Source organism: Hypanus sabinus, chromosome 20 (assembly GCF_030144855.1).
Source record: "Hypanus sabinus isolate sHypSab1 chromosome 20, sHypSab1.hap1, whole genome shotgun sequence".
Taxonomy (NCBI): Eukaryota; Metazoa; Chordata; class Chondrichthyes; order Myliobatiformes; family Dasyatidae; genus Hypanus; species Hypanus sabinus.
The window spans coordinates 24,702,240-24,774,328 of record NC_082725.1 but is presented as its reverse complement, the minus strand read 5'-3'; the positions used below and the strand labels follow the sequence as shown (position 1 = coordinate 24,774,328).

Here is a 72,089-nt window from a genome sequence, read left to right as displayed (position 1 = left end):
TTCATTGAAAGATCCTGACCTGGAGTTACATACAGATTTTGGTTCTTTGCGGGAATGTGACCCGCTCTTGGGGCCTCACGACCAGCCGCTTTTCAATATGGCGAAGATGTGACCTAGAAGACTAGGGCGCCTTCAGGTTGCTGGATTGCTGTGGTTCTGGAAGCAGGCAGATTCGAAGTCAGTGCCGTCACAGAAAACTGGTGTGCTGTGGGAGGACACGGGAGATCGAAAGCAGCAAGCTGGCTGCTGGCTGTGTGCCCAGAGATCCAAGATCTTTGGGCACAGAGCTCAGAAAAAGCAACGCAACAGACTTTTAACATCATAATTCGGTGAAATGTTTTGTTGTCTCTCCCCTTTCACTGTGAAATAGCGACACCTCTTTTTCCCTTATTAGGGAGAGAGAGAGCCTGTGGTATGTCAAATTACCAGGTGAATGAATAATCTTTGGGGTACTGCAAGTCTGTGTCTTTATTGATACTTTGCTGCATGCTCGAGTGCTCAGTGGGGGGGGGGGGGGTGCAGATGCCTTTTTGCTGGTGGGAGAGAGGGTTGTCACTTTGCTGCTGCTTGTGCGTGGGAGGGGGAGCTGTGTGGGCTTCAGGATTCTAACATTTAACTGTCATTCATCTTTTGGGGCACTCCTCTGTTCTCGTGGATGTTTGTGAAGAAAAAGAATTTCACAATGTATATTGTATACCTTTCTCTGGCATTAAATTGAACCTATTGAAAAGCAAAATAAATATCCAGTGAGCGGCAGTTCTGTAGGTGAAAATACCTTGTTAATAAGAAGGTCAGAGGAGAATGGCCAGACTGGTTCAAGCTGACAGGGAGGCAACAATAACTCAAATAAATCATGCATTATAACCGTAGTTTGCAGAAGAGCATTTTTGAGTGCACAACACATTGAATCTTGAAGTGAATAGGCTATAGCAGCAAAAGACCACAAACATACAGTACACTCTGGAGGTACCTGATAAAGTGGCCACTAATAGCAGATGTCCCAGTAGAGATAGATATGAAACACCAGTTCCAGACTTCCAGTCAGAATAATTCCCATCTACCACTACCCTTTGTCTTCTATGGACAAACTAATTCAGAAACCGGATAGCCAATTCACTTTGGATGCTATTCATTTCAATCTTCTGGATGAACGTTCGATGTGGTAACTTGTTCAATGTCTTCCTAAAATCCATGTAGACAACATCTACAGGTCTGCTTTCATGAATCACCCTTGTCAAGGTATCAAAAACTCATTTCACAAAACTTATTTTAGCAGTGGATTTGCTTTCCTATTGAGCCTAATATGCCAGTTCAAAACTCCCACCATTACAAGAGAGTGGTTGCCCAAGGCCGTGGAAAGCAATGAGCTTGATTGCTGGAATGCACTATCTCATGGTGGATCTTTACTTAGATTAAATAAATCCTGTAACTCAGGTAAAAAGTAACGACATGCAAATTATATTTGAATAAATTGAACTGAAGGCTATTAGCTTATATTTCTACTTGTGATTAACTTTATTTTTAGTTCACGTACAGATCTACCTGTTACGGATTCAGGCAACAATAAATATATGAGCTAGGCAAGGGTTTTTATAACAATTAACATGTTTATTAAACACTGAAAACAAATCCCCCAAAAGTAAACAAATCACTAACGTAACTGGAAACAGCTGCTGTGCGGCAGCTTAAACAATTCTTAAAGTGATGTTGCAAAAAAAAAACAGTTCTTCAAAGCAGTATTGCCAAAAGTTCAAAATGCTCACGGTCCATTTAAGGGAGAGACTTTTTAAGACAATTTAAATTCTCTTTCACGTTGTGTTGCTTCAGTTCCCAAATTGAACTTTTCCCACGAAGAATTTACGTAACGAAACGGCTTAATGGCACTGACCTTTCCTTTACAACACTGTACTCAATCCTTTCTGCTATTTCACAGGGATTAACATGAGAGCAGTCAACGAATTCCTTCCGAATAATGATCAAACAAGGTCGAACCCGTTTCATCATCGAAATCGATTCTCCTCGATCTTCTATCTCCCAAACTCCGATCTTCATTCTCCACTGATTCTCAACTAGCAGTGTTATAAAGAAACTGCTGGCAATGACCTTTTAAACTTTAGGCATTAGATAAAACTTCATCTTTCAACTAAACTGCGTCATAACGTTAAATCACGCAGTGGCATGAAGTCAACATGGCAAATCCAGCCACAAACTGCCCCTCCTCACAGGGAGGGGTCCTCCTTTTATACCCTGTAAAAAAAAACCTGTTACATGACCTCTACTGGCAGGAAAATGATGTCACTCCACCATCACAAGACCATTACCTCAAGTCCAGTATAGCTTCAACCCCTGTCATGTGACAAGGGTACCACCATCACGTGTCACGGGTACGTAACATACCATAGATGTGGATTTGTCCATGGTCCTTTCAGTTGGTAACGGGACCTTGCTCAATGCCTTACTAACATCTGTGTAGACAACATGCACATGTCTGCCTTCATCAATCACCTTGTCACCATCACAAAAAATCAATTAAGTTAGAAAGACATGACTTACCCTGCACAATGTCATGCTGACTCTCCCAAATTATGTTGTGGTTTTCTAAATGCTCATAAATCCTATCCCTAAAAATCTTCTCCAGTAACTTCCCCATCACCAGCAAGGAGCTCAGTAGTCTGCAGCTTCCAGGAATATCCCTGTTCTTTTTCTTAGGTTCATCTAGTGAAAGCAGGTGAAGACAGATTTTAGATTTGAAGAACTCTCTTTAATAGCAACTTCCTGTGTGAAAACTTATAAAAAAGCATTGTTGAAGACTAAATCTTCTGCTTCTGCTGGTCTGCCCTTATCTATTGCAGTAGAAACATTGAAAATGAATAGATCAATCAAGCATGATTTTCCTTTCTTTACTTCATGATGAGTCTGCTCAGTAATATTATTATTTTCTTTGTATTTTGATACTGTATCTCCTCCTTTATCATAGATTCTAGCATTCACATAACTATTGACTCCCAAAAATCTGTGGTTGGGGTTCCTAACCTTCTTTTATGCCCTGGACCAATAACAATAAGCAAGGTGTTTGAGGACCCCAGGATGGGAACCCTCATTTATGCGAATAAAGCTTTAGTTAAAAATCATTGACTGGAATGCTTTGCTACAGAGGACAACTTCTAGAACACAAAAATGTTACATATTATGCAAACAAAATTGGAGGTGAGCAGATGTAAGTCAAAGTTCAAATATTTAAATGCTATTAGCTTACGCATGGGGAAAGACCAGCTTTGATGAATTTACCACACAGAATTTTAGATGATGATATCGTTTAATTTGAATTATCTCCTTTGCAAAACTTAGTTGAACAATCTGTGCGTTCAGTTCTGGTTCCCAAGGGGATGTTGTATTGTTTGAAGATGAATATTTAGTGCATTATTTATATACTTAATAATACATTCTGAGTGCAATAGTAGTGTTCTTATAGATTGCATATTATTCCTACTTTCTCATTCAGACCTTAGGCTAAAATCCATGAAGTGTACAAATACTTACTTAGGAATAAGTAGATAAATGTCCTCTACACCACAAAAAGTCATATCATATCACTGGATAATGATGCTCATACACACATTTGCTTTATTCACTGATTGGCAATAGGGATATTACTGAGGAAAATAATATTTGCATTTATATAACACCAGACTATATTTAGGGAGATTTAATGTTGGTAAAATAACAAGGGTATTATCCAGTAGATTTTAGTGCTGCAACATGAAAAGGTGAACGGGCCAAAGAAACTGCAGAATTTGAAAATCTGAAATAAAATTTTAAAATATTGGAAATACAGTAAGTGATGTGTCATGTGAAAGAAGACAAATAGGGTTACAATTTCAGGTGTGAGACCTTTTGCCAAATAGCCTGAAGCATTGGAAAGTTTAGATATTAAGGCATTTTGAAAGGAGGAAAGATAATCAGAAAGATGATGAGATTTAAAGAGAATATTGTGTACTTTATGGACTGCAAAGTTAAAGTCATCAATTAACTTCAAGGATAATGAAGAGATCAACATTTGAAAAGTGTAGATATCACCAGGATTTTAGGTCTGAAAGTGTGCACAGGGAGAGGGAGGGCAAAATTGGAGTGATATAGACCAGACAACCATAAGGCATAGGAGCAGAATTAGGCCATTTAGCCATAAAGTCATGACTCAATGGGCCAAATGATTCAATCATGTCCCTTCTTTGATCCTCTCAACCCATTCTCCTGCCTTCTCCCTGTAGTATTTCACACTCTTACAAATCCAAAACTACCAACCACCACTTTTGATCTAGCCAGTTACTTGGCCTGATCAGACACCTATGGCAATGAATTCCACTAATCTACCACCCTCTGACAACAGAAATCTCTCCTCATCTCTATTCTAAAGGAGCACCCTTTTATTCTAAGGCTGTGTCCTCTGGTTTTAGAATCTCCTATTACTGGAAACAGCCTCTCTGCATCTAGGCCTTTCAGAGTGGAGTCAGGTGATGTTATAGAAGTAGAAATAGACTGTTCTAATGATCATGCACTTGTGTAGTTTGAAGATGTGACATCCAGTTTGCAAAATCTTTTCTGCCAATCTATTACAGGACGTTAGACAAGATATCCCATTCAGAGTTAGGAGAGAGTTCAAGATGCTAAGTTAGATTTGACTCTAATCAATTCATATGTGAGAAGGTGGTGTGTTTTCTGAATATGCCACTATAAATAAATCAGATATGAAAACAGGAAGATAGGCAAAAGATAGATCCTGATCGAGCCCTGAAGACTGGGAATTGTTGGTGATGTTCTGAGTACAGCTCTATAGAATCCATCTTTCTTTCTCATAGCACACTTTTCAAGGACCTATGTTCTATTTACAGTTTTGTTTCCATCCTTTCTGAAAATCCTGTCAGATTATTACACACCTGCCAAGACAATTTCAACTCTCGTCTCCAAAGGCACTTACAAACTCCCTGCATGGAGACATTTATAAGTTGAGAGAATATGAATAAAAGAGGATTAATGTTTCATTTAAAAAAAACAGGAAGTGATGGAAATTACCAACAGGTCAGGCAATATCTCTAGAATGAAAAGTAGAGTTAACATTACAAATAAATGACCTTTCAATGGTGAGACCAATTTCCCCATGACTTTCAATAGAATTTGCTCTATGAAACTCACCACTCTCAAAAATCTGGAGCCATCAGCATGGACTATTTGGGCTGAAGGGCCTGATTCTATGCTATATTATTCTATCAATGACCAGAAGTTTAACCAGAGTTACAAGAGCAGGTCTGTATGAAGAAACAGTGTTGAATTTACGTAAAATTGTTTTAACCTCTTTCCATAGATTTTTCACAGAACTCACTTCCATTGTGTTAGTGGAAAAGATCAACTTAAAATAGCCATCTGGTAATTCCAGGGAAACTCCATGAATGCTGTGAATTCTGTCATTCGAGAATATGGCACAGAGGTGGAAGTCTCTGATTTGCAGATTTATCTCCAGCATTGAACTCTGGTTGGAGCCTTGAAGAGGAGCTCAAACATACTGAATTTCCCAACTTGTATTGCTGGAGAGTGTGCTTCAACTTAGACTTGTTATGGTGACATTTAAATTGAGCATGAAAAGTTCAAATAATTTTTGTTTAATTTTATCTATTTGAATACTTTTATCGTTTAGTGTTCTAACTAATTCATTGTATTTTAAATAAATGATGTCTTCAAATTGTTTAAAATATTTTTGATTGTTTTTGAATGTTTCAAAATATTAAAGGCATTAATATGCTTTCATAAGAATGATCAAGTTTGACAACTGGCAGAGCTGGGTTGTGACTTTACCAGCTGTTAAAATCTTTTTCAGCCAATTTCCATGGGTCTTTTAGACGACAGTTATGTAGAAAAAAAGAAGTATCGTGCCCAGTAAATAGATAACTAAAATCTTGTACCATTTTTCATGTGAATTTATGCTTGCAACGTGCTTTGTCAAATAAAGGACACCTCTGATTAAATTCTTCCACTTTCCTGTAGCCAACTGGAAGTGAACTTAGGTGGACAAATCCATTACTTCAGTAGATTTGTACATGAACTGAAAATAAGGTTAATCACAAGTAGAAATATAAGCTAATAGCCTTCAGTTCAAATTATTCAAATATAATTTGCATGTTGTTACTTTTTACCTGAGTTACAAGATTTATTTAATCTAATTAAAGATCCACCATATGTGGAATAAGATATTGTATTCCACCAATCAAGCTTACTGTATTCCAGGGCCTTGGACAACCATTCCCTTGCAGTGGTGGAGTTTTCTGCTGGCACACTAGGCTCAATGGGAAGGTAGATTCACTACTAAAATCACTTCTTTTTGAAATGAGTTTTTCAATATGGTAAGAAGGGAGGTTGATAAAAGTAGACCTGTGGATGTTGTCTACATGGATTTTACAATGGCAGTGAGCAAGCCGCCCCCCACCCCCCCATAGGAGGCTCATCAAGAAGGTTAAAATAAATTATATTCAGAGACGAGTCTTTGAACACAGCCCAATCCATCGACTTTAAAGAATCCTTTAGTCATTCTTCTGCCTCCCTCAACCACCTCTATTATCCTGATCTCTGAAGATTTACTCTTTAACCTATCCTGTACATAGATGGGAGAAGGACAACTAAGAGATCTGATTTACCAAAATGAGGGTTGGGAATAGGTCGGGAGGTATTCCTTATCTTAGTATAACAGTGATCTAGTTTGTTGAGACATTTGGTGCTACAGATTATATGCTGATGGTAATTGGGCAGGGTTTTCTGCAAACAAGGCTGGTTTAAATCCCCATTATGAGTTGAAATGTTTTAGGATGGACTGTTAATTGTTTATGAAACAAAAGCTGATCCTGTTTATCAATTATTTGTTAATGGAGGCTGAACTCAGTTTAGATAGAAGAGATACAAATATTAGAAGAGACAAATAATATCAATTGCTTTTGAACAAATTCTTAAATTATCAAAATATCCCAGGAAATGGGTTTCCTTTTTATCTACCGCGGGAGAGCACCGGGATTATTTTGGTAGCAGTACACATTCCACCTCAGGCCAATGTCAATCAGGATTTAGATGACATGAGCAATGGGATCAACGTGCACGAAACGGCGCGCTCTAAAGCCTTTCCCATTGTTTTGGGGGATTTTAACCAGGGCGGTCTGAAAAAAATCACTAAGCAATTACCATCAACAAATCACTTGCAATACTCGAGGAAACAACACATTGGACTATTGGTACACCACCATCAAGAATGCCTACTGTGTTATTACACGCCTTCACTTCGGGAAGTCTGATCACCTGGCTGTACTTCTACTCCCTGAGTATAGGCAGAGACCGAAGACTGCAGCACCAGTAGTGAGGAATAAGAAGGTATGGACAAAGAAAGCACAGGTACACTTACAGGACTGCTTTGAGTTGGGGGACTGGACTATATTCAGGGATTCACCTTCAAACCTGAATAAGTGTGCTGCAGTTGTTATGAACTTCATTAAAACCTGTGTGGATGAGTGTGTACCTACAAAGGTACAAAGGTACCTACTGTGGTGAACTATGTGCCTGTCGGGACACGCCCCTGCTGACTGCTCCTGTGGCTCCTCCCACAGGCCCCTGTATAAAGGAGACCTGCGGCCTGACGCTCGGTCTCAGTCTCCAAGACCTTGTATGATAGACACTCACTCCTGGTTCCTTCTTCCAGTCAATAAAAGCCGATATCTCGCCTACGTCTCAGTGTGAGTTATTGATGGTGCATCACCTACAAAGTATATTCTCAAACCAAAATCTGTGGATGAACCATGATGTACGTTGTCTGCTGAAGGCTATAATCTGTGGCATTCAAGACTGGCGACCCAGTGTTTGTACCAGAAACCCAGGTATGATTTACGGAGAGCTATTTCAAGGATGAAGAGATGATTTCGAATGAGGTTGGAGGTGACATCGGAGGTACGACAACTCTGGCAGGGTTTGCAAGACATTACTTCCTATAAAGTGAAACCCAGTAGCATGAATGGCAGTGATGCTTCTCTACCAGATGAACTCAATGCCTTCTATGAACGCTTTGAAAGGGAGAACATAACTACAGCTGAGAAGATCCCTGCTGCACCTGATAACCCTGTGATCTCTGTCTCAGTCGCCAATGTTAGGCTGTCCTTAAAGAGAATGAGGCAGAAGGTCCCAATGGGGTACTGGTAAGGCCCTGAAAACCTGTGCCAACTATCTGGTGAGAGTATTCAAGGATATTTTCAACCTCTCACTGCTACGGGCGGAAGTTCCCACTTGCTTCAAAAAGGGAACAATTATACCAGTGCCTAAGATGAATAATGTGAGCTGTCTTAATGACTGTCACCCGTTAGCACTCACATCTACAATGATGAGATGTCTTGAGAGGTTGGTCATGACTAGACTGAACTCCTGCCTCAGCAAGGACCTGAACCTATTGAAATTTCCCTGTCACCACAATTGGTCAATAGCAGATGCAATCTCAATGCCCCTTCACATGACTTTAGACCACCTGGACAATACAAACTCCTAATTCAGGATGCTGTTCATCAACTATAACTCAGCCTTTAATACCACCATTCCCACATTCCTGATTGAGAAGTTAAGAATCTGGGCCTCTGTACCACCCTCTGAAATTGGATTCTTGACTTCCTAACTGGAAGACCACAATCTGTGTGGATGGTGATAATATTTGCTCCTCACTGACGATCAACACTGGTGCACCTCAGGGGTGTGTGCTTAGCCCACTGCTCTACTCTCTCTATACCCATGACTGTGTGGCTAGGCATAGCTCAAATGCTATCTATAAATTTGCTGATGATACAACCATTGTTGGTAGAATATCAGATGGTGACAGGAGAGTGTACAGGAGTGAGATATGCTAACTAGTGGAGTGGTGTTGCAGCACAACCTGGCACCCAACGTCAGTAAGACGAAAAAGCTGATTGTGGACTTCAGGAAGGGTAAGACGAAAGAGCACATACCAATCCTCATAGAGGGATCAGAAGTGGAGAGAGTGAGCAGTTTCAAGTTCCTAGGTGTCAAGATCTCTGACACCTAACATATTCTAACCTGCTCCCAACATACTAATATAGTTATAAAGAAGGCAAGATAGCGGCAGTACTTTATTAGGAGTTTGAAGATATTTGGCATGTCAACAAATACACTTAAAAACTTCTATAAATGTAATGTGGAGAAAATTCTGTCAGGCTGCATCACTGTCTGGTATGGGGGTGGCGCTACTGCACAGGACCGAAAGAAGCTGCAGAGGGTTGTTAATTTAGCTGGCTCCATCTTGGGTACTAGCTACAAAGTACCCAGGACATCTTCAAGGAGCAGTGTCTCAGAAAGGCAGGGTCCATTATTAAGGAACTCCAGCACCCAGGGCATGTCCTTTTCTCCTACCTGTTACCATCAGGTAGGAGGTACAGAAGTCTGAAGGCACACACTCAGTGATTCAGGAACAGCTTCTTCCCCTCTGCAATCCAATTCCTAAATGAACAATGAACCCTTGGACACTACCTCACTTTTTTAATATATGTTATTTCTGTTTTTTGAATTATTTTGAATATATTCAATATATGTATACTGTACTGTAATTGATTTACTTATTTATTTATCATTATTAATTTCTTCTTCTATATTATGTATTGCATTGAATTGCTGCTGCTAAGTTAACAAATTTCACAACACATGCTAGTGATAATAAACCTGATTCTAATCTTGATTTTGTTCAAAAAGAAAACTGCTGCTTGCAAATCTTTCCATTCTGCACCATCATTTGCCAAAGGTTAAAATTGTCACCTAAGTGCTTTAAGCGGATGCTGAAAGTCATGGAGAATAGGAATTTATTTTCATTATTGTATATTAATTGTCATTCTAGGAATTTCCTTGAATTTGTGTGATCCATTAAATATTGGCTGTAAGATTGCTTAAAAAGCATCAAAGAATGTGTTGAAACTGTTCAGTCACAAACATCTATTTTAGATTCCACACTTTCCTTGCTTGTAATAAATCAGTTTGTAAAACCAATGTCTCCATCTCAGTAGCATCAACCTTTCAAAGGTTCAAAGGTTCATTTTATTGTTAAGGTATGCATATATAATAGAACTCTTATATTTGTCTACTCCGAGAAGATCATGGCAGTTGATGAAAGAAAAGACATCAACTTCCCCAAAACTGGCACAAAAAAGAAAAGAAGCAAAACTTGCAGACCCCAAAATCCCCCCCCCCCACCACCCCTAGCCAAAAAAACAACCACAATAGCAATCAATGACCCTGACATAACACATAGCATCTCTGAACCCTTTACTCACTGAAAAGGACATTGACAGTAGCACCAAACCCCCGACCCCACTTCCCACACACAGAAACTAAACAGGTCATCCACCTGCCAATCATTCACAACATTGAAAATCTGAAGGAAGCCAAGATCAAGTACAATCCAATGATCACATAAATCTCAGAATACGAGAAATTTCTTTTCGATGCATACGTGGAGAGCAGCTGCACAAACTCAGTCCCTCCGTAAAGAGTGACTGCTGACCCGGGTCTAAATGCTGCAGATCTGGGTCGAGCATACTGATCTGGGGCCAAATGCTGCCTATCCGGCTGCTGATCGTCTTGCACCGAGCTATCACTGACCCAATGCTTCAAACTTCCTTGCTGCTTTGAGATGGAATCATTCATGATCCCGTGCCTTATCTCTGGTCTTTTCCATGACTTAGCTTGTGTTCAGGCTCCCATCTCTCATCTCCATAAGACAGTTCTCCGGAAACAACACAATGCTGGTTCCTTCCGTCGAGATTCGAGCGGTACATCACGGGCTCCAACAGTTTTCCTGACACAAACAAGACAAAAATAACTGGCAGGAGGCATAGGAAAAGTGAAGTCATTGGTAAGATTTGCTATCTGAATGATGTCGCCTGAAGGATCGTTGTTTGCTGGTGCCATCTTGACTGGAAGATCAACCTTTGAGTGTTGAATGAGGCAAGAGAGTGAATGGGAGTAATGATGTTGTATTTTTACTATATTTTTCTTTGCAACAGATTCGTGGCATTTGTTGACTCTTTTTTGCTGCTTGTTCTACATTTATTTACTCACTTGCACAAAAAGAAAACTTTGACAGAGCTGGGCAGGTCTTGCTCCACACGTGAATATCCCTAGGATGTCTAACGTGAGTTTATCTGCTTGGGACCTAAACAGGAATAGACAAAAAAAATCTTTTCTTTATTTGTAAGAAAGCAGGAAGCAATGGCTGAGCAGGTTATTTATTATCAAACACAATAAAATCAAAATGGCTAATGGAACACTGGTTGATATTCCATGTTACTTGTATTATTTAAATGTGTGCTTGATTAGCGCTAATCGTGGGGTCCTAGTTTTGGGAATGTTACATCTCGCAGTGTCGCTCAGCCAAGCCACCGATGTTCTGTTGCAATTTTTATGAAGACACTTTGGTCGCCGTCTTTATGTCAGAATCTGTCTTTCCTCTGCACTTGGCTTCTGACATTGCTGGTGCACATCATGACCGTTAAAAAAGGAAGGACTGTTCAGAGTACAGAGACAGTTGAAAAGGCAATCTCACCTTGAAACAGATACTGTATATTGACCCTGAAGAAAGTTACAACTGAATTCACCTGGATGACATCTGGACTCTATAAGCAAAATTACCCAAGCTAGGTCAATGATTTCTGGAACTTTGAATGATTTGATTGGTGTTTACGAGACATTAGTTGGCAATGGTAGGATTGGTAATGTAAATTACATGATAGTAAATCGCAAATGTGACTTACGCTGTTCACATTTTTATTTTCATTTATGTCAGTGGTAAGTTGTTGATGTTTCATTTCATGCCTTGTGGCACATTGGTTGGCATTTGTTGCAGTTTCGTTAGCATTTGTCTGTTTTATTCTACCAGGACAAATTGCTAGATCAACGCTCAATCCATCATGGATGGAAAACATGCAAGGAGCTGGCGAGGGTTAAACCTGAGACCATTGGCCTCAAAGTCCAGTGCTGATGCCACTACACCACTGGTCAATTGGAAATCAAAGTTAGAAATGTTATAGAGATTGTTGATTAAAAACTGTACTTCTTTGGCTATCTTTGACTTTAAACAGCTTCTTCAGTTCAAGAGGAATAAGGGATCGCCAATAAATTATAGCGATTTCTGTCCCTGTTGAATGATACATTAAAGGTAAGGCTTTAGATGCTTGGAGCTTGTGGAAAGTATAAAAGAAATATAACCTTTCTTTCCTGTTTTTTCCCCTCTTGTTTTGCAGATAACTCTTATCTTTGAAATTATGTACTTTTGATAAGTTTTGAGAGGTATTTCGGTAGGTTAGAGAAATGATAAACAGTTAAGTATCAAGTTACTGTGAGGTCAACAGTCAAGGAGTTCAGTCATATTCCATTCTTAAACTATATCTTAAAGCTAACGAGTATTTCCAATTATTTCATTTAAAATATCTTTACAATTTGATACATTAATTTTGCTATTACATGTACTGTATATTGTAATGCATTTTTTCTGAGAGTACAGGTAAAAATTCCAGATTTTCTTTTCTCAAACGGGAACAAGGGTACAAAACATAATCCAGTCAACAATCAAGGCCAAATTCTTTAAAACAGATCAGAGGTGCAGATTTTACCAAGCCTTGATGGTTAAAGTTAATGTCATTATTACTCCATGAAACTGATGATAATTTTGTACTTTCTGGCTATTTGCCAGTTAATATTCGAACACCAAATATGTTGTTAGTGATTCAACATGACTTTCAAGGCTGAGCAGGCTGCAGCCTTCTTCACTGCAATCTTGGAAAATCACTTAAAATAATGTGAATTTAAGTTATTTACTTACAGTGAAATAACTTAGACATTTTATGGTTTGTTATATAAAGCCTAAGTGAGCTTTTAATAGTTTACTAAATCATATCTGCTTTTTATTGAACTACATACATCTAAAATATAGTTTAATCTATATCCTAATTTCCTCACATGGATATTTCAAAATGAAGAAGGCTTTAAAATAAGAAAATAATAAAAGAATACAAGTTCTATGTTAATCATAAGTAATAATTTTTATTTCGCACTGAATGTAGTATTCAAAATATCAACTTAAGGAAATGGCCAAGAATTTTCAGTGCTTCCCTGAAGAGATCTGTTCCCTGAAGTAGCAGCTTATCACTGACAATGCCAATCATGAGTCATTTGCTGCAAACTTCATTTCAAGACCATGGATACTCTGTGGCGGATACAAACTTTCACACCCAAGGACTTGGACTAATATTGAATTTTGCATGGTTGGCAACATTGTGGGGAGAGAATGAAGTTTATCATAAGCCTGCTTGTTACCTTCAATGAATGCAGAAGTCCACGGTAATGATTGGATAAGAGCCAATGAACGTTGTCAGGGACCACGGCACTAAAGAAATTTCTGGATCAGAATCCTGACAATATCAGTATGTTGGGCAATGGCTGTGTCTGGACCAGTCAGAAGCTTAGAAGAGTTAATTGATGGGTGAGTGCCTAGGTCTGCACCAGTTTGAAAAGTTGTGAGAGTTTAAGGGATATTTGCTTGGCATAAGTCTAAGAGGTGTCATTCTCTTATATCCTGGCTGATCAGAGGGTTGGGTCATTTATCAGTGAACCATGCATGAGGGATGGGAGTCAAGGGAGAAATCAGTGCTTTCTGTGGAAAGAGAAGCTCATCTACCATTGTGTAGCCATGAGTCCATGTCTGCAATGTGAAGATCCAGTTCTTAGGATAACATGGTCTTCGTACTCCCCCTATAGGACAGGTAGAATATTGTACAGTGAAGAAGCAAAGTTGGGACATGCCCAAGGTAGTAATCACATCTGATGCACACCCACAAGTTATGACAGGAAATGCCTGTTCAATATTTGTTCCAAAAATGGTAGTTGTCTTGTTTCACTCTGTAGTAAGCAGCTTCCTAATGTGCAGCATTAAATGAATAGAGTTACGTTGCAGTACTTCTGGATTTATGCATGATCTCCCAGTTTGCTCTCTGCTTTTCTCATGGAATCCGTGCATCTGATACTAACTAGCTAAAAGTTGACAATAAATGTACATTGAATTTTTTTCAATCTTTAAGAATATCAAAAACATTGAATACACTGCAACAAACACAAGAGATTCTGCAGACACTGGAAATCCAGAGTAACACGCACAAAATGCTGGAGGTACTCAGCAGATCAGGCAGCATCTATCGAAAGAAATGAGAGTCAATGTCTTGTGCCAAGATATTTCATCAGATGCCCCAGTGTTGACAAAAAACATCAGCTCATTATTCCTTTGCATTGATGCTGCCTGAACTGCCAAGTTCCTCCAGCAGTTTTGTACAAAAATCGTTTCTATGTGTTGCTATAAATAGTGTGAACTTTTTTTTGTGGGAAGCTCTCTTCAAGGTTAGCTGTGAGGAATGAAGTTTTACCAGTGATTCCATGTGCCTCGCCATTGACCAGCTTACTTTCAGACTCCCTGGAGTGACAGAAATATACTGTAGTGTTATAGATTTTAATTGTGATTTTTTTTTTCAGCTTTCTTTTTCAGAACAAAATCTTTCACAGCATTTGTTGTCCTTTTCCAATTTCTCAACCTGTAACTTAATTGACCCTCTGGGATAAAATCTACTCAACAAATTGCCGTTTATTAGTTAAACTGACCTTTAACATCAGAACTGTGCTTAAGTACATGATGTTATTTTTAGATCCAGGTAGAACTATGTGAAAGTAAATTCACTGACAGTATAATTATTTTCCAAGCAAAGAATATGAAATTATCACTCATATTCACTCTCATTATTACAAGTCCTGAGGCAGCATCCAATTAATTAGTTGTGCCTTCCCATCGGAATTAATCTCTGGAAAAATTCAGTTGACATGTGAACATTTTGTTAATTATTTTGAACTAGATATTGCTTAAAAATAATGGTGTCTAAATGATGCACATTGTTATTAATACACAAATCACCCATGAAGAAAGAGAAGAAGAAATAAGTTAAATCATGATAATTTGTTTGCAATCTGTGCTGTGCTTTTCATGAAAACTGCATCTCATCTTTAAACTCTCTTTCCATTAAAGTACATTGTTGTATTTCACACTAATAGCCAAGTAAGCCCATCACACAATGTTAAATCTAGTAATTATCAACATAAGAATAGTTTTAATATGTGGAAATGATTAAAATTTATTAGTTAGACATCTGGAGTTCAAGTTCAAGTTTAATTGTCATTCAATCACACATGAATACCCATGAATACAGCCAAATGAAACAGCGTTACTCTGGAGCTAAGCTGAAAAACACAGTACTAACAGTCACACACATATAGCAGGCACATATAGCACATCTAAGATAGCAAACACACAATAAAATATCAGTGAAATACAACCACACCAAAAAATATGTAGTCCCCAACCCTGAACCCATGAATGTTGCTGCAGTTTGCAGCTGAAAACTTTACAGCTTGGCTTCTGCCAAGTGAACACGGTGGGGCAGTACTGATTCCAGCTTGGATAGTGGGTCAAACCCCCACCGGCTCCAACGTTTCTCTCCTGTGTGGCTGTAAACAGGCACACTGCAGTTTGAGACCAAGTCCTCGTTAGGACTGAGGCCACGCAACTCCTTGCAGTCTGCCAAAAAGTCTGTGAATCAGATTTGCAGCACTCCAGATTACCGTTGTCTAACAGGGTGCTGCGATCACAAGTAAAGTGACTGCGATAATCTCCATTGTTAGACTGCACACCACCTTCATGCACTGACTCCTCCAATGTTACTCTGATGCATCTAGCAGCATGATCCACACCAAGTCCAGCTTCTTCAATTTCTCTGCCTATGTGGTATACCTACAGTACCTAAAGTTCTTAACATCCAAGAGGTCTTGTGATCACAAAAAAAAAAACCCTTTAAAAAAGACAATAACACCTTTGGTTGATCACATACAAGCTGCTACAATCAAACGTGTTGCCATTGTACCAGAGGGCTATGAATTCAAAATCAATTACAGGATCTTTTTCTTCATCACTCATTGAGGTCAAGGATCAATTGCTTCCACTTTGTAGATGAATTCAATCAACACAGTACTGGCTCGTGAGGCTAATGTGGGATCCATGTTGAGGCAGAATTTGCCTGTCGATGGATTGAAGATGAGAATCAGAATTACTTTTATTATCACTGCCATATACCATGAAATTTCTTGTATTGTGACATAAGCATGGCACAAGACAAAAAAATTACTATGAGTTAGAGAAATAAACAGTCTAGAAGATGAATAACAAGCGTTCATAGTTCATGGACTGTTCAGAAATCTGATGCCAGTGGGGAAGAGTCTTTTCCTAAAATGTTGACTGTGGGTCTTCTAGCTCTTGTACTTCCTTCCTGTAGTAATGAGAAGAGGGCATGTCCCAGATGCTGAGGAGACTAAGTGATGGATACTGCCTTCATGAGGCTCTGCCTCTTGAAGATCCCCTTCACCGCCTCGTGGGGCAGGGTTGTGTTGGTGAGGATTGATGGTGTGGAATGGAGTTGGTTGAGTTAACAGCTCTCTGAAGCATTTTTCAATCCTGTGCATTGGGGTCTGTACATCAGGAAGTGGTGGAACAAGTCAGAAGGCTCTCCACTATACCTGTATAGAAATATGCAAGTCGTTGATTTCATACCAAATTGCCTCTAAGTCCTAATGAAGTAGAGACTCTGGTTTGCCATCTTCAGGATTACACCAATGTGTTTGGTCAAAGATAAATCATTCCCTCCTGCCGTTGTCCCTGACTTCTGTAAGAAAGACTCAAAGTCTCAGTGGTCTGCTTCCATTTAAGAGATCATAGAGACTCCTATGACTTGATAAGGATGTTACATCTTTTTCAAGGTCCTGAGAGCATCCATAAAACTTTCTTCTATCTTGCTGATAACTTCAAAGCCTTCTTCACTATATGATAAGATTACTGTATTGACAACTCACGTACCTATTTATGTATCTCTCGAACTCTGCCTTAAGTATATTAAAGTACCTCTTTCTCAACCTTTGAGGCAGGAAGTTACAGAAAAATATGAGAGTCAGTTTGTGAGACCAGCATTAAGACTATCAGATGTACAAATCTTGAAGCTGGGTTTATTTGCCCTGGTGAGGCTGCTCAAGTCAATTTATTCACAATATCTTTTTATTGAATTTGAAGGATTGTATGCAAGCCAGCTATGCTGGTAACTCTCCAGAGAAACTCTTCTTTGGTCAATAGACCATGAGCTTTGTGCTGTATTTGAGTTCTGTATTGTCAAGGATTCTTTTGTGCATAGGTGCAGCATTATACAGGCAAAAGGAATCACTGGTGATTTCCATCATCTGTCATTGATGAAAATGGCTCACATGATATGGAGCAAAGATAAGGAAATCTGCAGATGCTGGAACTTCAAACAACACACACAAAATGCTGATGGAACACAGCAGGCCAGGCAGCATCTATAAGGAGAAGCACTGTTGACGTTTCGGGCCGAGACCCTTCGTCAAGACACATGATATGGAAAGTGGTTCGTGCTTTACAGGTCTTCTGATGGACTGTTAGTGTTGGGGTGATGATGTGCAGGGAAGGTGGGCTAATAGGGGACCTTTGATTTGTCAGTGCTAAGACCTTCCTGTCACACACTTCAAAGAATGAGTGAATACGATTTAAAGCTCAGTCTATTTGGTATATGTGAGATTGGCAAATGGGGGGATCCATGATCTCAGATCTTAACTATTTCAGGTGGCTTTAATTTAAATGTTCTAACTTTCCTTTCTTGTTTCTTTTTTCTCAGTTGCTCAATTCAGTTTTTTTTATCACTTTTGCATTTTTCTATACTAAATTTGATCTACTTATGCAGTGAATTCAGTATTTCCAGTGCTAGTAATGTATTGGAATGAATATTTGAGAAAGCAGGAGGAAGGAGAACGTGATGAGGCATATCTTCTTTCAACCAAAGGCATTTTATCAATGGACAAGTGCATTTCTGTAATAGTGAAATAAATTGTTTATATATGATCTTACTGGAAGGATAAGAAAACAAACATCAGTGGGCTCTCCTAGGCCAAGAACTCCAGTATGAAGGACATTGTAAATTAATTCAGTTGAGAGCTGATCGCATTATTCAAACATCTGATGCCAGTCTCTAGGAATAGATATAGTATTATGAGAAGAGATTACAGGAAGATAGTGAAAAAGATTCAAGAATGTCTTCAAAGTTTTCTTGAAAAAATTGCAAAACAATTATTGATTCTTAGTCATCTTTAACTTTACTTTATTGTCACTAAACAATTGATACTAGAGCGTACAATGATCACAGCGATATCTGATGCTGCGCTTCACGCTCCCTGATGACCGATGACTGTTCATTAATGGATTATCAGGGATGGTAAAGTTTACTTTGAGTCCTTGCATTAGAAGCATGGACTGGCCCTGCTTAAGTGACTAAAGGAGCAGATTATGTCAAAAATAATCCACCATCCTGCCCTACCTGTGAAAGAGACTCAGATTCAAGTTCAAATATATAGTTGTTCAACTATACACATGTATACAGTTAAATGAAGCAATGTTCCTCAGGGATCAAGGTGCAAAGCAATGTGTGTCACGAACAGTGCACAAAATAATACTAACAGATTATACTGTAGATGTGCAATAGTATTACTGTTACTGGCACTCTCATAAATAATGTGTACTGGGTGGTAGCAGGGTGTTCAGAAGTCTCACAGCCTGGGGGAAGAACCAGTTTCCCAGCCTAACAATCTTTGTCCTACTTTGGTACCTTTAGCAACCTCAGAACCCAGTAAACTGGAGTTGAAGTACATCATCCTCCTCAATTCCAGAGGAGTGATGAAGTAGATTAAGAAGTATGCAATAAGAGACGTGATTGGAGTGATTAAGCACTAAACAGATGGTGAATTCACTGACATTCACACCATTTCTGGGGTTTTTTACAATGTTATCATTTTCTTACAAATAAAATGAATGTCTTCTTCTTTCAAATATTGTCTTTTTAAGGAAGTTTTGCTCAAAATATAACCTGATTCCATGTTTTTTGCCCTCTTATAGTAACATTTCAATACCTTGATGACTTTATTTGATAGTATTTTGATTCAGAGTCTTGAAGAACTTATAATTACTATTTGTCTTTAGAAACCTCTGATGACTGAGGATTGTTACTACTTGTTATTGAATTGAGTATATAATGATGATAGAGGAAAGCAACAGATCTTAACTTGCAGACTTCCAATTGCCCAGAATATCACTGGCAGGTGTTCTGATTAGTCATACAATATGTTCTTCACAAAAGATACAGCTGCTGTTAGATGATTGAACTCACTCAAGGGTTGAGCTCATTTGCTTTCTAATAATAGAATAGCTGATACATTTCATTGCTACCTTGAAGGTACTTTTTATATCAAATGAACAACTGCCAGATGACTTTTGCCTTGAGATCAGTGGCCCAATCAACTCAGGAAAATCACCAAGGTTTTCATAAATCCATAGAAAACAATCTCCAAATTTTTAACAGAGTTGAAGGCTGGAAATTTGCATGAAGATCACTATTTCTTTCAGCACTGCTGGTATGAAAATTAGTTATTTCTGTGGAAGACAAATTCCAGGTTAAATTGTGCCACTTCTCAGTTCAACTCAGCATTTCTAGTTTCTAAATGGAAGATTTCTAATGTCATTTCCAGTATACAAGTGTAAATAAGAAGGAAATAATTGATACTCTGGATACAATGCAGCACAAAAAAACACTCGGTAAGAAAAAAGAGCATAATAAATATAAATATGTAAGATAACTTACATATATAGTTTGATTGTACATTCATAAAGTGACAATCGGTGCAGGAGTGTCTGTACGTAAGGTGACCAACAGGAAATGATAACGTAGTGGTGGTTAGTGGTGTGGAGGCATGGGTTAGTAGATGGAGATGTTGATCAGCCTTGCTGCTTGGGAAAAGTAACTATTTTTGAGTCTAGTGGTCCCGGCATAGATGCTGCACAGCCTCCTCCCTGGTGGTGTGACAAGTTAAAGGATAAGACACTAACGATTTGTTAAGTTCAAAAATTGTTTAAAAACAGTGAGAACGCATGTTAAAAAGGGCTAAAATACTAACAGGTATTTAATTCATTTCATTGTTTCTTTCATTCTTTAGTGTGTAAAGTTAAGCTCTGATAGTATTATCAGTAATCTGCAGAGTAGCCTTGAACTGCTAGCCAGAGGTCGATTGCTTCTGTCTCCACCCACATACCCAGGGGACATTGTACTTTCTTCACTTGAGTAAATTCTCAATGAGGAAACCACATCACGTCTTTGTCGTGATTATTTCTCCCCGTTTTTCAGGTATGTTGTCGGTAATTTACGCTGTTAAAGGGGTCATGAAAACTTTCTAATATGTGTAAAGTGGCAAGAGAGTGCTTATGTAACGATTGACTAAGTAAGAGTAATGTTTGCCGAGTATATTAAAGCGCACGTGTAAGCGGAGCCGCGGCCATTCTGTGTACCGATACCATGTGTTTTGCTGCTTTGTGAGTTTACATGTGCACCTCTGTAAATGCATTTTGCACAGTTGTTTGTGTATTATTTATTTAGTAACTTTAAGTTGTGAGAGTTTACTGAGCTAATGCTACATATGCACCAGTAACACTAGAAAAATGTGAATGATGTCTTGGAAATACTATGTATTGCTGTAATTTACAGAGGGTATGTATTCTGTTGTGACTAATTTGTTGTGAAGATATGTTTTTTTTTGTAATTTGTGTATATTTAGTAGACTTGAATAAATTCTCAATGAGGAAAACACACCACATCTTTGTCGTGATTATTTCTCCCCATTTTTCAGGGGCGTAACAATGGTTTGGGACAAACAGTCCATGAACAGGCTGGGAGGAATCCTTCATGATGTTACCAGCCCTCTTCTGTCATCCTCCTGTATATGTGTCCTTGATGGTGCCGATGTTGCATTGGGAAGTTTTGGCTACCTATTGTAGAGTCACACATTTCGATTCAGATGCATTTGGGATCTTGTAATTCCTCGCAAGACATGTCTTTTGAACAATGACTGGGAAATTGTTCTGTGACTTGTCTGTCATTGGACATTGTGTGAACAGCAATGTTTCAATTGTGCTGCTCTTTGAGCAGTTTGAAATCAGCTAGTTACCCACTCAGCTAGATTTCATTCTGTTCCTCCTCTTCTGCTCCATATTGCAAACTATCAAATCTACCTACCTCACTGTCTAACTCCTAATCAAACTTGTCAATGTTTTCCCACCTCTTTTATTACTCTGTCCTTAGATGTTCTGTCAGATTGCTAGCCCTTTGATCCCATTAACCTCTTATCAATGTCAGCTCCCCAGAACACTGAGATTCCAAATCCCCCAACTGTTTCTGAACACAACCTGATGACTCCCTAAACCCTTTCTATATTGTGACACCCTGCATCAGACTGCAGTCTAATACTTACTTGTAAATGTATTGCATGCACAACAATAGCATTTTCCATGATGTAAGATATGAAGTCAGTACCTTTTACCTCAGTCCTTGGGAATTACTGAATTTTGTTAGAGCAAGTCAGGACCAAAATGTTTCCTGGTGCACTGCACAATGAAATTTTTACATAGCTCCTCTAGCACTATTGAATTTCCAGTCTGAGATACTAGTTGAGATATGTCGCAATAGCCACCTTACAATCAACGTCAGCAAGACCAATGAGCTGATTGTAGACTTCAGAAAGGGTAAGAAGGGGGAACACAAACCAAGCCTCATTGTGTGATCAAAAGTGGAGACAGTGAGCAATTTCAAGTTCCTGGGTGTCAATATCTCTGAGGACCTTACCTGGTCCCAGCACATCAATGCAGCTATAAAGAATGCAAGACAGTGGTTAAATTTCATCAGGAGTTTGATGAGGTTTGGTTTGTCATCTAAAACACTTGAAAACATCGACAGATGTGCCATCAAGAGCATTCTTACTGGCTGCATCAGCATCTGGTACTGGAGGAGGGGGGAGGTGCTAGTATACAGGATTATAACAAGCTACAGAGAGTGGTAAAATTAGTCAACTCCATCATGGGTACTATCCTCCGTATTATGCAAGATATCTTCAAGGGATGGTGCCTCAGAAAAGCGGCCTCCATCATCAAGGATGCCCACCATCAGAATGTCACCTCTTCTAATTGCTACCATGAGGAAGGAGATACAGAAGCCTGAAGGCAAACACTCAGCAATTCAGGAACAGCTTCTTTCCCTTTGCCATCTGATTTCTAAGTGGACATTCAACCCTTGAACACTACCTCATTACTCTATAGATTTCTGTTTTTTTGCACTACTTATATTAATTTCACTATATAGATACTGTAATTCAGATTTTTTGTTTATTTATCATGTATTGCATTGTATTGCTACCACAAAGGTAACAAATTTCATGACATATGCGGATGATATTAAAATTGATTCTGATTCCTTTCTCATTATACTCAGAGATCCTTAGGTACAGGCAGGAATTAGAGTTTTCCTTTTGATCTATATGAGGATATAAAATAGAGGGAGGTCTTCTTCATGGAGTATTAAGAGCCAAAAAATATCATGTCATATGATGCACTGGAAGCTCTTACAAACCATGTGCTTTTTCTTGTGCCTCTACCCTGCATATTTCACCATTTCAAACCATTATTCAGTTGTCCTGCAATATCTTGGAGAGCAAACCTCCATTAACCCTCTCTGCACTGAGAACAATGGCTACAGTTTCTCAATAACTTTGCTGAAGACCTTCCATTTTGTTAACATAGGAATAAATCTTTACTGCACTTTCTCCAAGACCTTGACATCCTTCATAAAACACAGAACTCAGAACTAGTGATCATTTTTCTACTAGGATCTAAGTCATACCATATAATTGTTTAGCAGAGAGTTTTTTTGTACTGCTGGGATGAAACTTGGGCTGGAAGGATTGCAAATTGATTATACAGCCCATTCAGTCTGCTTCCCAATTTAAATCTCAATCTGGAAACTATAAAACCAATATATGAAAAAGAAAGATAATTTCCTTGAAGTAACAACTTCACAACTTATGTTGAAACCTTTAATGTGAAATGGTACTGTCAAGTAGCTTTTACTAATGACTCTGATTAATTGTACCAAGACCGAATCCAAGAGGTTAAATAGATGGAAGGTTAGGTAGCTTCAGTATGCAAATCTCAAAAAGCCAATTACCTTGGATTGTATTACCATATATCTAAATTGAAAAGATAGTAAATGTATGATTCAAAAGCGAGTCTAAAACCAATAGAATCAAAAAATATTGAAAATGTGCGAGAACAATAGGGATTTATATTCAGGTTTTGTCAGTTTCCCTCCACTTAGCAGCCTATTCATTGTTGAATATTATCAATACTTTTGAAAAAATATATAATTTTTGTATATATACGTATTTGTTTATAAGTGCTGGATATGAATTCAAATAAAAAAAGCTTATGTAAATCACATAAATAATTTCAGCTGGGCACACAGTAATATTTACAGCTCATACTGAATATAGTTTCTGAGGAGTTTCCTGCCATGTCTTCTGGGCTTCTTGTTAGTTAATAATTCTTAGTTATCACCTTGTATATACATCCTTTCAGATCAACAAAGTCATAAAATGATCCTATGTTCTGGTTTGGCTCAGCATAGTGAGGATTTATTACTGTATAATTTTTTATTAAGACTTTCCCTTTCTCAGTACAGATTCATGGGGCCCTAGAAGAGTAAAAAAGCATTCAATAAGTCTTCTTTGTTCACTGTCAGTGTGGCATTGTCCCCTACCATGGAAATGTCAGTCCGGTGCTGCTTTCTGATGCAACAGTCATCTGGAGGGACTCAGCCATGAACAGTGCAATTTATCGTTGCCTAGCAGCTGGGATTACTGACCTGCCTTGTCGATTCCTCAGCCATTCTAACAAAGCACTCAGCCCCTAAATACCATTCAAATTGCCTTCATCGACACCACTAGGAGTCTTTCATTTCGGGCTGCTGAAAAATGTTATCAGCAGCAAGGGAATGAATTGAGTTGGAAATGTTACAAACAGAGTGGGAGACCACAAAAACAAGAACAATTTCACTTCATAATGCAACTTGCCATCAGGCCTGTCAACACTGGCTTGGGTCCCGAGCAAGCTTGTTTCTGAACCACAAGGTCATGAGATCAGTCTCACTATGAAGGCTAGAATGATCAGGTCTAGGCTAACAGTTCTGTGCAATACTGAGAACATATAGGAGACACCATCATTTGAATACAATGTCAAATTTCTGATGTCAAAGGATATATATATCTTATCAAAGTATGCATATGTCACCATTAACTACTCCCAGATTCACTTACTTGCAAATATTCACAATAGAACAAAGAAATACAATATAGTTAATAAAAACTATACACAAAGACTGATGAACAAGCAATTTGCTGAAAAGACAAACTCTGCAAATCCAAAAATCAAATAATAAATAAATAATACAAAAACATAAGTTGTAGGGTCTTGAAAGTGAGTCCATAGCTTGTGGAATCAGTTCGGTGCTGAGGTGAATAAAGTTATCCACATTGTTCAGGGAGGTAATAACTTTCCTGGACCTGGTGGTCTGGGAACAAAGGCTCCTTCTGTTGGCAGCAGTGAGAAGAGTTGTCTAGATCAGTGTTTCTCACCAGGATTCCATGGACCCCTAGGGTTCTTGTAAGAGGTTGCTAGGGGTTCCACGAGAGATTGTGATTAGAAGAAATAAGTATTGTTTTTGAACTTCACGCAATGCATGATGATCGTGCTCACGGTGGTGGGCAATGACCGAGCAGCCTCATTAGCAATCTCAATCCAGTATGGCAGCGTGTAGAAGGACTGAGTTTATTTAGTTGAGTTCATTCTCAGATTTTGACATGAGATGGGGAGGCCGTTGTTAATTGGTGAGCATTGTATTCCACAGAGTGGAGGATGGTATGCTGATAATTGAGGAGTGCTCTAATGTACAGAGGGAAGGATGCCCAACTTGGGGTGTAACGTCAGCCTCTCCCACCTCAATCACCTCCTCCGCCTCCCCCTTATGCAGTTTGGACTGACTTATGGGAGCAAACAAACTACCCGAGTAATAGAAAATTGGAGGGATATTTTAATCTAAAGAGGGTCCAGTGTGGTGATTTTTGATGGGGTGGTATGAAATAGAAGAAAAAGGATTCTGGGCCTAGGCATAAGCAATTCTGATAAGGTTAATGATGAAGAATTAGAATCTTCTGAGTCATTTCACTGCACTCTGTCAACAACAGACACAAAGAAAGTCCGTCTTTACATTGAAAGCTACTTATCAATGGGTTCTATGTGGATGGGTGATCCGAGTTGTCCTATTCCATTGTGCCTATTCTGTGAAAAATAACTTACAAATGTAGCAATGGCTCCATCAATATTGAAGAGACATTTTAACTACAAATCACAGCCATACAACAAATAAAAGTGCTGATTATTTTAAAAGACTATTGGAATCTCAGAACAAACACATTAAAGCTTTTGAAAATAAAGTCACAGTCAGTAAAAGGAATCAGGAGGTAAGTTATTTTGTACTTCTAAGACCAGTACATTCGAGAAAGTCTAAAAAAATCTTTGTGAAAACCTGGGTAAAGGGCACACCAATCTCCTGCTACATATAGAAATCCAGTAGCTTAGCGGAGGAGGAGTTCTGAACAGGGTGTTTTAGCTGAAAGGTGAATTGCTGGAGTACTTTTAAGAAAATAGTAGGTCCGATTTTGTTAAGTGCTTTGAAGATGAAGAATGGCAGCATAAACTAGCCTACTTAACAGACTTTTTTCATCATATGAACCAGTTGAAAAAGTCTCTGTAAGGCCCTTGACAAAATGTTTTGACATCAAGTAACAAGGCTCTTGGTTCTAAAAGGAAACTGAATCTTCGGAAAAATCATGTTGCAAAAGGAAATTCTGAAATGTTTCCACTGTTGCTTGGGCTTGAGAGTGAGGAAGGAGATCAGAGAGTCTCAAGTATATTATTGAAAACCACCTGAAAGAACTGCAGAACAAAATTGAACAGTTTTTTTTTCTCCCTTTCAACACAAGTGCTTGGCTGGGTGAATGATCCTTTATTTGAATCTTCTACTCAGACTGAGAATTTGACTCTGAGAGATGAGGAAAAATTTTGTGAGCTGCATTCTGATCATGCATTCAAGATGAGATCTACTAACCTGCCCCGGACAAGTTCTGCATTTCTGTGAAAGAAGAGGAAAGCAATGAATGTTTGCTGCAGTTTTCAGCTTCTTACATATGTGAGCAAACTTTCTCTTGTTTAACATGCATCAAGAGCAAGGATAGAAATTGTCTTATTTCAGTTGAAGGTGAAATCCGTGTCTGCTTAATTCAAGTTTGACCCAGAATTGAGAAACTTATTATGCTTGTTTAAAATAATAAAACATATTTAAAATTTATGAACAGTAAAGAAAGAGGCTAATTTCAAGAAAGGTTAGCTAATCTGTTTTCCTTTCAAGACATGTTAGCTAAAAATTCAGTCTTGAGTCAAAATAACATTAAACAATTATTCTGGGTCATTTTTATCAACAACTTACTCACACTAACACTTACTCACTTTATCACACTAACATACTGTGAGCTATAGATCTAATAATTGTTGTGCAGGTGTTCTCTGAGACCTGAAAATTATTTCAAGGGTTTCTCCAGGGGCAAAAAGGTTGAGAAAGGCTGGTCTAGGTGGTGGGAGATGGTGATGATGGATGCTGCCTTTTTGTGACAGCTTTCCTTGCAGCGATGTGCAATGGTGAGAAGGACTTTTGCTGTGATCGACCAGGCTGTATCCATTACATTTTGATGCATTTTTGCATTTTTGGGTATTGGTATTTCAATGCATTTATCTAAAACACAATCTGTGTATCCAGCTACTATAATCTCATAGCATTCTTTGGAAGAAGAGCAAGGAAATTATTGCTAGTCCACAAACTGAACAATAGTTTTCTCTCAGCTGAAAATACAGATATTCATGTCGTTATCATTTGCTGTTGATGGGAGCTTGCGTTGTACAAACCAGTTACCATTTTCAACGTTAAAACTAGTAATACACTTTTAAAGGTAATATATCAGCAGCAGACTTATTGAATGGTGGATCATGAATTTGAGGTCAGATGGCCCATGCTTGCTTAATTCTTTGTGTTCTTGTGTTGGATATGAAGGGTGTTGGAAAATCGAATTAAAAATAATTAAAAGGTGCATGGAAGCAGAACTCATTTCATCTTTTTTCTTTATTGTCCAAGGTTATATGTTTTTCCCTTGATCTGACCCAGGAATTGATTCAACAAATAATAAGTAGCTTAAATAGCACTCCCTAATCATAAGGAAGTCCCCTCAGATCAGTCTGCTTGGCATGAATATATAAGAACATTGGAATTTAAGAAAAAGGAGCAGAAGCAGGCCATCTAGGAACATAAGTTTGCTCTGCCATCCATCAAGGTCCACTTTTCAGTGATAACCACTTCTATTATTCCTTAGATATCCAGAATTCAATCAGTCTCTGTCCTGAATGAATCAATGACTGACCCTCCACATTCCTCCAGGGTAAACATCTATCCTGCCTGTGAAGAAATTTCTCCAGATCTCAGTTCCAAGTTACTTACCACTTATTCTGACCACAGCCATGGTAAATCTTCTGAGCATTAAAGTTCATCCTTGTGTTCTTGCTGTGGGAAAACTATTGAAAGGAAACATGAATAGAGTTTAACAGACCTCAATCAAAAAGGTCAAGTTATTAATCAATTCGGGAAAATGGAATTTCTGAAGGAACCATCCTCTACTGTTTGTTCAGTTGAAGTATTATTGAAGGACACATGGATGAAACTTTAGAAGTTACTTGTTGTGCTAAGTTTTCTTAGTCATTATTGTTAAAATGTTGTTATTATTCAGAAGGTGCTTATTTGTGGAATTTGTTGCCACATGCATCGTGGAGGCCAGGTCGCTGGGTATACTTAAGGCAGATATTGATAGGTTCTTGGTAGGACATGGGATCAAAGGTTATGGGGAGAAGGCCAAGAAATGGGGTGGAGGAGGAGGGAAAAAAAGGATCAGCCATGATTGAATGGTGGAGCAGACTCGATGGGCCAGATGGCCTAATTCTGCTCCCATGTCTTATGGTATTAATGGTCTATTATACCAGGAATACAGAATTAGTATTAGTCTTAATTTTCTTTTTGGGCTCATAATCCTTCATCATCAACCAAAGCAGATTATCAGACATTCCTTTGATCAAAAGATGCTTGACTTTTTTTTCTACAGAGAGGAAGAGATAATGCTGACAGAGATTGCAGAGAAAAGACTCGCTGAGAGAGCTGATGTATGTGAGAACCATTTTCTTACAAGATTTCTTCTTGGTATTCTTTTTAAGAATTCACTTATTAAGACTGATTACATTCTTGATTGGTCAGAGCATGAAGGGATATGAGGAGAAAGCTGGAGTTTGGGGCTGAGAGGAAAAATGGACCAGCCATGATGGAATGGCAGAGAAGACTCGATAGGCCAAATGGTTTAATTCTGCTTCTATATCTTATGATCTCAAGTTATAGCCAAGAAAATATGAATGTATTCCCGGGATTAAAACAACAATAATTCTTTGGAGACATCTCAGGTAAATCTTCTCTCAGCAAAGTGTCATGAACTTGTTTCCACATGAAATAGCTGAGACAAGAAGCTTGGATGCATTTAAGTGAAGTCTTAGCAAGCACATGAGGCACAAAAAATAGAGGTCATTCTGACAATGAAAAGGATGGCAAAAGGGACTTAAATGTCAAAACAGATTAACTGAAGCAAACAGCCTTATTCTGTGCTGTAAATTTTACGTCATTCTACACTAAGTATTGCTAAAGAGACACTCTCTGCATCAAGTGCATTGACAAGTGATAGAAAAAGCTGACGATAATGTTACCTGGGCATTATATTATTACACACAATTAACAAAGTGTCATTAATAATCATTAACATAAATACTATAATGATATTTTTATAGGCATGGATATTGACTCATGTTTAATGGAAAAATAAAGTTTAATCAATGTGAATACACCACTTCTGTTTCCCAGTTTCCCAATTAATGAGTTTCAATCAAATAACCCAACAAAATAGATCTCCTTTCCTTAAGTAATGAATGCATGCTGTGGCGATTGTTTTCCCATATGTGTTGTGCTAATTATATATCAGTAATCATGAACTTTAATTACAGAATCAGTAAATCCATTTAATACTTCGCCCAACCCAAGGTTCTGAGTCAGTGAGACAAAGTGGTTATTTCACATCTCAACATGATACCTCAGCTCAACTAAATTGAGTCATTTGCCTCCAGTAAAGTCAATTTGTTCATGAATCAATTGATTTATTTTAACAAAATCTGTACAAGAAAACTACATAACAAAAATATGACAATTCTACACTGCAGGAGGCTGATACTTTCTCACAGAATTACTTCAGGAAAACTACAAGCCGATTGAATTCCTCTGTGTTTAAGAACAATTAAAAATATTTTATTCAATTAATCCAACAAACAGACCCTCTTCTGGAGTGTACTGCACACATTTAAGCCCACCCCTGCAGGAAAATACAGCTGACCAATGTCAGCTTATTCTGGTTTCTTTTATAAGATTACATCCCCTTCTACAATCAGGTTTGCTCAGCTCCCAAGGGATGGGTTAACAATTTAATATTAAAGACCTGCTCCCTTTTCACTACTGCCATTGACATGAGGTACAGAAGCTTTGGGTTCCACTCAACCAGGTTCTGGAACAGTTATTGCCCTACAACCATCAGCTTCTTGATATGCTGTGGATAACTTCACTCACCATAGCTCTGGACTGATTCTATGACCTTCAGACTCAGCTTTCAAGGTCTGCTTGCAACTCCTGATCTCAGTAATAATCTTTTTATTTGCACACTTTCTTCTGTTTTTCACATTGGTTGTCAGTCTTTGTTTACATTTAGCTTTATTTTGGAAATACTATTGTAGTTCTTAATTTTTCCTGTGAATCTCATGGCTGTATATTGTAGCATATATGTTTTTGATAATAAATTTCCTTTCAATTTGACTTGAACCTTGACATTTTTTAAAGATGAGAGAAAGGGGGCTATTTGAAAATGCCAAAGGAGAGATGTGTTCCTGTGTCAGGTCGGGCATGATTGTATCGAATGGGATTAATATCTAACACACCAGGAGAATGGTGCATTCCTGCTCTGGTGTTCTTCTGTTCTTTCATTCCTAGCTTAAGTGTCATTGATGCTATTGCTTTGGATTTCTATCGCAATGATCACCAGCATCAGAGCAGTAGAGGAGCAGCTGGGGTAGGACAAACACCTGCAAGAGCAGTAATGGCCAACTGCTCAGTGATATGCAACTCTATAGAAGAAAGGGTGGCAGCCAAGAAGTGCAAATTACATGAGGTCATACCTTATTCACATGTCTGCATTAGGAAAGAAAACATTCTGACATGGCTGAGGTACCAGAGTCTTCAGATGTTAAGTGCCTTAGAACATGGAACAGTACGGCACATTACAGGCCCTATGGCTCACAATATTTTATTGACCTTTTCACCTAATTCAAAATCATTCCAACCGTTCCCTTCCTCCACAGCGCTTCATCTTCCTTTCATTCGGGTTTCATTTATGTGTGATTGATTGATTATTATTATTTTATATTATGTATTGCATTGAACTGTTGCTGCTAAGTTAACAAATTTCACGACACATGCTGGTGATAATAAACCTGATTCTGATTCTATCTAAAAGTATCTTAAATATCTCTAATGTATCTGCCCCTACCACCACCCCTGGAAGTACATTTCATATTCCCGTTATTCACTGTGTTAAAAAACTTAACCTCTGACGTCCCTCCAAACTTTCCTCCAATTACCTTAAAATTATGCCCTCTCATATGAGCTATTTCCACCTTGAAAAAAAAGTTGCTGGCTGTCCATTCTTTATGTGCCTCATATCATCTTACGTGCCTCTATCAAATCACCTCTCAAGTCTTGCGTTAAGGCACAGCAGGTATCTGCCATCTATGATAGACATGAACTGTAAGTGAGTACACATTTCTGGGGTAGTGGAAGTCACCAAAAACCTTCTCTTCCTTTGCTATAACTCTCTTCAGGGCTTCTGCCAGAGATAAACGCAGAATTTTTAAGTCAGTGCCTAACTGATAGCCTTTTTGCCAGGGATGTCAGTCATGTTGACCTTCCCTGCAGTGTTAGTGAAATTGACTTAGCTTCATAACTCCAGCTGCCTCTGCCAGACAACATCAACTGCAAGAATCTAAAAATTAAGATGATAACTCATGAAAGTGAGAGCAATCAAAATAGCTCCTTGTACCATCCCTGCTATTCATAATGATCATAGCTGAATTTTTTTTAAATCTAATTTTTTTTAAATCTCACATCCTTTTAACGTCCAAATATCTGAGAGTCATCCAGTCATACAACACAGAATCAGATCCTTTGGCCCAAGTTGTCCACATTGACCAAAATGTCAACCTAAGCTGATCCCATCTTTTGATCTCTAGAATATATTTGAAGCAATTGAGCCCGTACAGACCCGTAAGTGAAGAATTCCAAACATCTACCACCCTTTGGGTGAAGAAAGATCTTCTCATCTTAGTTCTAAAAAAGCAAATCCCCTATGATAAGCTTGTGATGCCTGATTCTGGACTCCTAGTTAGGAGAAACTTTATCCTTACATTGACTCTGTCAAATCCCATTGAAATGGAGAATTTTTTTATAGAGAACGTCCTTTCATATTCTTTTACAGAAAATATAAGAAATTAAAGTAATTTTGAATTGAGCTATTTTACATTTCATAATATTTTGAAAAAATGGATCTAGCTTTCTTCCAATTTGCACCAATAAAAAATCTCAGAAATAGTCAAATCTCACAGCTCCAACAACAATTCTAACATCTTGTGCTCTCATTGTAGAATTTGCATGTTTTTTTTTGCTGTAAGGTGGGCTTCCTTGAGGGCTCCAGTTTCCTCCCACATCCCAAAAATGTGCTAATTGTTAGATTTATTGTCATTTCTAAACTACAATTGTTCTTTGTAGTAGGAGAGTCGGTAGTGTTTGTAAAAGAAAATAGCTTGAAGGAAAAGAAGTGGGGAAATGGGACTGATTGTTGCTGTATTAAAGTGTTGTAATATGTTTCATGCCCCATATGAGTTCAAGACAAACTGAAACAAAAAAACAAAAATTTTTGCCTTTTGGTCCCAGGCTTCTGCCCATATCCCCACACATCACCAGATGACATACAGTAATTGTCAGGTGCTTTGAGAACATAATAAGTACTGCTGCCAACCACAGCTATTGAGGCAATGAGTTCCACATTCATGACAGTTCAAGTTGTTTCTCTTTCACTCTCAATGTCAGCAGGTCATAAGATAATGGAGCAGAATTAGGCCATTTTGCCCATCGTGTCATCTCCACCATTCAATCGCGTCTGACTTATTTTCCTTCTCAGTCTCATTCTCCTTCCTACTCCCCATAACCTTTGACATCCTTACCAATGAATTACCCATCAATCTCTGTATTAAGTATATGCAAGGGCATGGGCTCCACAACCAACTGTGGTAATGAAATCCACAGATTCATGATTCATCATTCCATTCCCTAGTTGTCCAACTCTCTGCCAAGGAAAGTGGGCCCTTGCTGTTATCCCTGTCCAGGCCTCCCAGGACTTTATGCATCTTGATGAAATCTCTCAGCAGATGCTTTTTGTTAGTTTGAAAACCATTCTAGTTTGACCAAACCTTCATTTATAAAATTATCCAACTTAGTAATATATGTATAAACATATTAAATCTTGTATTTCCTGTTACGCTTTAACTTTGTTATTGACACAAGGTACAGAGATGTTACAAAGTGTTCCTTTAAACCAGCTCAAACATGGTGCAAGCTCCTCTATATTCCCTGCTAGTTAGTATAAAGAAGCTCAAACTATTTGCATGCACAGTCACCTATGGGAATTATACAAGTGCATCAGAAAACCGGGTGGATCTCTCACTCTCTAGACAACTTGCTTCCTCTCTTCCAGATGGTGTGCTACTTGCACTGCTGCAAGTGATTGAAAGCAAACATTAATAAACCATTAGAGACCAATTCACAATCGCTCAGTAACTAAAATAAAGCAGCCCATTTGCGAGGCTGCAGAATCTGCTTCAGAACAGAATTTTACAGATACAAGCCATCAGAAGTGACAGAGGTAGTTTGTTAGAGCTGCCCTAGTCTGACAATCACTAGGGTGCTAACAAGCTCTGTTACATTGAATAACAGAACCAGCAATCCTCCTAGGTGCACTAATATTGATATCAGAAGAAATTTCTGGTATGATAATCAGTGCAGAGTTAATATGTAGTATCATATAGGAACAAATATTGTCTTTATTACATCTGATCCTACAGTAACTGTACAATTAATTCCTCTGTACATCATGTGAAATGGTATTTATACCACTTTTCCAGGCAGCTGTTTAAAGATTCACTTACTGAACAATACAGTCACAAGATGAACTGCAAAGAATAATGTTTAAGTCAAGGGCATGACAGATGTTGGACAAACAGAGGGAAAGACTTTGAATAAAATATGCAGACTGTTTTAAAAAGCTGAAGTGTGGTGAAAAAAGAAAGAATGAAGTTTTTAAGTTCCTTTAATTACCTCAAGATCTCTCAAAATATGAGACACCTAAATATTTATAAACTTATAGAATTTTGCAATATACATAATGAGTCAATGTCAACAGAGATTTCTACAAATAGCAAGATGACAGCAAAACTGAACTCACGGTACTCTATAGTGCATGTTGATCACTTTTGCAATTATTATATATACTTAATGTAATTCACATGTTTTCTCCATTATTATGTGTTGCATGATACTGCTGCCGCAAAGACAACAAACTTCACGCCTTATGCCGGTGATATTAAACCCGATTCGGATTCCATCTGCTGCTTCCATACTATAATAGCAGGAATCTTTCACACAGACAAGAATCCAAAAGGAAGACACAGTGTCACACCCTATAGCCTAAACCAGGTGAACAACATTTTCTGACTGTAATTGGATCATCTGTGGGATAAATCCTTTAAGCATCTCTGAAAACAGATAGAATAAAATTGGAGAGAGAATTCAACCATTGCTAATGAAAAACTTGACAGATGCTAGAAGTATCACACATTCTGTACAATTTATGACAACATTTATCATTTGCAAAATAATGCTGTTCAAATCTTATGGCATGTTGCAGAAAATTTTACATTTTGGGTCAATTATCCATTTATGAGAATGTGTATTATTACATGTTGAAACATTGAGGTCTCCACTCAGATTCTATGATCTGATAAGCAAAACATCTGATTGCAAATGGCCTCTCTCTCGACTCCACACCCTAAACTACTAATTACCTGTCAAATTTGATTACATCCTTCAATTGTATTACTTATGAAAAGACCAAGCTCAAAGTGATAAGGAAAATAAAAATACTGTACATTTGATAATACATTATTTATTTTGAGTTCTTGCAGATTTATGAAGTCTAATTATGTTTAATACTCAAAGGGAATACTTCAGACATTTTCTTACAACAATCCATTGTGGAACCATTCAAGGGACAGGTCTTATATTATGAAATATGTTCAACTATTCATTTCATAATAAATCATCCTCTGGGGAGCAATAATCATACCATAATAGAAATTCACATTTGAGGGCAAAAGGCATAGGTCAGAAACAAGTGCTTGAAACTTCAATTAAGGCAACATTACAAGTATGAAGTGAGAGTTAGCTAAAGAGACCAGAAAATAGATCAAAGGTAAGCCAAAAGATAAGCACTAACAGATATCTTGTAAGGAAACAAGTGAAAGAAAAGTCTTAAATTGTCACAGACCAGAATGTCTGGGAATATTTTAAAAACCATCAAAGGAAGACAAAAATATAATGTGATAGAATGTACCTTATGAGAATAAATAATTTTTGGGAAGGAATATTAAAAGCCTAAGTGTTAAATAAAAGGAAAAGAGTTATGCAGTCATTAAAGTTAACATTAACCTATTAGAGGATAATAGGAAATGAAGAAATGGAGGAGACCTTGAATAAATATCTTGTATCTGTCCTCTCAGTGGAAAAAATGTTATAACCCTGGGCGGGACAGTAGCCCAGCTAGAAGAAGCACTACATGATAGTTCCAGGGACTTAGGTTCAATTCTCAGGTTTTGTCTATAGAGTATATAGAGATTAATTTTGTGACTGTATAGCTTTTCTCCTGATGACCCAGTTTCCTCCCACATCCCAAAGGCGTGTGGGTTGGCCATTGCAAATTGCCTCAAGTATGCAGATGTGTGGTAGAATCTGGTGAGAGTTGGTGAAAACGTGGGTAGAATTTAAAAATTGAGATTATTGTTGGATTCGTCATGGGGTAGCTGATTGTCTCCAAGGATCCAGTGTCTATGATATATCATTCCTAATAGTGGAAATTTGGAGGGAAGAATGAAGACAAAATTTCAAGCAATCACTGACATGAGAGTAAATGTTCTAGACCAGGGGTCAGCGACCTTTACCACTGAAAGAGCCACTTGGACCCGTTTCCCACAGAAAAGAAAACACTGGGAGCCGCAAAACCCGTTTGACATTTAAAATGAAATAACACTGCATACAACGTTTTTTTTGCCTTTATGCTATGTATAAACAAACTATAATGTGTTGCATTTATGAAATTGATGAACTCCTGCAGAGAAAACGAAATTACATTTCTGCATGCAACAAAAACATTTTGAACTCCGAAAAAAAGACGTTGGGTTGAAAGTTACTTTTAAGTAAAATATTCAATGTCTATTTGAGTCCTTCTTGTATTTATGAAAAACGCCGAACTTAAATTTTCCGCCAGCAGCAAACCAAAAATAACGTCAGCCAGCTGTCATCCTGAAAAATGAAAGGACTATTTCACTGAACAATGAAAAAATATGAATATAAGTAAAATAATAGGCAATTAAAATATTTATCATACTTGGTTAATGGGATTTCTGCTCCTGGACCTCAGCGCACAGCGTCTGCACATCAGGGCTGTATGATGTCACCTTCATCTTTACACAGGATCGCAAGCTGTCATCTGTGAGGTTTTCAATATCACTCCATTTGTGTTTCTGAGCAAGAACGGCCTTCTGACGGGCAACATCTTCAAGGTCTGCTGTCAAGCGTCTAAACTTGGACACCCATATGTCTTTGTCGGCTATGTCGGCCAGTTCCATCTCAAGATCAGGTTGACTCACACCTGCCAATGCAGTCGTATTCAGTAGGGAAGGATCGATGCTTAAGGGAGTGACCGGGAAGGATAATGTGTTTTTTTCCTCTCTGAACTCACAGAAGCGTTTCCCAAACGATGTTTGCATTGCGATGATTGCAGAATGTAAATACTCCGAAATTATCATGTCGTGACCTTGTTTGAACTCTCTCAAATTGGGGAAGTGAGACAAAGTGCCTTTCTGTAAATCTCTGGCAAGCACTGTCAACTTGCGCTCGAATGCCAAAACATCCTCCAACATGTGCAGGGCTGTACGTCCTTTCCCCTGAAGAGCTGTGTTCAGCATGTTCAGGTGCGCTGTCATGTCTACCATGAAGTGTAGCTTTTCCAGCCACTCTGGCTGTTCCAGCTCAGGAAAGGTGAGCCCTTTGCTGCCCAGGAAAGTTTTCACTTCTTCCAGACACGCGACAAAGCGTTTCAGCACCTTCCGTCTGGACAGCCAGCGATAAAAACACGTTGTAGCGGTGTCAGTAAACTGCAGTCAAAGATAGCTTTATTCGAACTAAACAGCCTTGCTTTTAAGCCTCCCTCAACCCAGCCCCCATGGACGCAGATGCTGCAAAAGACGCGTACTCACAAACCCCCGTAGGCTATCTCCCTTAGCCGGAATGCTGGCTAATTGTGAGCCGTTTCGGATGTGGCAGGAAATGTGTCGCTACACTTAGGTTGTACAAGATCACCATAATTACATTTCAAAAGCTAACAAACTAACATAAAATACATTTTAATTAAATACTGACCAATTATTTCCCAAAGCCACAGGGAGCCGCAGCACAGAGGTGAAAGAGCCACAAATGGCTCGGGAGCCGCAGGTTGCCGACCCCCGTTCTAGACAAATGAAGTGATTTAAAGCTTGACTAACTCCCTGAATGTTCAACTTACATTATAGGCCCAAAACATGTTCCTGCAGAAACAGTGAGTACATACTGTAGTTGTTCTTCTTTACAATTCTGCACTGACAAATGTCAGTAAGCAATCTTGATCTCAATCTTCCAAAGTTTTCTAGTTTCTGGAAAGGTTGCAGTTGAGTGAAAAATTGCATCTGCAATGTTCTTGCTGTGACTTTGAATGAGTCGCATGGAGCCGGGAGCTATAGATGTAAAAGTTCAAGCAGGCATTCTGTAAAATTCTTTTGGAGAACTTCACTGAACTCAAAAGTACACTGATGTCTTATACCTATTGAGTAGAAAGATAACAATGAGTGATTAATGCAGTTTTTATTATAATTGCACAGTTTACTTCAAGATTTTAGATGCATAAATAACTTTATGTATTAATTACAGATCTACTAAAGGCACACACCTCAACTGACAAACAGCCATTGAATATTTAGACACAAACAAGAGAAAATCTGCAGACGCTGGAAATCCAAGCAACACACACAAAATGCTAGAGGAACTCAACAGACCAGGTAGCATCTATGGAAAGAAAGTTCAGTCAACCTTTTGGGCCGAAACCATTTGTCAGGACTGGAGAAAAGAACAAGAGGAGTAGATTTTAAAGGTGGGGGAAGGGAGAGAGAAACACAAGGGGATAGGTGAAACCGGGAGGGGATGGGGTGAAGAAAGGAGTTGGGAAGTTCATCGGTAAGAGAGATACAGGGTAGGAGAAAGGGTAGGTGAGGATAGAAGACAATGGAAGAAAGAAAAGTGAGAAGGAGCACTAGAGGGAGGTGATGGGCAGGCAAGGAAATAAGGTGAGAGGGGGAAAAGGGGATGGGGAATGGTGAAGGAGAAGGTGGGGGGTGGGGCTTTGCCAAAAGTTCAAGAAATCTATGTTCATGCCATCAGGTTGGAGGCTACCCAAATGGAATATAAGATGCTGCTCCTCCAACCTGAGTGTGGCCTCATGGCAACAGTGGAAGAGGCCATTGTTTGACATATCAGAACAGGAATGGGAAGTGGAATTAAAATGGGTGGCCACAGGGAGATCCATTTTTTTCTGGTGGATGGAGCATAGGTGCTCAGCAAAATGGTCTCCCAATCTATGTCGGGTCTCACCGATATACAAGAGGCCTTACCCAGAACACTGGACACAGAACATAACCCCAACAGACTCACAGGTGCAGTGTCACTTCAGCTGTTCGGGGCCCTGAATGATAGTGAGGGAGGAGGTGTAGGGGCCATTGTAGTACTTGTTCCACAAACAAGGGTAAGTGCCAGGAGGGAGATCAGTGGGGAGCGATGAATGGACAAGGGAGTTGTGTAGGGAGCGATTGCTGTGGAAAGCAGAACGTGGGGGAAGGGAAAGATGTGCTTGGTGGTGAGATCCCATTGGAGACCGTGGAAATTTTGGAGAATTATGTGCTGGACACGAAGGCTGGTGGGGTGGTAAGTGAGGACAAAAGGAGCCCTATCCATAGTAAGGTGGTGGGAGGATGAGGTAACAACAGACATGCATGAAATGGAAGAGATGCTAGTGAGGGTAACATTGATGGTGGGGGTAGGAATGCCCCTTTCTTTGAAAAAGGAGGACATCTCCTTTGTTCTAGAATGAAAAGCTCCAATTCATGCCCCCAAACGGTCCTTCCAGGTGAGACGACACGTCACCTGTTAGTCTGCTGGGGTATTCAGACACCTTCGGTTATTGAATTACCTTACATAGTATATGATGTGAGAAACCTGAATGATCCACACCCAAGTCTGGTGTCAATGTCCTGAACACGTTGATGAGTATCATTCTGTAACAAAGTATCTTCACACAAGTGTCAATACAAAAGATTGTCTTGTTAATTTCTTCAGTGACCTTCTACTATGAGCCACAATCTTGCAATCAATTAGACAATGGCATCTGATTGATTATTACTTGTAATTTACATGTGAAATCTTTTTGAAGCACGTTCTTGTTCATGAGGCTGCTATGTAATTAATTCTTTACATCAATATAAATTTTATTCGTAATATAAAAAGCATTTAAAGAAAAAGCTTGCAATGCTTTTTTATTCTCATGCTCATAGTCAATACCTTGAGTACAACTTTATAGAACCATAGAACCATAAAACATTACAGCATAGAAACAGGCCTTTTGGCCCTTCTTGGCTGTGCCAAACCATTTTTCTGCCTCGTCCCACTAACCTGCATCTGGGCCATATCCCTCCAAACCCCTCTCATCCATATACCTGTCCAAGTTTTTCTTAAATGTCAAAAGTGAGCCTGCATTCACCACTTCATCTGGCAGCTCATTCCACACTCCCACCACTCTCTGTGTGAAGAAGCCCCCCCAAATGTTCCCTTTAAGCTTTTCCCCCTTCACCCTTAACTCATGACCTCTGTTTTTTTTCTCCCCTGGCCTCAGTGGAAAAAGCCTGCTTGCATTCACTCTATCTATACCCATCATAATTTTATATACCTCTATCAAATCACCCCTCATTCTTCTATGCTCCAGGGAATAAAGTCCTAACCTATTCAACCTTTCTCTGTAACTCAGTTTCTCTACTCCCGGCAACATCCTTGTAAACCTTCTCTGCACTATTTCAACCTTATTGATATTCTTCCTGTAATTAGGTGACCAAAACTGCACACAATACTCCAAATTCGGTCTCACCAATGTCTTATACAACCTCACCATTACATTCCAACTCACCTACTCATCGCCTCCCTCTGGTGTTCCTCCCCCTTTTCTGTCTTCCATGACTTTCTATCATCTTCTATTAGATTTTCCCCTTCTCCAGCCCTCAACTTCCCAGCTCTTTACTTCATCCCTTCCCCTCTCGGTTTCACCTATCCCCTTGTGTTTCTCCCTACCCTCCCCCACCTTTTACATCTACTCCTCAACTTTTTTTATTTCTCTAGTCCTGCTGAAGAGACTCAGCCCAAAGTGTGAACTGTACTCTTTTCCACAGATGCTGCCTGGTCTGCTGAGTTCCTCCAGAATTTTCTGTGAGCTGCTTATTACAACTGTATTGCATCATAGACACCATTACCAAGAGTAGATTTTAAAATCCATTGTTATACTGTATAACTAAGAACTAGAGTTCAGATTTCACTGCAAGGATGCTTTGTGTCCTGAGATTGTTAGTTTAATACCAGTCCAGTAATTTAACACTGCACCATTACCCTGAATACATCTGGTTGTGCTTATGGCCCTTGTTTGTCTATCCTAGCTCCTATTAACATTGACCGTCAATGGCTCAAAAATCCTTTTACCTTCAGAGTGTTCATGAAGTGACATTCACTTCATCGTCATCTGAGTCCATGCAGAAACTGGAGTAAATATAATGGATCAGAATGCCCACATAGTGGTTGACATTTTTTTTTAACCTGGATTTCAGTCACACTGTCATTATTACTGTGCATTTAGTCCTTCATTCTCAAATTTCCAAAGGTCCTTGCTCCTGTCAAAACAAGGCTCGATGAAGACTCATGTACAGAGTCTGGGTTGTAGCTGAGCATGTGCAGAAAATTAGCTATTTATCTCAATTGCACCATTAACCACAAAAACAGAAGAAATTGGACTTTGATGAAAATATAAAATCAAATATGTGCATTCACTTCAGCTAATCAGCTGATTTTCAGGATCGGGATCAGACCATAATCCAAAACTCCACCACAAGCAATTACCATCTTTTCACTGCAGGCTAAATTAAATTACCTTAAAACAAATTTTAGACAATGATCTCTCTTGGGACATTTTAAATTAAGTTTCTTAATAGATTGGTGGGAACGGGTCAGAGATTTTTTTTTGATTTTTACTTTCTTTATAGAATGATACCATTTAAAAGAGAAATAGAGGCTAAAGCAGTGGATAATAGCACAGTCTCAGTATTAGTCAAATGTTTTAAGATTTTTTTGGTTGGCCACATTGCAAAAGAGACAGCAAATATGATCTTTATTTTTTATTCACTGCCAAGACACATGATTTAAAAAGAGCAACAAACTGCTTCCAGTCCACACTATGAGCGTAAAATCATGGTTAGGTTAAAGGTTAAAAAAAAATCAACTCTGCTTAAACCTGTTTGGAATTTAATGATAAAACTTTGAAAATGGGTGGGTATTGAAATACATGGGTTGCTAGGATTCCTAAGAATAGATACCACTTTTAAGAATAGAGATCACCCTCCTACTTCCCTTTCTCCCATGGACTTTTCTGCTCTCTCATCAGATTCCTTCTTCTTCAGCCCTTTGCCTATTCAACCTAACACCTCTATGCTTCTCACTTCATCCTCCCTCCCCTACCTGTCTTCATCTATCACTTTCCAGCTTGTACTCATTTCCCTACCCCCTCCTCATCGTCTGTCTCTTTCCTCCTACTTTTCCAGCACTGATGAAGGGTCTCAGCCTGAAATATCAACTCTTTACTCTTGTTTGTAGATGCTGCCTGACCGTCTGAGTTCCTGCAGCATTTTGTGTGTGTTATTCTGGATTTACAGCATTTGCAGAATCTCTTGTGTTAAGGGGAATTCTTTGGGTTTAAAGAAGGGTTGGCATTTCCATGGTGGCTGAATAGCCTTAACATCTGGCAAATCAATTCCCCACTTGCCTCCACTGAGCTGTTTGATTTCCACTGCATAAGAGCTCACCAGTGCTATCAGTCACTGCTCTATATGCCAGTGGCACAATAAATGATCATTCTTTCAATTGTGTTATGTGGCGATTTTATCTGCAACATCTTTCCCCCAAAACATCTCACATTTACACAATACTATTGTTATAATAAGAAACCACAAATGCTTTGCAAAAAAAAAGCAACAGAATGAAATAACACACACAAAATGCTGGTGGAACACAGCAGGCCAGGCAGTATTCTCCTTATTGATGCTGCCTGGCCTGCTGTGTTCCACCAGCATTTTGTGTGTGTGTTGTTTGAATTTCCAGCATCTGCAGATTTCCTCGTGTTTGAACAGAATAAAATCCACATTTCCTTAAGCAATGCCAAATGTCAGTCAAGATAATTGTCATATGCACAATTACATGTGTAAACGTAGGCAATGAAAAGTGTACTTGCAACAGCATCACAGGACTAGACCATCAAATAATCAACATTTAGAGTAAGACGTAAATTATATAGTTTATAGAAGAAAGAACACAATTGGAACAAACAAGTTGCCCATTGTCATGAAGAAAAACAGCAAGTGAAAGGATGCAAACTCCAGATGATTTTTAATACTCAGGATTGTGAAGTCCATTTAAGTGATGTGATCTCAATGGAAAAAAGACAATTACAGTTAATCAAAATGAAAATGATCACCAATCAGAATCACCTAAAATAGGTAAGTATTTGTTTATTTATTGGCACAATATTGTGGGCTGAATGGCCTCTCCAGCATTGCACTGTTCTATGTAATAAGAAACTCAGTAACATGTAGCTCTGAAATCAACTGATAAAGGTGCATAAGTATTAAGAAGGCATTACCCAATACAGATGGCTAAGAGAAAAAGAAACACTTTAATCTATATCATAAACAAGAGAAAATCTGCAGATGCTGGAAATCCAAGCAACACACACACAAAATGCTGAAAGAACTCAGCAGCCCAGGGAGAATCTATAGAAACGAGAATAGTCGACATTTCAGGACTGGAGAAAAAAGGATGAGGAGCTAAAGTTAGAAGTTGGGGGGAGCTACAGAGTGAATTATCATATCATTGAACTTAATATGCACATTTTTTGAATGTGGGAGCAAAGCAGAGGAAACCTAGGCAGTTACAAGGAGGATATACAAACACCTTGCAAACACCGGCAGAAATTGAACCCCAATCTTACCTTAGGTGCTGCCTGGCTTGATGAGTTCCTCCGGCATTTTGTGCGTCAAGATTTCCTGCAACAGCAGAACCTCGTGTGTCTCCACACCTCAGCCGGATGCTGAAGAGCCAGACGCAGGAAATCAGAGCGAAAGCTGCAATGCAATCAGGCCTCAGGCAACACACTCCTGAGGTCTGGTCCCTGAGCATGCTGGAGGCTTTGGACAAGTTGTTAACTGGGGCAAAGGATTGTTCCTTGTCAAAAGCAGCAAGGGTTATTTTAGACTTTTTAAAAATTGTTATGATATTCAGGAGCAGGTAGCAAGTAGTACGATCACCTCACATCACCAGAGACTCTGATCTGATGTTGACCCCAGGTGCTGTCTGTGTGGAGTGTGCACGATCTCCTTGTGATCGCAGCAGTTTCTCCCAGGTGCTCCGGGTTCCTTCCATATCGCAAAGATGTGCAGGTTGGTAAGTTAATTGTTGTAAATTCCCCCTAATGTGGTTAGTCTGGTTAAATATGGGGAAACTGATGACGATGTGGAAGAATAAGTAGGATGAGTGAGGCTTATGGTTTATGGTTGGCTTACAGTCAATGGGTCAAAGGCTCTGTTTTTTGTGCTGTACCTCTCTGTGACTCTGATCTGAAAACTGTGAAAAAACAATGTTAGGGATTCTAAGATTAAAAATATAAGTCTTACATTTCGAAACTAAAATGACAATTAAGAAAATCTTGGCAATATTTACAAATTAGTAGAAGCATTAACCTAAAGCAAAAGACTTGTAAAAATAGTGTTATAAAGGTGACAGATCCCATTGAAATGAATGAAGCATAAAAATTCTGTAGCAGATGTGCGGAAGTCAGGATTTGAGAGACTGATTTTCAGTATAGTGCCAGGGAGATTGCCAAGGTATTGGACTCCAGTAATGCATTGCATGCAGAGTCCCGCAAGAGAGCTTAGCAATGATGCATGGCATGTATTGCTCAGTAACACCTATTCTTGCAGCAAGTCTGAAGAAAATCAGAACGTATTTCTGTAGGAATGGCTGAACATCAGTAGTGCAGAATCTTTGGCCAAGCGCAGAGTGATTTGGTCCAGTTATTTGTCCACCTTTAGTGGATAAAGAAAAGGCAATTCATTTTGTTTAGAAAACCACTTGCAAACTTCCATTCAAAGTCTATGAAATGGAGATTTCAAAACCCTGCCCTTTCCAAACACACCAGTTATCTTTGCAAACTGCTTAGGCAATGGTTTAACATGAGCAAAGCTGCAGCTGTTCTATGGTATTCCACATTTAAAATACAAGCTTGAGTTAAAGGTTGCAATCTCATTTTAAGAGTTCAGATAATGGACAAGGTTTCCGATTTAATTCAAAAACTTCAATTAGATTAAAACTTCTGCCACACGTTTTCAAGTATTCATTGAATTTTATCAATAAAATAATATTTCCTCAGATGACATGCCTATGCAGCTTTATTATTGATCTTGGTTTCCTGATGTTTGCAAGTCTGGGTGGTATGCAATAATGTATTTTTGTAATTTTCAACTGAATTACAATGTCAAGTCACACTTGACAATTAAGTACTTGTAATTTAAAATTCATGTGGTAATCTATATTGATTAAACCTTTATTATATGAATGAAAAATGCTTCCTTTATTTAAAAAAATATTAATCTCAGGAAGTTAGTATTATATTGAGCATGGAGTGTATTTGGTTTACAAATTTAAAATATCAATCAATGACTCAGAAGTTCAATCCATTGCAGCTAAACGTGCCACTATAGTTTGTTTCCATTTGTATTCCTTCCTGAAAGTTCAAAGTTCAAAGTTTGAAGTAAATTTTATTATCAAAGTATATATATATATCGCTTCTCGGCCTTTTGGCTAAGATCAAGTGTAAAGTATATGTATGTGTCATTGTATACAAGCCTGAGATTCATTTTCCTGCAGGTATACACAGCAGATCTATAGAATAGTAATCATAACAGGATCAATGAAAGATCAACTGGAGTGAAGAAGGCAACAAAATGTGCAAATACAGATATAAATAAATAGAAATAAATAACAAGAGCATGAGATAACATGATAAAGAGTCCAGAAGGTGAGGTCATTAGCTGTGGAATATCTTAATGATGGGAAGGTGAGTGTTGTAATCCACTTTGTTCAAGAGCTTGATGGTTGTGGGGTAGTAACTGTTCTTGAATCTGGTGCTGCGATTCCTGAGGCTCTAGTACCTTCTATCTGATGGCAGCAGTGAGAAAAAAGCATGGCCTGGGTAGTGTGAATTCAATAGCAAATAAAATAATGTTAACTAATGTTAACAAGTGCTTTTAATGCTGGCATCTAAAGTTCCTATCTTCTTGTGCTACAGATAAATACAGCATAAACAGAAAACCATTCAGTCTATCATCCACATGTGGGCAAAAATTCAGTTACTTAGATATCTTCCAGATTCAGGTTTCGATAAGTGGACCTGTAGGTTACCTACCTTCAAATATTCAGCAAGTATAGCTAATCTCTTAGTATGTTTTCAGCTGAGATTTTTTTTCCTGCAATAACTTTCCTTTCCTTATTCTATCCCACACATTGTGTATATAACTGATTTTATGTGTTGTTGTGCTCTCAGTATCTGTTCTAAGCTTTTCAATTTCTTTTTGCTTCATCCTAGCCATATTTCTTTGATATCAGTAAGGTTTTAAATTTAGAAGCTACACCTTTTTCTTCAGTGGGAAATAAATGCAGTCTGAATCCTCACTATCTCCTCTTGGTACTCTGTTTCATTTCCAGTTTTTACTTGACCATAATGTAGCCTAATAAAATTTGCTTATCTCAGTCTAGAACATCTACTCTAAATCTACCTTTGTCTTTTTTCCCTCACAATTAAAACTGAGTGGAAAAGCAAAATATGCAGAAAATTTGGAGAGATCTAGATATGTTAGGTGAACGGGCAAAGGTCTGGCAGATGGAGTACGATGTTGGTAAATGCAAGGTCATCCAGTTTGGAAGGAAAAATGAAGGAGCAGATTATGATTTAAATGGTTAAAAATTGCAGCACGTTGCTGTGCAGAGGGACTTGGGAGTGCTTTGCATGAATCACAAAAGGTTGGTTTGCAGGGTTGCGGAAGACAAATGGAATGTTGGCCTTCATTGCTAGAGGGATTGAATTTGAGAACAGGAAGGTTATGCTGCAACTGTACAAGGTACTGGTGAGGCCACATCTGGAGCACTGCATGCATTTCTGGTCCCCTCACTTAAGGAAAGATATACTGGCATCGGAGGTGATGCAGAGGAGGTTCACCAGATTGATTCCAGAGATGACAGGGTTACACTATGAGGAGAGATTCAGTCACCTGAGACTATACTCACTAGAATTCAAAAGAATGAGAGGATATCTTGTAGAAACATATAAAATTATGAAAGGGATAGATAAGATAGAGACAGAAAAGTTGTTTCCACTGCTAGGTGAGACTAGAATTAGGGGACATTGCTTCAAGATTTGGGGATGTAGATTTAGGATGGAGATGAGAAGGAACTGCATTTCCTAGAGGGTGATGAATCTATGGAATTTTCTGCCCAGTGAAGCAGTGGAGGCTACATTAGTAATTATATTTAAGTAAAGTTTGGCTAGATTTTTGCATAGTAGGGGAATTAAAGGTTATGGCGAAAAGGCAGGCAGGTGGAGACGAGTTCATAGATCAGCCATGGTCTTGTTGGATGGAGGAGCAGGCTCGATGGGCCAAGTGGCCTACTCCCGCTCCTATTTCTTTATGAGCCTCCAAACTGCTGTTCCACTCTCACTTTACAGGTGTATTCCCCAAAAAATAATCAGGTGCTAACCCCTCTCTCACTGGGCTTTTTAAATACTGATTCGAATACATTTCCAGAATTCTGTCACTTTTGTAAATGTTTGGACAGTGGAAACTCCTTTCTCCCAATACCTTGTTAGTTTTGTACTTCTCAGAAGCCTGCCTACATATCTCCATTTCTGGGACTGTTAGGACGCCCAGAGTGTACTCCATAGGCTTTGATGGGAGAAGTATCAGAGACTGACGCTACTACATCGCAGTACATTTGGCAATACTAACCAGGATGAACTTGGAGGCAATATGGAATTGATCTTGAGAACTTTGATTTCCTTTCCTCTCTGCTGGCAGGATCCATAACCTTTTATAAAAGCCAGTTCCAGACTTCCACTGCCTTAAAGTTACCTGATTTCATTAAAAGGCAAGCTGCTACTTTGAGATTATGGTTCTCAATGCAGATGAAACTAGTAAAGGTAATATTTTCACTGCATCTATTATACAGAATTTCTATGTCATTTGATATTCTTTGAGTCGATTACACCCTTAGACTTTGAAAGTGCATATTGGCTACATTTACAATTCCTAATGATATAAATTAAACAATTTAATTCTCTTATTTCTCTTATGAAATAGCATTGTATTCCTTCCAAGTTAAAAAAACACTCAGTGGCCACCGAATGCATGTCTATAGTCTTCACTGCTATAGCCCATCCCCTTCAAGGTTGAACATGTTGTGCATTCAAAGATGTTTTTCTGCAACACAATGTTGGAATGCATGGTCATTTGATTTACTCTTGCCTCCCTGCCAGTTTGAGTCAGTCTGGCTATTTTTATCTAACCTCTCTCATCAACAAGGCTTTTGCACCACAGAACTGCATTGGATGCTCTTTTTATTATTTTTTGCACCATTCTCTGTAAACTCTAAAGACTGCTGTGCATGAAAATCCCAGGAGATCAGCAGTTTTTGAGATACTCAAACCACCCCATCTGGCACCAACAATCATTCCACGGTCAAAGTTACTTAGATCATATTTCTGCCTCATTCTGACATTTGATCTGAGCAATAACTGAACCTCTTGACCATGTCCACATGCTGTTATGCATTGAATTGCTGCCACATGATTGACGAGAATTATATATATAATATATTTGTGTTAACGAGGTGGTGTAGAGATTTACCTAATAAAGTAGCCAGTGAGTGTCATTTGTTTATAGCTGGAAATGAATCTTTATTCCTTGTACCTCAGTTTCAACTGTACCCTTACAAATTAAGCTCTTTTAATGTGATCAATTCCAAAATGAACATCTATGAATAATTCTCGCTGTCATTGCTATTACCAGTTCAAATTTATAATGATAAATTAACAAGGTGATTTACTATGTCACCAGACACTCCAGCAAATTTCTACAGATGTGCCATGCCTGCATCACTTTCTGGTAAGGAGGTGCCAATGCACAGGATCATAAGAGGCTTCAGAGCCAGCCCCATCACGAGCACAAGCCCCTCCACCATTATCGGCATCTTCCAAAAGTAGTGACTCAAGAAGGTAGCATCCATCATTAAGGACCCTCACTGTCTGTGATATGCCCTTTTCTTATTACTACCATCAGGGAGGAGATATTGGAGGTTAAAGACCCACAGTCAACATTTTAAGAACAAATTCTTCCCTTCAGCCATCAGATTTCTCTATGGTCCATGAACCCACGAACACCAGCTCTCTAACACTCTTTTGCACTATATATTTATTTTTTTTACTGTAATGTAGTAATTTGTTATGCCTGTACTGTACTACCTGCAAAACACAAACAAATTTCACAACTTATGTTAGTGACAATAAACCTAATTCTGATTCTAGACTGGTTCCATCTGAATGAGTCAACACCAACATAATGACTGATATACTTGTCACATTTGGTATCAGTGACCGATGCTTTTATTCAGATTTTTTCATGTCTCCTTTCAGAATCAGTACCAGTATCAGGTATAGTTTTATTATTGTCTCCTACAGTATATGACATGAAATTTGTAATTTTGCAACAATGGTTAAGCATAAAGACTCAAAATTACAATAAAATAACAAAATAAATAAGTAGTGTTTAAAAGGAATAATGAGGTAGCATTCATGGATTCAATTAAACTGTTTTAGAATCACACAATGTGGGTGTTTAGGGTCCTGTACTTCCTTCCTGATATTAGTAATGAGAAGAGGGCATGTACCAGATTTTAATAGTCTTTTATGATAGATTCTGCCTTCTTGAGGCATGGTCTCTTGAATGTGCCCTGGATGACAGGGAGAGTTGATGGAGCTAGATGAGTCTTCAGCCCTCTGGTAATACAAAGTGGCATGCTCTGGGTGATGGTTGTCCTTAATGATGGATGCCACCTTTTTGTCCTCGATATTGGGGAAGCTAATGCCCATGATGGACCTGACTGAGATATTAACCCTCTGTAGCTTTTTCCAATCCTGTGCAGTGATGCAATCAGTTAGTATGCTCTCTATAGTATACCTTTATAAATTTGGTAGAGTCTTTGGTGACATACCAAATCTCCTCAAATTCCTAATGAAATATAGCATCTAGTGTTCCTTCTTCAGAATTGCATCAATATGTTGGATTCGGGATAGATTTTTAGAGATGTTGACACGCAGGAACTTGAAACCCTTCACTTTTTCCACCATTGAATTCTCAATGTGGACTTGTGTGTGTTCAGCTGACTTTCCTTTCCTAAGATCCACAATCAATTCCTTGGCCTTACTTACATTGAGTCCAAGACTGTTGTTGTGATACCACTCAACTAGCCAAAGTATTGCACTTCTGTACACCTCCCCATCACAGAGTGTGAATGACATGAAAGGCATTGGGAAGGTTAACCACTCTGGTAGACTAAACAGAGGTTTTCCATAAGGCAGTCATGAATTTTCAATGTGGTTACAGAAATATACTGACATTTCCACCACTGATTGTAATAATGTCAGTATAATTGCTTTCTCTCTTTTAGATAAGAGCAAAACTCAAACACAAGTGCAATAATGAAAATGAAAGTGAATTGCTGTTTTATCCTGAAGAATCACGTGGGTCTCTAAAAGGTGGGAATGGAAGAGGTAAAAGAGAAAATGTTGCAACTCTTGCAGCTGTATGGGAAATTTGATTGAAAATGGGAGTTGTCAATGGGAGACGGAAGGATGAAACGGAGATTTGATGGGGAACACTGAAAGGAGAAAGGAACGTGTAACTGCTGCTGATGTTTCATAGAAAGTAGTGGAAAGAATGGAGGATGACTTATTGAATGTAAAATCTGGTGAGCTGCAAGCAGAGAGCGAAGGCAATTCTACATTTAGTAGGTGGGAAAAACAGTGAAAGCAAAATAGAGAATAATAGAGCAAGGAAAGTTCATTGTCCAAGTAAATTTATTATAGAAGTATAAATGTCACCATACACCATTCATTTTATTACAGGCATTTTCAGTAAAGTAGACAAATAAAATGTATTTATGAAAACAAATGACTGATTTAGGTTTTGGAATCAGATCAGATTTGAGATGAGTGAAGTTAACCGTATTGGTTCAGGAACCTGATGGCCTTAGGGTAATAACTGTTCTTGAACCTGGTGGTGTGATATCTAAGACTCCTGTAACTCCTACCTGATGGCAGTAGTGAGAAATGTGTATGGCCTGGTTAGTGAAGGTCCTTGGGTCCTTGATGTTGAATTCTACTTTCAAAAGTTTCAGTAATTCCATTTAAAATCAGAGAAATGTTTGTAATATTCATCCTGAAATTCTTTTTCTTCACAGACATATATGAATACAGAAGAGTGCCTCAAATAATGAGTACAGTTAAAATGTTAGAACCCTAGAGCCCCCCACTCCTCCTCTCACACACAACCAATAGCTAAGCAATGACCAAACCCCCACCCCACTCACTTCCATAGTGAAGTATCAGCACCCTCCACCGACCAGGTAAGCAATAGCAAAGCCCCAAGTAATGACTAAAGCCCATCATGATCTGTAGTACAACCAAAACTAATTGTTCACCCAAAAATTTGACTTGCCACAGGCTCTATCACTAAAGGGAAGAAGAGATGACCCCCTTTCACAGTGAGAGGAGACACATAACAAAATAGCTCACTGATTTGTGATGACAAAGTCTGTCGCTTTGCTTTTTTTCCAAGTTCTTCAGCCCAAGAACTGGCAACAAACTCTCCTCCACCAATGAGAGAGAGAGAGACAAGTGTATTTCGCTGAGCGCGGAGCCTCCGACAGATGAACCACAGCTTCAGGTGTTCCTTTTTCTCTCGTGACGTTGGGTGCAATAGTGGCACTGGCATAAAATCAGCTCGCCCAAAACACCGCAAAACCTTGGAACCTCAGAGGTGTGCTCGAGTACTAGGCTGCATCCTTGAGATTTGGAAAACGGCCGATCTTGAGCCCACAGGAGTGGGAGCCACCATCACAACTAACACAAGTCTGAGCATAAATCCAGGTCAGGGTCTCTAGTAGAACCCTATCCACCGGGAAGAGGAAGAAAGAGTAGCATCAGAGGAGCAGATTAACTCGAAGGAGTCGCTGTTGAGTGCCATCGTAACTCCTTGTGACACCAACCCGTATAAATGTGCTGAATGGTGGGAGGTAAGATTTTCGCATCTCTCCCATTTCACACACATCTGCCCTCACCCCATCTGCCGCCACCCCACTCGGGATAGGGTTCCCCTTGTCCTCACCTACCACCCCACCAGCCTCCGGGTCCAACGTATAATTCTCAGTAACTTCCGCCACCCTCTAATAGGATCCCACTACCAAACACATTTTTCCCTCCCCCCCCCCTTTCTGCTTTCTGCAGGGATCGCTCCCCACGCGACTCCCTTGTCCATTCATCCCCCCCCCCCCCCAATCTCTTCCAACCGATCTCCCTCCCAGCACTTATCCTTGTAAGCGGAACAAGTGCTACACCTGCCCTTACACTCCCTCCCTCACCACCATTCAGGGCCCCAGACAGTCCTTCCAGGTGAGGCGACACTTCACCTGTGAGTCGGCTGGTGTGGTATACTGTGTCCGGTTCTCCCGGTGTGGCCTTTTATATATTGGTGAGACTTGACACTGACTAGGAGATGGTTTTGCTGAACACCCACGCTCTGTCTGCCAGAGAAAGCAGGATCTCCCAGTGGCCACACATTTTAATTCCACATCCCATTCCCATTCTGATATGTCTATCCATGGCCTCCTCTACTGTCAAGATGAAGCCACAATCAGGTTGGAGGAACTGCACCTTATATTCCTTCTGGGTAGCCTCCAACCTGATGGCATGAACATTGACTTCTCTAACTTCTGTTAATGCCCCTCCTCCCCTTCTTACCCCATCCCTGATTTATTTATTTCCCCTCCCTTTTTTTCTCTCTCTGCCCATCACTCTGCCTGTTTTCCATCTCCCTCTGGTGTTCCCCTCCCTCTTTCTATCTCCCTAGGCCTCCTGTCCCATGATCCTTTTCCTTCTCCAGCTCTGTATCCCTTTTGCCAATCATGTTTCCAGCTCTTAGCTTCACCCCACCCCCTCCTGTCTTCTCCTATCATTTCGGATTTCCCCCTCCCCCTCCCACTTTCAAATCTCTTACTATCTTTTCTTTCAGTTAGTTCTGACAAAGAGATTCGGCCCGAAACGTCGACAGTACTTCTTGCTATAGATGCTGCCTGGCTTGTTGCGTTCCACCAGCATTTTGTGTGTGTTGCAAGATTTTCCTGTGGTGGACTGGGCTACACATTCCCTGTGGATCTATTAAGTTTGTGTGAAGTTTTAGATGGCAGCCCCGCTGTCTCATAGGTGGAGAGAAAAGCACACAAGTGAAAATGAAAACACCTCAGAATGTTTAGTTCTGAGAATATCTATGACAGCGCAGGAGAAATTCGAAATAGTTGTGCCAAATTTTTGCGCTTGACTTGAGTATTGATAGCAAACCTATCCCAGGGACAGTGAAAGATTAGTCAAAAAAGAGAAGGGCAAAGTGGAAACTGACAGCAAAGAAAATGAAATTTCTGTGTTCTGTATGTGTGCAGGAACCAAAATAATCATCAATGTACCTGAAACAGAGGCACTTGGAGAGGGCTGCATAAGTTTGAAGCAAGGATTATTATATATATCCCACAAGAAGACAGCTATATCTACAGCTACAATATGGATTTGAAAAAAGGGCTACAGGCGAAGTAGTTCAATTTTCATGTTTAGTCAGATGAAAGGATGTGGTGGTGGAAGGGTCAAAGGAGAAATATCCTTGAGCCTCACTAGTTCGGAATGAATGCTGAAGTGAGCTGGCTGGGAACAGGAAACTGTCAAAAGTGCAGAGTCCAACTGATGTGCCATCGATGTCAATTGGTAAATGTCCCAAGGTGCAGTAAAGAACTCAGTTTTACATTCTGTTCATTTGGGGGTAAATAGAGAAGGGCTCAACAAGGGGAAAAATAACAGCTATGGTTGACAGAAGCACAAGAGATTTTGCAGACGCTGGAAATCCAGGGCAACACACACAATATTCTGGAAGAACTTATCAAATCAGGCAGCGTCCATTGAAGGGAATAAATAGTCAATGTTTCAGACTGAGATCCTTCATCGGGACCATAGATATAGAGCCAAAATAAGCTGTTGGATCATGGGGATGAGATAGGTGCAGGGAATTGCACCATGAACCTGGACAGTGTGAGGGAAGATATTCTGAAATTAGATTAGTGATTATCCAGGAGACAATAGCTTTATGATTAGTGGCAGGACCATGGTCAAATGGGAGGAGTGAGGAGGTGTTAAATGCTAAAAATTTACCTCAATGGATTGAATGTTAGTTTATCAAACCAGTACAGCAATATGTGTTAGACAAACTGTATATACAGTATGTTTCTTCACTTTTTGTTTATATTGAGCATCAGACAAGCCTATTGAATGTTAATCAATGAAAAGTAATAACCATCAGCAAAATGATTCACATTTTCATTCTTGCCAATATATTCAAAAGTAAGGAAAGCCTTGTGGATTTCTAGCAGACCTTTTATTGATAGAAAATAGTCTAATTCCACATAGAATTCTTTTCCTATAAACATGGTTGAAACTATACCAGGAAAGTAAATTTAAGTAATCAAAAATAAGTCCATTCCTTATTAATTTTTTTTGTCTGTGCAGCAAATATGACAATGATCTTTGCAAGAAGTATAATCAACAGCAACAACTATTTTAAACACAAAATATTCTGTAGATGTTGTTTCGGGCCAAGAACTTGGCCCAAAACATCAACTGTTTATTCCCCTCATAGACAGTGCCTAACCTGGTGAGTTCCTCCAGCATTTTGTGTGTTTGAGTAACAACGATTTCCACTATTAAGTAGTGTTAACACAACAAGGCTCTTCATGGGAGGGTAATCAAACAAAATAAAGAAACAAATACAATTAAGGAGTACTACGAGGGCAGAAGTAGTGGAGTACAAAGAAATTTATCAGAAATTTAGAGTGAAAAATTTACACGGATAGGCCAGAAATGGGGGAGCTAGAAACAAAGGACATCTTTTCAAAAATCTAAGAGCTTCTTTACAGGGAGCCTATATATATACGTCAGGAAACATAGCAGTGAAGAATAAAACTGACATAGTGTCCATTAGGATGTGTGAAACAGATTTGAGTCTGACCTCTGAATTTGTAAAGGTTAGAATGAGGGAAACTAAGATGCCAAACTGAGAATGTAACAAAAGGGTGAAGAAGGGTGTCTGCAACAGATGAAATGAAGTGGACTTTTTTTTATGTTAGAGAGCTGGAAACAGTCAGAAGAGAAAAGAAGACTTCTGCTGCTTCCAAGTACTTGATGACCATTAGACTCACAAATCAGTGCAAGAACCAAACCGGAACAGCAAGAAGAATGATTTAAATGATTCAGTTTTTTGTTGTTTACTTTTTTTGAAAAAAAAACTGCTGCCCTTTCTAAATGTGGAATAGTTCTGAAGAAATTCCAGAAAGATGCTGAGAAACTGACTTAAACTAGTGCCTTTCTTCTTGAGTAACTAGTTTTTAAAATTATTTTTCTATAGATCAAGGAAAAATAATGGATTTTCAAGATTGAATCGACAAAATTAATTTCTGAGGCAAGAGAATTAGGCACAGCTGTACCACTTCTGCAAGTAGAGAGTGTTGGTGTATCATCAGCAGTCATGAATACATAAAACTATGCAGAGACCTTCGGTAAATTATTAATGTAAATTACAGCTGATCTGTGAGAGATTGGTAATGTAAATAACAGGTGTTGGAATCCATCTGAGAATAAAGGCTTTGTTCAACACTTAAATGGACTTAAAAATTATAATCCTGACATGTTAATATCCACAGCCAAAGAATATGCAATTCTACATCTGATTTATTCTCCTCTGGTGATATTAGTGGGGGATGCACAGCAGTCAAGAAGATATATTCAGTGCTCTAATGGACTGAGAAATCCAACAATGCTGAACCTCGGTAATTCAATAAAGCTTACTTTGCTGGTCAGGTTTAGCTTTGCTGCTGATTTTTCAATACAGTATACCAAGCCATTGGTGCTGACTGCTCCACTCACCCGGTTCAACTGTCATCAGTCAATCCAGCTCAAATAAAATTGTAATGATTGTCTGGGGCTCTGGCATACATCATGTAAAGAATGGAATACAATTATGTGATCAGGAAAATGGACAATGAGACTAAGAAAAGGAAAATCAGGAGGCATTTACCCATCAGAACATGTTCTATCTATTCAACATGGACCTATAATCCTTGCTTGACAACATTCTAACAATATCATTTTTGAACTTCTCAATTCCCAACACTTTGGCTTTACATTAAATCACTGAGCTTAAATATGAATGGTCTTCCAAAGGAAGTAGATTCACTCGAGCTAACTTTATTAAATTTTGCAATAATCTTAATTATTTTAACTTCTGTACTCAAGAAGATACTAGACTAATTTTCCTTGTTCTTTCATAATTTGAACTCAGTATAATTTCTGTATCTTTTTGATGCTGCCTGCTCCTGAGGTGTGGGGCCCAGTACTGAATCTAGCACTCCGATGGGACCTGACATAACTCTTTCAAATTACTTTGTATTTCAAACAAGAGTAGCAAAAATTTTGGAATATATAAAGCTATTATTAAGGAAGTGGTAACAGTATACATAAAAAGGATAGTAGAATGGGCAAGGTCAGTATAGAGTTATGCAAGTGAAACTATGTTTGAAAAGGATGATAGATGTTATTTGAAACTGTAACCAACAAAAAATGGTGAATTAGTGGATATAGCATGTTTGGACATTCAGATCATTATAGGTCACTGTGCAAACGAAAATTGCACTGTTATTTTCTGTAAAAATGGAACACAATGGTAGTTATAAATTTAAAAGGCATTAGGACACATGCTTGAATAGGAAAGATAGAGGAATATAAGCCTAATGCAGGCAAATGGGAAAAGGGTGGACAAGGATCACATTTAACAAAGATAAGATAGACCAAAAGGACCTGATGTGTGCTGTATGATTCTATGATTAGTACATAAGATACAGTACTGCACAAAATTCTTAGGTATATATATACACATAGCTAGGATGCCTAAGGTTTTTGCACAGAACTGTTAAATTTTATGTATTGCACTGTACTGTTACAACTAAAAAAAAATTTCCAAGACATATGAGAATAATGATAAACCTGATTCTGATATCGGTCTCAATTGTGGACTGAGAGTGGGAAGGGGGCAGGGTGAGATGAATCCTCATTGGGAAAAGGGGAAGGGAGAGGAGGAGTGGGATGCCCCAGAGAGACATTTCTGTAATGATCAATAAACATATTGCATGGAATCAAATGCCTTTGCCTGGTATCTGACTGAGTGTGTCTGCACCCATGCCCCTTCCTCAGCCCCGGCGCTCCTTCTCTGCCACCTGTCCCACATTCCTCTCGCTACAACCCACCTTCTCGCCATTCCCAATATCCTTTGCTCCTGTCAGATTTACAAACTCACTCTCTGCTCCAAGTTGACAAATATACTATTGTGCAAACGCCCTAGGCACCCTAGCTATATACATGTGCCTATGATTTTTGCGCAGTACTGTATTATTAAATTGAGAATGAACTATACTTAGGGAAGTATACCAATATGGACTGAGGATTAGTTCTGAAGCAAAGAGAGTAAAAAGTTTACTTCTGAATTGGGTTGTTGTAATTAGTGTGTTTCTGCACAATCTGTGTCTGATTTGGATGAAGGGATCAAATGTGATATATCCAAGATCAGACCTAAGTAAGAATATACTTGTAAGGGAGTAATTGGAACAAAGTTACTCCAGTGCAATTTCTGAGATGATAAAAATGCTTTATGAGGAGAGATTGATCCAAGAGTTAGAAGAATGATAGATCATTTCATTTATTTTGTTTTTATTTGTATTCTTATTTTTATTAAGAAACACAGTGTAGTTAACAGGCTAAACTGGCCCAATGAGCCTCTGCTGTCCAATTGCACTCATGTGACCAATTAACCTACTAGCCTGTATGTCTTTGCAATGTGGGAAAAATAATGGAGCACACAGTTACAAGGAGAACGAACAGTGCATACACTTTACCGGCAGTGGTGGGACATGACCCCATGTTGCTGGCTTTGTAATGTTAACTACCATGCCACTCAAATAATAAGCATATCATAAAACTGGACAGGTCATATTTTTCCTTTAGCTGAGGAGCCTAAAAGCAGGAATTCTTAATTCCGAGATAAAGAGTCAGTAGTTCACGACAGAGATGAGAAGATCCTTCATCCAGAAGTAGAGATTATTTTAGAATTCCCTACCAAAAGTGTTATGGAAACTCAATTTGATGAACATATTCAAGAAGGGGACAGCTGGATTTTAAATACAGATGAATCAAGATTTACATGGGTTCATGAAGGAAATTAGCACTGAGATAAAAGTTCATCTATGACTTTATAAAATAGTGGATGCCCTACTCCTGCCTCTACTTCGTATGTTCTTAATATTCAATTGTTATTCCTTTTTGTGGCATTCCATTGCTTTTTCTCTGGTTGCAGAATAGTTCACCTAGATATGAGCTCAGTCTAGCCAGGAATATAAAAGGGGGTAGCAAAAGCTTTTTTAGCTATGTGAAGAGAAAGAAGATAGTTAAGAACAATGTTGGCCCCTTGAAGAATTAATTGGGAGAAATTGTTATGGGAAACAGGGAAATGGCAGCAGAATTTAATGCATACTTTAGATCTGTCTTCACCAGGGAGGACACAAGCAATCTCCCAGATGTATGGATGGGCCAGGGTCATAAGATATCAGAGGAATTGAGACAGATTGACATTAGGAAAGAAACTGTGATGAGTAGACTGGTAGGACTGAAGGCTAATAAATCCCCGGGTCCAGATGGTCTGCATCCGAGGGTTCTAAAAGAGGTGGCTCAGGAAATTGCGGATGCATTGGTAATCATTTTCCAATGTTCCTTAGATTCAGGATCAGTTCCTGAAGATTGGAGAGTGGCTAATGTTGTCCCACTTTTCAAGAAGGGAGGGAAGGAGAAAACGGAGAACTATCGCCCTGTTAGCCTAACGTCAGTCGTGGGGAAGATGATTGAGTCCATTATTAAGGACGAAATAGTGGCACATCTAGATGGCAGAAATAGGATTAGGCCGAGCCAGCATGGATTTACCAAGGGCAAATCATGCTTGACTAATCTGTTGGAGTTTTTTGAGGGTGTAACAAGGATGAGGGTAAGCCAGTAGATGTTGTGTACCTAGATTTTCAGAAGGCATTCGATAAGGTGCCACATAGGAGATTGGTGAGTAAAATCAGAGCTCATGGCATTGGGGGCAGGGTTTCAACATGGATAGAAAACTGGTTGGCAGATAGAAAGCAAAGGGTAGCAGTGAATGGGTGTTTCTCAGACTGGCTGGAGGTGACTAGTGGGGTACTACAGGGCTCTGTATTGGGACCACAGCTCTTTACGATTTATGTCGATGATTTAGATGAGGGCATTGAAAACTATATCAGCAAGTTTGCTGACGATACTAAACTGGGTGGCAGTGTGACATGCGAAGAGGACGTTAGGAGAATACAGGGAGACTTGGATAGGCTGAGTGAGTGGGCAGATACTTAGCAGATGTCATTCAATGTGAATAAATGTGAAGTTATCCACTTTGGAAGCTGGAACAAGAGGGCAGAGTATTGTCTGAACAGTGTCGAGTTAGGTAAGGGAGAAATGCAAAGAGACCTAGGAGTCCTAGTTCACCAGTCAATGAAGGTGAATGAGCAAGTGCAACAAGCAGTGAAGAGGGCAAATGGAATGTTGGCCTTTATTACAAGGGGAATTGAGTACAAGAGCAAGGATGTCCTTTTGCATTTGTACAGGGCCCTGGTGAGACCACACCTGGAATATTGTGTACAGTTTTGGTCTCCAGGTTTAAGGAAGGACATTCTGGCAATTGAGGAAGTGCAGCGTAGATTCACTAGGTTGATTCCTGGGATGGCAGGGCTGTCTTACACAGAGAGATTGGAGAGATTGGGCTTGTACACGCTGGAATTGAGGAGATTGAGAGGGGATCTGATTGAAACATTTAAGATAATTAAAGGATTTGATAGGATTGAGGCAGGAAATATGTTCCAGATGTTGGGAGAGTCCAGTACCAGAGGGCATGGATTGAGAATAAGAGGTCAGTTATTTAAAACAGAGTTGAGGAAGAGCTTCTTCTCCCAGAGAGTTGTGGAGGTGTGGAATGCACTGCCTCGGAAGACGGTGGAGGCCAATTCTCTGGATGCTTTCAAGAAGGAGCTGGATAGATATCTGATGGATAGGGGAATCAAGGGATATGGGGACAAGGCAGGGACTGGGTATTGATAGTGAATGATCAGCCATGATCTCAGAATGGCGGTGCAGACTCGAGGGGCTGAATGGTCTACTTCTGCACCTATTGTCTATTGTCTATATCTTCAGGAAAGTATGTTAATGAAACTTGGAAAGACACTAGCTTACAGTGCCAGAGTCCTGTGTTCAGTCCTGAGCAATGGTGCTGTCATTGTGGAGTCTGCATGTTTATTTTATCCCATGAATCACATAGATTTCCTCCACCTGCTATGGTTTCCTCCCACATATCAAAGATATATTGGTTGGTAAGTTAGGTTAACTCTGTAAGTTATCGCTGGTATACGTGTGAGTAGTTGAATCTAGAGGAGATAATGAAAAAGTTTAGCATGAGTGGATGTTTGGTGGTTAGTACAGGCTAGATGGATAGAAGTTCCTATTTCCATGCATGATGCTTCTATAAATGAGAGTTGTCAGATCTTCAAACTGAAATTTAATTTTCCTAAGGAAAGAAATAGGGTTGTAATAATAAATAATTTTAGTAACGTATTGCAAGTTGTCACATGTACAGAGAAAAGTGGTTGATTCTGCACCTTATCGCCCTTCTCATGAATTTAGAAACACAATATCTGTTTTAATTAATTAAGATGCATTTTTACATACTGTACTTTGTAAGTCTGGCAGTTCATTCTCGATCAGTAGAATAAAACATGTAATCATATAGTCGAAGCATATTTTACATGTGACTGCTTTCCAGTCATGATGAAGAGTATTAGCCCAAAATAGTTTGTTTCCCTCCATAGGCACTTACTGACATGCTGAGCTCATTCAGCATTTTGATAGTGCTGGTCCAGCATCTGGAGATTCTCTTATCTTTGCATCCTGTGATCATGTCTTTAAATCATTTGCTACCCAAATCATCCCTCATGCAGGATTCATTTACAATTCTCATCTCTTCTGGATCATGCCAGATGTTTTATAAGCGAGGCAACAGAATTTAACCAAAACTATTTATAACAGGCCATTTTTATTAAAACTTGGAATACAGATTTCCTCATGCTTGCTACATTCTCTGAAATATGTACTTTGACTTCAATTTTAATGAGTTTGACCTTGGAAAACTGAAGCAAATTTTACATTGTGCACTTGATTGTTCTAGATTTGATTCCAACTAAAAAAAAACTACTCATCAGGAAAGCTGTGGTTATTATGTTTTCTCACATATGTAGGGGGAAAAGACATTTTGTTAGAGGCACTGTTCCTACAAAAGCTTTGTAAATCTGTCTTCCTTATTTCATCGTGCTAAACTTTAGCTGTCTTGTAATCTGACAGAACACTGGGAATTAACAGTGGAGTCTGCTGTTTTAAAGGGTGTTCTTAACAGAGGATTACATTTATTGCTGCAATGCAGTGAGAGATTGAAGATTGAAAGTGAGCAATCTGTTTTGTATCATCAATCAGATCGACATCTTTTATGAAGGGCAATGCAGAATTCCATTCCTGTTCATTTTCTGGCCAATGATAACAGGATTAATCCTTGAACAAGCCATCTGCAAATGTATAAATCGTGACTGGCCTTGAACACAAAACAATCAGATCTCTTATTTGTATAAGGCAATAATAAAGCAGATTATTTTTTTAAGGTCAGATAAAATTTGCAATAAAATAGAGTTGGTAGGAAATTTAACACCTATGATAATTTTTGGGTCCTATTAATACCCCTGAGGATTTAAATGCGTCTCTATTGTGCCTGTTTGTTGATTCACCCCAGATTCTATATCAGTGAGGCTGCAAGTCTGTGAACAATAAATATCAATATTAACTAGGCAAAGAAAGAGAAGACACAGTCCATGATGTCAATCAGTTACACAGCTGCACATACACTTCCCTAACTTCATGACCATCACTATTTATAGATTAATTGCTCCATGAGTATATCTGTGTTGTCATGATTCCATAAACATTTCACATTTCCCATAATTGCTTCATTTTGCAGACTTCTACAAGGAATGCTGCGATTGTTCAAAAAGTACTTATTATTTAATGCAAAATTTCCATACAAACTAGACACTTGTGGACCTGAGTGCATTTCAAGGAAATAGCTTAGAATACAGAATGACTCAGGAAACAATGCAAAGAATAGCACACCCAGAAGGGGAGGAGAGGGGCTCCCAGCAGGAACCTATATCAAACCAGGGGGCAAAGTAAGAAGTTCCACACCCCAGAGCTCAATGAGGCTGCGGAGGTGCGTGTGCTGCTGAGGTCCCACGACTCCGCCTTCAGAGCAGGAGACAAGGCATCTCTGACAATAGCAAGGGCCAAACTGTCCCGAGCCATCAGAGGGGCAAAGCGTGCACATGCCCAGCTAATCCACAGACACTTCCAGGACAGCAACAACACAAGGCACAGGTGGAAGGGCATCCAGGACATTACCAATTACAGGACAACATCACCTGACTGTGCAGGTGATGCCTCCCTCCCAGATGCGCTGAATAACTTCTACGCCCGTTTGAGGCAGAAAATGACGTGGCGGCGAGGAAGTCCACCCCTCCTGCAAATGACCAGGTGCTGTGTCTCATTGTGGCCGACATGAGAAGAACCCTGTGCAGGGTCAACCCACGGAAGGCTGCTGGACCAGACAACGTCCCCGGTAGAGTACTCAGAGGATGTGCAGACTAGCTAGCAGATGTTCTCACTGACATCTTCAACATCTCCCTGAGCACCGCCACCATCGTCCCCGTGCCGAAGTCGTCTTCAGTGTCCTGCCTAAATGACTACCGTCCCATTGCACTCACATCCATCATCATGAAGTGTTCCGAGAGACTCGTCATGAGGCATATCAAGACCCTACTGCCCCCCTCACTGGACCCCCTGCAGTTTGCATACCATCCCAACTACTCACAGATGACATCATTGCCACCACCCTCCACCTGGCCCTAACCCACCTGGACAAAATGACACATACGTTTGGATGTTGTTCATAGACTTCAGTTCAGCATTCAACACAATCATCCCTCAGAAACTGATTGGAAAGCTGAGCCTACTGGGGCTGAACACCTCCCTCTGCAACTGGATCCTAGATTTTCTGACTGAGAGACCTCAGTCAGTCTGGAACAGGAGCAGCATCTCCAACACCATCACACTGAGCACAGGCCCTCCCCAGGGCTGTGTGCTCAGTCCACTGCTGTTCACTCTGCTGACCCACGACTGTGCTGCAACACACAGCTCAAACCACATCAACAAGTTCGCCGATGACATGACCGTGGTGGGTCTCATCAGCAAGAACTTCGAGTCAGCTTACAGAGAGCAGGTGCAGTGGCTAACGGACTGGTGCAGAGCCAACAACCTGTCTCTTAATGTGAAAAAAAAACAGAAGAGATGGTTGTTGACTTCAGGAGGGCACAGAGTGACAGACTGTCTGGACACGCCCCCTGCTGACTGCTCCTGTGGCTCCTCCCACAGGCCCCTGTATAAAGGCGATCTGAGGCCTGATGCTCGGCCTCAGTCTCCAGGACATAGTATGATGGACACTCACTCCTGGTTCCTTCTTCCAGTCAATAAAAGCCGATATCTCGCCTTACGTCTCAGAGTGAGTTATTGATGGTGCATCAATTTTATTGACTGGAAGTTTTAAAACATGGAAACCGTTTTACGTCCGGAAAGGTTAGATTTGGACCCTCAAGACCCTGACGCAGCTCTCGCTTTTGAACACTGGCTTGCATGCTTCCAATCGTACTTGGAGGAGGTTCGAGCAACTGAACCCGCCGTTATGCTCAGAATCCTACTCTCGAGGGTCACCCCCAAAGTTTACTCCATTATCCGGGACCTGCCGACCTACGATGGGGCACTGGATGCCCTCAAAAGACAGTACCTGCGGCCGGTGAACACCGTCTACGCAAGACATCGTTTAGCTACCCGGCAACAGCGGCCTGGCGAATCGTGCGCTGAGTTTCTCCGAGCACTACAGACACTCGTCCGAGCTTGCGACTGCAAGACGCTCACGGCAGAACAGCATGCGGAGCTGCTGGTGCGAGACGCCTTTGTGACGGGACTGAGGTCAGTGTACGTGCGCCAGCGACTGCTGGAAAATGCCGACCTTACCTTAAGCTTGGCGATAGAGACGGCCAACGCTATAGAAGCTGCGCTGCATAACGCCGACGCTGTCCAGTCGCGCGATTCCCCGCCAGTTCCGTGGACTCCTCAGACCCCGCCACCGCCGGCTCCCAGGAGCGAATTCGTCAACGCCGCTGCCAGTCGCGATTCCACGATCTCCCCGACCCTGACCATGGCTGTGGCCCGTCAGAAGCCCGTGCTTTGTTATTTCTGCGGCCATAAAAAACACTCTCGACAACGCTGTCCAGCGCGAGAAGCGACCTGCTCCAGCTGCGGAAAGCGGGGCCACTTCGCCAAGGTCTGTAAGTCTAAACTACGAGCAGAGTGCAGCGCTGCGGGTGAAACGTGGGGGCCGCCATCTTACATGCCCGGATGTGGGCGGCCATCTTTGTCGACGTCATCACGCCCCGCCCCCGACCCTCCGATGCTTACCGGGCACCAAGACGGCGATTCAACTCTGGCCACTGTAACTCTCGACCAAAGCGCCCCACACCAGCTTGCAAGGTCCATGATGGACATCCGGGTGGAGGGGCACAAGACTAGATGCCTGTTTGACACGGGCAGCACTGAGAGTTTTATTCACCCGGACACAGTGCAACGCTGCGGACTTGCAACGTGGCCGCTCAGTCGGAGGTTCCATTTGGCCTCTGGGTCGCAGTCCGCAGACATCCGGGCGGGTTGTGTAGCGACTTTGGTGGTGCAAGGCACAGAATATCCGAACTTTGAGCTGCTGGTCATGCCTAATCTGTGTGCACCTGTGCTATTGGGGCTGGACTTCCAGAGCCATCTCGAAAGTGTGACTATGGTATACGACGGGCCCCTCCCACTACTCACTGTCTGGAATCCTCAGTTTTGTGGGACTTCTTCATATACCCCGCTACTGACCACACACACACACGGGCACACACATCCCATCCAGAACCAGGCCGACAGCTGCGCTACCAACACCACTTGCAGCCTCTCCACTCTCAAGGTCCCTCCCCCACCGCTGTTCGCCAACCTGACCCCGACTGTAAGCTTGTGGCAACTAAAAGCAGGAGGTACAGCGCGGGGGACAGGGCCTTCATTCAGTCGGAGGTGCAGCGGCTGCTCAGGGAGGGGATCATTGAGCCAAGCTCAAGCCCTTGGAGGGCCCAGGTGGTTGTTGTTCGGACTGGGCAGAAAAATAGGATGGTGGTGGACTATAGTCAAACCATCAATAGGTTTACGCGGCTTGACGCATACCCCCTACCCCGCATCGCGGATATGGTCAACCAGATTGCTCAGTATAAGGTGTACTCGACAATAGATCTGAAATCCGCTTATCACCAGCTCCCCATCTGCCCAGAGGACCGCCCCTACACCGCCTTCGAGGCGGGCGGCAGGCTCTATCACTTCCTGCGCGTCCCTTTCGGTGTCACGAATGGTGTCTCTGTCTTCCAGAGGGAAATGGACTGGATGGTGGACCAGTACCAACTGCAGGCCACATTTCCCTATCTGGATAACATCACCATCTGTGGTCACGACAGGCCAGATCACGACGCCAACCTCCAATGATTTCTCCAAGTGGCCGCAGCTCTGAACCTTACTTATAACAGGGACAAGTGTTTGTTTGGAACCACCCGCCTTGCTATATTTGGGTATGTCGTGGAAAACGGGGTTATTGGCCCTGATCCCGAACGTATGCGCCCCCTGTTAGAACTCCCTCTTCCCACCACTCTCAAGGCCCTCAGACGGTGCCTGGGTTTTTTTTCCTATTACGCCCAATGGGTCCCCCATTATGCAGACAAGGCAAGCCCCCTGGTCAAGTCTACCTCGTTTCCCCTCTCTGCTGAGGCCTGCGCGGCCTTCAGCTGCATTAAAGAGGACATTGCCAAAGCTACGATGCATGCCATGGACGAGACTGCTCCCTTCCAAGTGGAGTGTGATGCCTCCGATTTTGCTCTGGCTGCTACCCTCAATCAGGAAGGCATACCAGTAGCATTCTTTTCTCGCACCCTCCAAGGCTCCGAAATTCGGCACTCCGCGGTGGAGAAAGAAGCCCAGGCCATAGTGGAGGCTGTTAGGCACTGGAGGCACTATCTTGCTGGCAAAAGGTTCACCTTGCTGACCGACCAGCGCTCGGTTGCGTTCCTGTTCAGCAACCAACAGCAGGGCAAAATCAAAAATGATAAGATTTTGCGGTGGAGAATAGAACTCTCCACCTACACCTATGATATCCTGTACCGGCCTGGCAGACTCAATGAGCCCCCTGATGCCCTATCCCGGGGAACATGTGCTAGCTCACAGCTCGACCAGCTGTACACCCTTCATGCACAACTTTGCCATCCGGGGGTCACCCGATTTTACCATTTTGTGAAAGCTCGGAACTTGCCATACTCCCTGGAGGACATCAGGATGATGACCAGGGACTGCCAAATTTGCGCTGAATGCAAACCGCACTTCTACCGTCCTGACACGGCACAACTTGTCAAGGCCACCCGCCCTTTTGAACAACTGAGTGTTGACTTTAAGGGCCCCCTTCCCTCCACTGACCGCAATGTCTATTTTCTCAGTGTTATCGACGAGTACTCACGGTTCCCCTTTGCCATCCCCTGCCCCGATACCACTGCCACGTCCGCCATGAAAGCCCTGCGCCAGCTCTTCACTCTGTTCGGGTATCCCTGCTATATCCACAGCAATAGAGGGTCCTCCTTTATGAGTGAGGAGCTGCACCAGTACTTGCTAGCTAGGGGCATTGCTACCAGTCGGACCACGAGTTATAATCCCCGGGGTAATGGCCAGGTGGAGCGGGAGAATGCCACAGTGTGGAAGGCCACACTTTTAGCCCTTAAGTCAAAAGGGTTGCCGGTCTCTCGATGGCAGGAGGTCCTTCCTGAGGCACTGCACTCTATCCGCTCTCTGTTATGTACGTCCACCAATGCCACCCCTCACGAACGCCTATTCTCTTTTCCCAGGAAGTCTGTCACTGGGACCACCCTACCAGTTTGGCTGACGTCCCCGGGGCCAGTGCTGCTCCGGAAACATGTGAGGAGCAATAAATACTCCCCGCTGGTAGAGAGGGTTCACCTTCTACATGCGAACCACCAGTATGCTTACGTGGTCTTACCTGATGGGCGGGAGGACACGGTCTCCATCCGCGACCTGGCACCCGCGGGTGCAGCAGACCACTACCCTGAAGGCTCTCCGGTAACTATGAACCCTGCACCAGAGTTGACACCGCGCACACCAGGCCCTACACAGACTCCTCACGACACTTGTATACCGGGCATTTCGTACGCATTTATACCAGGCGCCTCGCACATGCGTGAGGGATCACCGGCGCCTAGTGGGCAGGAACAAACGCAACCTCCGTCCCCTGTGCAATCACCAATGTCGCCGGCATCCATGCAATCACAGCCGGTGCTACGTAGATCGCAGCGACAGATTCGACCACCTGATAGACTTGACTTGTAAGAAACTTCGCCACATGGGTACTCTTTCAAACAAAGGGGGGGTGAATGTGATGAACTATGTGCCTGTCTGGACACGCCCCCTGCTGACTGCTCCTGTGGCTCCTCCCACAGGCCCCTGTATAAAGGCGATCTGAGGCCTGACACTCGGCCTCAGTCTCCAGGACATAGTATGATGGACACTCACTCCTGGTTCCTTCTTCCAGTCAATAAAAGCCGATATCTCGCCTTACGTCTCAGTATGAGTTATTGATGGTGCATCACTCCCCGCTGAACATTGATGGCTCCTCGGTAGAAATTGTAAAGAGCTCCAGATTTCTTAGTGTTCACCTGACAGAGAATCTCACCTGGTCCCTCAAAACCAGCTCCATAGCAAAGAAAGCCCAGCAGCGTCTTTACTTTCTGTGAAGGCTGAAGGAAGTCCATCTCCCTTCACCCCCATCCTCATCACATTCTACAGGGGTTGTATTGAGAGCGTCCTGAGCAACTGCATTACTGCCTGGTTCGGAAATGGCACCATCCAGGATCGCAAGACCCTGCAGCGGATAAGTGAGGTCAGCTGAGAAGATCATTGGGGTCTCTCTTCCCGCCATCACGGACATTTACACTACATGTTGCATCCGCAAAGAAAACAGCATTATGAAGGACCACACACACCCCTCATACAATCTCTTCTCCCTCCTGCCGTCTGGGAAAAGGCTGCGAAGCATTTGGGCTCTCACGGCCAGACTATGTAACAGTTTCTTCCCCCAAGCTATCAGACTCCTCAATACCCAAAGCCTGGACTGACACCTTACCCTATTGTCCTGTTTATTATTTATTGTAATGCCTGCACTGTTTTTGTGCACTTTATGTAGTCCTGTGTAGGTCTGTAGTCTAGTGTAGCTTTCTCTGTGTTGTTTTTTTTACATAGTTCAGTCTAGATTTTGTACTGTGTCATGTAACACCATGGTCCTGAAAAACATTGTCTCATTTTTACTATGTTCTGTCAGCAGTTATGGTCGAAATGATAATAAAAGTGACTTGACTTGACTTGACTTGACTTGAAAAATGAGTGTGACCTTTATACTTTGTGAAGGAAGTAATCTCTGAAACCTGCCATCTGCTGCAGATACAATCACATCTCAGATCAGACCAAGGACTGCATTGCTGCTTTTAGAGATATTTGCAACCTGCTTCATTTTGTGCTATTCACATTTTCATAAGGGGCATCAGGAAGGTCATTAATCAAAAAAAGAGCCATCTAAATTTAATTTCTTTCTAGCCAGAGCCATCAGCGAGAGGGAAAAAAAGATAAATTTGTTTGGATTACACCCTGAGAGAGACAGTCATTTACTCTATTCATTTTGGTTAAAGCATCACGTGAACTTTGTCTTACACTGGAGCTGGAACTGATGTTACTGCTACAACATCCAGCTGGTATGTGATCATAGATTGATCATGCAGGCCAATAGGTGACAACTCATAATGCTCTCTTGCTGTAGCAGTCTGTAGAATGACCTATGTTTGATTAACTAAAGAAAGGATGCTGATTTTTTTTTTCTCAAACAGTCTCTCAGAATTGAAGATGACTTACTCCCACTTGAGTTCTGGGTGTTCTCTGGTAGCTGATGTAGGTAATTGGGATCTGCAGATTTCACCGGGGTTGGGTCAGGAGATGCCAGGTGAAGTGAGATGTGTGGATAATGTGGAAAATTGATATACCCCTGTCAAAATCAAAAGAAAATAGTAGATGCTGGAAATCTGAAGTAAAAATAGAAAAGTTGAAAATACTCAGCAGTTCAGGCCACATCTATGGGAAGAAAGTCACAGTTAATATTGCACTTCCACAACCTTTTGACAGATATAACCCTGTTCTGGTTTTGTACTGAAATAATTCAAGGCTTTCAGTGCTTTTGCAGACATCCCTTCTGTACTCTGAATGACCCTGCTCCAGGAATTTCTACAGTCTCATTTTTTTTTTCCAAGAAGGCTTTGAAAATACCCTGGTAGCACCTAGTTTATTCTTATGTTTGGATTTGCCATTGTGGAACTCAAGTTAGTGTCATGCATACAAGTTATGTGGTTTACTTGTGATGTGGACATTTTTGAATGTGAACAAATTGGTACTGGGGATGTTGGCTTCAGAGAGAATGTTGATGTAAATGATTCATCCTATATATCTGAAGGATTGAAAGGAGACTGCATCGGTGATGTCTTTCCAGTATTTTGATATCCCTGCATATAGTGTATAGTCCATATCTCTGAATTAAACAGCAAGGAGTGCATAGTTGTTGCACTTCTGACAATAAACTTACTGCTGAGTTTAAGAACTGACTTTGAAGCACTCTTTTCCTCAAGCTACCAAAGACTGTGCAGGGCATTGGGAAATGATGATGTATTGTGCCATTTCTGTTGTGCTGTTCTCGAGTAAGCTGATGGAGCTCCCACGGTGAATTAAGTGGTAATCAGTACAAAAATCATCTGTACCTGTCATGGCACAGGTAATGTGGACATCTTTATCACCTCACAACTGTGCAATGGCATAACCTATCATTTGTCAGTCAGTACCTGTTTGGATATGTTGCATTGAGATATTCTGATTGTCTCTCAGGTGAAATATATAATTGATCATGATAAATTTTCATTGTGTGTATTTTGTTAGGTGGAGCTTCTACTGGGGTGAGGTTTCTATACTCCTTCCTAGCCAATCACACTATATATAGAGATTTATAGAAATCTAGAGATTTCCTCCTTTTCTAAACCTGATTTTGGTTCGCACAAGAGAGTGATTTTCTCTCTCTCTACAAGGTAACCAGTGTTTTCACAAGACTGGAGAACAAATTTTCTATGATCTTGTCCATCATTTCCAAGAGGTTAATGCTGATTCCACTTTAGAATGGACTGTAGTGTTATACATAAGATGTTCACTTATTCAGCAGGGTGAGCATCTGAGACTCTAGATCAGCTTATACTTGGTGGTGAAACCACGCCTTAATAAATTTTTAAGAAGACTCCCATCATGTCATTGTTTGAGTTTGAGTCTGTATTCACTAACCCATTGCCACTCAGAGAGCATTATTAAGGTTAGAGAATGGGATTTCCGACTATCATCACAGAGCAACGATACAGTATGAAACTGTTGACATCATTCATAAGAGCCTTGCCAGTCCTAGTCCCTGAATTCATACTGAGGAGTGTTAGATTTTTAGATGTGTGGATGATGTTTTAGTATGCACCCCAAATAAATGTGTGCAACCAAACTTGGGCTTTTAGTGGCCACTCTGTTAAATACTGCAGTACTTAGCACAGATGATGTCAAAATCCAAAGTGCTCTGTTTCGTGACACATTCCTAGAGGGGACGGATCATAACACTGGTGTATGCTGACAAACTAATTCTGTTATTCGGAGACAGAAGGAGACTGTTTAGTTCATTAGATGCATACTGGCTCCTGGTGAACTGATATTATCAAGCTCATTCTCCCTTTCCATATTTCCATATCTCCTGGTGGACACCCATCTATCTGTAGCATACACCTGAGGTGTGGGCATCTCACTAAAATTCTCAGAATCACACAGTAACCTGTGCACATCTAACCCCAGCTCCAGTTCCTTTACCCAGTCTGACCCACAGATAAAGTCATCACAAAGACCATGATGTTCCCTGGTGTTTACATCTCACAGGAGGAGGAGTCCACTGCCAGGCTGCCATTTTATCTACACCGTGAAAGGTCCCAGATTATTAAGAAAATAAAACCTTACTTGACCCTCCACTCCTACACTGGCCCATTCTCCCAGTGACAGATCTACTTGATTCTGTCCTCTTTTTATCAGCATATTCAGTGGCACTTAGCCAAAAGCTGCTAGCTCCTCTCCTCAGCTGCATCTGGAGACAAACAAACCATAAAATGATTATATTTCAAAACTGCTGGCTCCAATCCACTGGTGCTGCAACTGAAAAAAAGAAGACAAACTCTCAACTGAAAAGTTATTTTTTTTTTCAAATGTATTGCTACTCTGGCTATTGCAACTGGGGGAGGGGGGCAAGTCTTTTTGCAACGAACAGTCAGAAAGAAGTAATTTACAATGGCCACTTGATCTGCCAACACACTGTTAGGATGCAGGTGGCTACCTAGAGAAGAATTTCAGAGTTGTATACTTTGATAATAAATGAACCTTTGAACTTTTGAATCCAGAGCACGCAACAGAAAACAACATGGTCACAGGGAGGGCATAGAGACTCCACACAGACTGCAACGGAGATCAGGTCTGATGTTGGATTCTATGGGACAACGGTTCTACCAAATGTGTCACCATGCCACTATAGTATGTGAGTTCAATACTCTTTTTTTATGTAGTTAAAGTCAGTGCCTTCTGTGATGAATTGATAGGATATCCTCAATACCTGGTGGAAGATGTCATGGCATGTGTGAAGTTATTCTTAAAATTAAACGGTTCTGGATTTCTTGAATGAACCGTAAAGATGGGAAGGTCAAAAGTAGTTGCAGACTTAATGGCTCTGCAGCCATGGGCTGGAGTTAGTAATTGGGATTTTCCAGACACCAGTATTATAATCTCTGAACCATCTACAGGACACATAAGTACAAGGAAGATATAAGTGAAAAACTTGTCCGTTACCTCTGCCCTGGTTTCTTTCAACAAACAGGTGCTCAAGGAGACAGGATGAAGGATAGTCTCCTGCCTCTCTTCTCCCCAGGGCCTCATAAAATGAGTGAAGGGTTGGAGAGCTTCATCCTCTTCAACTGTATGAATTTTTCTGATAAAAGTGACCTTGGAAGAAGGTCTCAGTCATACAAAAATCCAATCAAAGTAAGCTTGTAGCAAGACTTGGTAGCTCTCCAAGATATTACATT

At 40.3% G+C, this 72,089-nt stretch overlaps 1 long non-coding RNA gene across 2 annotated transcripts; it reads left to right on the top strand.

The window, feature by feature from the left end:
* The first annotated feature begins 20,313 nt into the window (after positions 1-20,313).
* On the top strand, positions 20,314-45,212 carry LOC132378382 (uncharacterized). Of its 2 annotated transcripts, XR_009507015.1 has the most exons (6): positions 20,314-20,393; positions 28,348-28,405; positions 33,987-34,130; positions 37,674-37,801; positions 43,445-43,537; positions 45,024-45,212. It is a non-coding gene; the product is annotated as an uncharacterized LOC132378382 (long non-coding RNA). The 2 variants fall into 2 exon arrangements; XR_009507014.1 differs by lacking the exon at positions 45,024-45,212 and having other exon boundaries at positions 43,445-44,690.
* Positions 45,213-72,089: the final 26,877 nt, after the last annotated feature.